The sequence below is a fragment of the Pyrus communis genome, chromosome 8 (genome assembly GCF_963583255.1).
Source record: "Pyrus communis chromosome 8, drPyrComm1.1, whole genome shotgun sequence".
In the NCBI taxonomy this organism is placed as follows: domain Eukaryota; kingdom Viridiplantae; phylum Streptophyta; class Magnoliopsida; order Rosales; family Rosaceae; genus Pyrus; species Pyrus communis.
In genome coordinates this window covers 13,879,042-13,951,130 of record NC_084810.1, presented here as the reverse complement: position 1 = coordinate 13,951,130, position 72,089 = coordinate 13,879,042, and the positions used below count along the sequence as shown (strand labels likewise).

The following is a 72,089-nucleotide window of genomic DNA, read 5'->3' as shown; positions in this document are numbered from 1 at the left end:
TTGCCCATTGACCCATCCCCCCAAACTCTTGCCCATTGACGTGTGTCCCCCCGCCCACTACCCCACAGACTCGAAATTCGTCGCAAATCAGACCGGTTCCCAGTTCGAGTTCAGGTCGATGCCGTCGTTTTGGGCGTCCAGGTGCAAATCAAGGGTGGCAGAGTGGGGGAGGTGGAGTAGTCGAGGAAGATGATGTCGTGGAACGGCGTCGTTGCGATCTCCAGATCAAGGGAGGCGGAGTAGTCGAGCAATATTGGGTTCTTCATTTTAGGGTTTTCGAATTGCGGCAACAATTGCTGCAATGGGAAGGGGGTTTTTGTTCCTCTGGGTTCTGGGTCTTCTAGGATGCAGAGAAGAGAGAGAGGCGAGAAAGGTGGGAGAGAGAGAGGAGAGAGTGAGACAGATTTAATATATATATATATTTTTAATTTTTTGAATATTTAATTATTAAAAATATATTTAATTATTTTTTAATCCAATTGGATTAGTGAATGGGACACGTCAGTATTTAACAGAGAAATTAACAGAAAAACTGACGGATGTCTGACATTGGCACAAATTCGTAAGATGAAGTATGACATTGTCAATTTTAAAAGATGAGGTATGAAAGTGTCGTGACACCAATAGTTGAGGTAGTTTTTTGTACTTTACCCTTATTTAAGTAATAACAATATCTAACCCTAATATCTAGAATAATGAAATGATTGTTTTGCCTCATGACTTCGTAGTTCCGTAAAACATTCATTGTCACTCCAATTCTGATTTCGTTTGTGCTCATGTGTTCATGATGATGAGTACTATGAGGATAAGCCAAGAAAAAGAACCTTACGCGACACAACAAGGTGGTCAACAAAAGTCAACAATTTGCCTCAAAAGGGCATTTTCGTAATTTCATGCTTTAAAATTATAAAAACTATAAAATTTGGAGGCGGGTACATCAGATCCTTACATCTGATGTACAAATGTAATAACTAAACATTATTCAAATCACAAATTCCAAACAAGCGGACAAATATTTAAGCCCAAAAACAATAAATTCAAAAAAAAATAAAAAAATATATATATATATATATATATATATATATCTCAAGACTTACCAGAGAAACCAAATAGCTTTGACATGGGTGCAACTCAAAAACCTCCAGAGGCCCAAAGTACAAAGCTTTCTGCTAAAAAACCCTCGAAAGAGAGCAAAAAAGAGAGACCCATAAATGATTAAGGCTGCAACAACAATCAGTAAAGGTTGAAGGCACTGATGCATGAGAGGTTGGAGCTATACGGACATGAAAACTGTATCAGGTAGGGCAAAAAAGGAGAGATGGAGGAGAAGGAAAGAGAGAGAGAGAAAGAGAGAGATGGGGAGAAAGAGGCAGCCGAGAGAGTGACTAATTTTGAAACCTGGACTTAGAAGGATGACTAAGGTAGAAAGTAATGGTTGAGATTGGATGATAGGTTGTCATTCAATCTTGGCCGTCATTATAATTAGAAACGGGTCGGTCCGGGGCCCCCTTTTTCTAAGTATATGGACTCGGCCAGCCCCGTAATTGACATCGGCCCGTCCTGACCCATTTATTCTCTAGAATATTTGGAACCAGCCCGTACCCACCTCGAACCTAGACTACCCACTCCCCCCCCCCCCGACTCGCTGTTCTTCTACCCATTTGCCCACCTCTAATGTCAATGTCACGAATCATTTTGGATAAAAAGCCTTTAATTTATTTGATTGTTAAATTTGAGGGTATTTGTGTCTATTTAGGTGGAATTTTGGATATATTTGAAAGATTTTATAAAAAGTGACATTTTTGAAATTAAGGGTTAATTTTGGTCTATATTTGATAAATACTCATAAATAATGATGTTTTTGATCTTTAATTGACATGTATATGCAATGAACGAATGCTAAATTAAACCTGTTGGTGAAACGTCATATGATTTGCAAATTTGGTCTACGCATTACTTTTTTTTGAAGGTTGGACTTGAATTGGAACGAATGCTTACAAACTGCAACTCACATAGATACTAGCTAGTAATTAAAAGGAAATTAACAACCAAAAAGAAATTTGTTTGAAAAGAATAAACATGTATATAGCATTTCGAACTTAGAACCTCTCGTTAATTTTAAACAACAAAAACCTTTGCTCAAATTTAAACTCTTATAAAAAGAAATTCGTAAAAGTTGAAAAGTAAAAAATACATTTTTAGTGTTTGAACCCGGGACCTGCTTGTTAATTTAACAACACAAACCACCACTTATGGTCAAACTTTGTGATAATTTAACCAAATTTTATTAACTTATACTCTTATGAAAGAAATTTGTAAAAATTGGAAAGTAAATATATACACATGGCATTGTGAACCCAAGATCTCCTCATTAATGTCAAACAACAAAAACCACTAGCTCTAATTAAATTTCTTTTTAATTTAGCCAAATTTTAAAAATTTATAATCTTATTAAAACATATATAAATATACCACCCTGGCAAATTTTGGTGCTCCCAATTTTTTTGGGCTTTGGACAGTCGCCCAGCCCTTTTTAATTTAGCCAAATTTTAAAAATTTATAATCTTATTAAAACATATATAAATATAACACCCTGACAAATTTTGGTGCTCCCAATTTTTTTGGGCTTTGGACAATCGCCTAACCTGCCCTATTGTCTAGTAAATCACATGATGTATCGATTTATCACATGATGAGAAATTATCATGCAAACTCCTGCTATCTCGCTAACCAAACATCAACCAATCCCTTTGAGCCTATAACTAAACACCGTGCTTCTTCTTCCTTCCCTTCTAAGCTGCCATATTGCCATGGTAGATCCTACCATAGTTCTCCGTCGACCCCACCGATCCAACCCCATCTCCTCCTCTAATCTGATGCCTTCCTTGTCGCTAACTCCTTCAACAACATACATTTTGTTCAATTTCGATCTTAAACAAAAAACCCAATTCATAAATTTGTTTTCTACGACTTGGGTTTTGATTTTGAATCGACCGAGATAAGATGAGATTTGGGGTTAGGTTCTTGGTGCTCGTTTCGCTCTGTTTCATGGTGATACCCTAGTGTAGTAAAAGTTGCGGTGACGCTCTGGCTTCGATAGAGTGGAAGGCAGAAGGCTGGGCATATTGGCTGAGGGAGAATAAGGGTGTTTTTAGGTCTCTCCTCGTACTAGGAGATAGTAGACCCTACCTATCCATTATATCTATCATTTTATTTTGTTTTCTTTCCACTGCACCCTGCATCAGTTGGTTCTTAGAGCCCTAATCAATTCTTAGGTTATCATGTTGGTCCTGTCAGGTTTTTACGAAATCGATATTTTAGTCGATTGAAATTCTCTACCAATTTATGATGCGTATGATGAAGATTACATGCTTGTGATTAAAGTAGCTAATGAAATTCAATTTACTCTGCAAATCGAAGCTCATTGTGTTGCCGATTGGGATTTTGCCTTGATTCTGGATGAATGTAATGGTCATGAAGATTTGGGTTCAATGGTTGAGGTATTTGCGGTAAAATATGTTCTACATTTCTATAACTTTTATGATTATGTTTGGGAATCGTTCATTGCTTGTCACGCTTCAAAATGTTACTTGGAGAAAAGAAAATTATCACATTGTTCGAATTATGTCTACACTTTCCAAAGTCAAAAAATATCAAGATGTTTGCTAGAAATTGTATGTGCAGTCAAATGTAATTTATGTCATCAAGAAAAGATTAAAGTCCAAAGGAACATGAGAAAGTGGAGAAGAATGAAATTATTCGAAATTTTGTACTATTTGGATATGTTGATGCATGCTGAATTTGTGGTTCTTAATTGGCTATTGTGGCAAGTACTGGTTGGGTATGCGAAACACAGAGGAAAACCAAACAAAACTCGAGGATAAGTTTATTCGAGAAGAACAAATTATGTGTTCCATGATGGGTTTCTCTTTAAAGGGAATCAACTTTGTATACTTGATTCTAGTTTGAGGCTGCAGATCATACAAGAGTTACGTAGTGAAGGCTGTATTGGAAGGGACAAAACCTTTACACTTGTGTTTTTTCTCATTTATGGCCTGCCATGCACAAAGAGGTATATTGTTTTGTGGAACGATGTCGAATCTGTCAAGTTTCTAAGGGCAAGGCAACGAACGCTGCATTGTACATGCCATTACCCATTCCATCACAACCATGGGTGAACATGAGTATGGATTTTATTTTGGGTTTGCCTCGTACTCAGCATGGTGTAGACTCAATTTTTGTTGTGGTGGATCAATTTTCCAAAATGGCTCACCTTATTGCCTGCAAGAAGACAACAGATGCTTCAGAAGTTGCTAAGTTATTCTTTTGTGGAGTAAACCGACTTCTTGGATTACCAAGTTCGATTGTTTTAATCGTGACACCAAGTTACCCAGCCATATTCGATGTGTTCAATATGAAACACCTCATTCCATACAAAGGGGACATCAACGATGCTGGAAATGCAAATTCGAGGGCGAATTTTCTCCAACCCGAAGAGGATGATGCAGATCAGTTGGCCAGTGCAATTATTGAATCATTGAGATAAAATGAATGACTATAACCAATAAGAACTTAATAACATCCATTAGTAGCTCCTAATAATAGCTAGGGCGTTTTGGACGTTTTTTGGCTGATTGAATTACTTTCTTTATGTAATTTTCAGTTTTTTTTGTCATTTTAAGTTTATTGCCTTTTTAATTTATGAATGTATGTTACAAAATGGTTATAAATACCACCTCTTTTTGTAAGATGGAGGCGTTTTTGTTGATGAATGAAATATTCAGAGAGATTTATATCTCATATTTTGTGCCTTTCTCTTGTTTAAGAGTTTGCTGCTTTATTATTTCTAGTGTCTACATTGTAAGCTAGTACTAGAACCAAAGTTCTTAGGGTTTTCAGGTCGCACTAGGAGATAATGAACTCTACCTATCCATCATATCTATCATTTTATTTTGTTTTCTTTTCCACTGTACCCTGCATCAGATGAACAGCGGAAAAAAAAAAAAAAAAAAAAAAACCAAATGGAGACGGACCGACCTGACTCGATCGGCTCTCACCAGCCAGGCCTCCCGCGCGCCACAGCGCATAGCCACAAGCAGCATCAGGGCAAGCCCGGATGCCCAACCTTTGTTCCAACCCAGTTAAGCTGCGGCATCAGCTCCTAATGCACCTAGCAGCGGCCCACGTGCTGCCATTTGAGAAGAACCAGGGGCATGATGAAATCGAGGAAGGAAGAAGAAGGAAAATTTTCAAACCTGAGATATTTTCTATGTGAATTCTCTACGCAATTTAAACAAGGGTCATCTCCTATTTATATAAATCCTTGTGGGGAAATAAAAAGGAAGTCTTTTCCTACTAAGATTTCGAAACCTACCTTGTCTTGGAAGAAAAATCATATGCCAATTGGAAGCACATCAATTTTTGTTTCCTACCTAAACACAAGTAGCTGTGAAAGCATTTGTGAAGATATAAATTAACTGCATCCAATAGAAGGACACGTTGACTATACGCTCATTATGACAATTTTACCCTTGGCATCGTGAGCAGACCACACACCATTTTCATGGAACGTGACATCTGTCTACTCTCCATGAGTGATCATGTCACTTGTCTGTCCTACAAGTATTAGGCCTTTGGTTCACCAATATATAAAAGGTGTTTCGAGCACATGATACGTCCTGCCAATAGGCCATAACCAAGCCCATAATGGTGGGAAGCCGACTCTTCGGAGTCTCTCGTTTGGTGTTTGGCTGCCTATGCTCTTTCCAATAAGGACCTTCAGGACTACTAGTTGGTTGGACTATGGAGACTGGTCCGCACCATCACTAGCAGAACATTAAGGTCTGCCTGGTATGGCTAGCAACGTCCCTTTCTAGCTGCATGATAGGGTTTAGGTATATAAATAGCTAAGTCAAACATGGAAAATGGTAACCACCACTTGCTACTCAGAATGCTCTCAAGTTGTTATTTTCTCCCAAACTACTTTTCTGACTCAAGCATCAGAGGCCCATTGGGACACTCTCCCCTTTTTTCTAGGTGTTCGTCAATTAAGCTAACGATATTTGTGAGTGGAATTTCGTCAATTCAACCGTGTACAAAATTTACACACATATCATAATAATAGTCAGTGTAGTTTAGAAAGATCCCCTTTTATTATTGTGCAGGAGGTGAAGCTCTGACTACAATATGAAGAAAATCATACCTAAAAGGTGGTTTAATTGATCCTTATCAATTATGAAACTATGTGAAGCATCCCAGTAACCTGAGGTTCGTGAATTAGGTTTTATCAACTCGTCTCTCTATGAATAAAACAAGGACCTCAATAGTGCGGGGGACAAGTTTCTAAATTGAGAAAGATCAGATCACACCTCTTAATGATCAAAGATGTATCTATAAAATAATTGTGCCTTTTAATGATTAAAGATGTATCTATAAGACAATTGTGGTGCTTCATGTATTAGTACTTGCTTATTTTTTGCTAGATATGTATGTAGAACTACATGCAAGAACTTTAGGCCGGTCACGGTTTAGTGATCTTATTTTCTATTAAGCATCTACATAATTGTTTCATTGTTCATGGACTTGAGAGTAATGACTCAACTAATTGAGTATACGTGGTATGTATTTGTCTTTCCAAATTATTAGCGTACATATGATGCTCCTATAAATGGGTACAGTTAGAATATGACAGTTGCATATAAGAGGGTCTCTTGAATCTAATTACCTTAGATCGTTTCTTATTATATTGACATATTCATGATCTATAGATTTCACTATTTAGGTAAATAACTGTTACCGAGACAATATGTTTTATAATGTTATTGTCATTTGATTAGCACCCTTTCGAACCTCTATCCCACCAACTTGAGCAGGCATTTTCCTGTTGAACATCGTCAGCGCCGCAGCGCCGCAGCGCCATGGTATTGGTAGCAAATTGGCAAAGTTAGGCAGAGAGTGAGTGAGTGAGTCATCACAGAGGGCATGTTTTTATAGGTTACACCCACGTGACCATCACGTTCATTATTTCCGTCCTTGTTACGTGCCCTTCCCTCCGGCCAAACCCACCCTCGATGTTGTCTCTGTGGAAATTTTCAGGTCGACGGGCCGAGGGCCCACTTCAACAACACCGATACTGTCCCCACTTAACCACCTGCACAATCCTCAGGTGTGGGGTTTTATCACAAAAGGCCTCGGTGTTAATTAGAGAGGGGTATTTCTATTTAAAGCACTCTTCTCTTCTCCCTCTGTCCGATGTGGGACTGGGGGTTCCAACACTCCCCCGCACGTGAGACCCCACTTATGGGTCACACGTGAATTTCCACACATCGGCAACCACGTGGAGCCATGTCGGGACTCACCCAATCACGCGGGGCCAATGGGGACCCACCCAAACACGTGGCATCTTTGGCCTACGTGGACAATCACGCGGGGAGCTATGTCGGGACTCACCCAATCACGCGGGGCCAATGGGGACCCACCCAATCACGTGGCAGTACGGGCCCGTCCTCTGGCTCTGATACCATGTGGAAATTTTCAGGTCGACGGGCCGAGGGCCCACTTCAACAACACCGATACTGTCCCCACTTAACCACCTGCACAATCCTCAGGTGTGGGGTTTTATCACAAAAGACCTCGGTGTTAATTAAAGAGGGGTATTTCTATTTAAAGCACTAAATGTCACCATATAAATTGAAAAAAAAAATTATTTTTTTTAAAGTTGTATCGTAACATGATATGTATGATCCGTGTTTCGAAAACAATGAAAAATCTCGAGCTCTCAAACAGGCCAACCTGTACACGCAATAGTAAAGACAAAAACGCCAAGAAAAAGCAAAGCACATAACCCAAACCCAAACCCAACTCTCTCTGTTAAACTCCTTTGAACTTTCATCTCTCTCTTGCTTTTTCTCTGTCTAAGAACACAAACAGCAGAGAGACAAAGACAAAGAAAGAAGAGATGGGTGCGGTTTCGAAGGAGGCTCAGCTTTCTATAGCTGCCTCTTCGATGTTTCCGGGGTTTAGGTTTTCACCGACCGACGAGGAATTGATTTCCTACTACCTTAAGAACAAGCTGGAGGGACCGGTGCCCGGGAAGAACGTGGAGGTCATCTCCGAGGTTGATATCTGCAATTTCGAGCCCTGGGACTTGCCAGGTTTGTTGGGTTTAACTCATTTCTTTTGTTCTTCATTTTATTTTCTGAAAGTTTTTATTTTATTTTTCTTCGAGTTTTTAGGAATTGGGTATTGTTTGTGTACGGATATGAAGGATGAAATTTGTTTTATGGTGTTTTGTGTTTGTGTGCTGACAGTGACAGCGTTGAATTGGATTTAGTCAATGTTTTTGTCACGTAAAATATGAAAGAGATGTCGTTTTCATTTCTCTAATATTCCATGTTGGTTTGTACTTGTTGCATATGGATAGGAGGATTGTTTGCAGAGTGACCAAGAACCCTGCTAAATGGACATTTCTCTCATCCGTCCCCCCAAGAGAAATGATGAGAGAAATGATCATTTCTCTCGGGATACGGAGGAGAGAAATGATCAACCTTAAAGATGGATAGAAGTTTAAATTTCAACGCGTCGAAATTGACTCAGAGTGATTTATTCTAAACCTTCATCCCCGAAACAACAAAATCTTAGTGGATGTGATATCAGCAACAAATGTCAAAAGAAATCTCTTCAGCTCTAAAAATCTGCTAACTTCAACAATTTTCAATAATGGTGATATCACGTCTCAGAGCACTAAAATTCAACAAACCATCCACCTTAAATATATTCAACTTTCTGACCTAAAACTCAACATGTTTTCGTAAGGGGGGTATTAAATAAAAATGTCACTTCTAAATATAACCAAAAGTAAACAGATTTAAGTTGTAGCAATTTTAGCCATCTCAGTTTCTACAGGCCTCTTTTCATTTTAAGCCGGGCTTTAACCCTTGGAACTGCATGGAGCTGACTTCAATACAGATTAGGTCTGAACCTTGGAACCATGAGATTACATGACTAGGGTTTCTCAATTCTCCGTTAGTTGATAGGATGTTATTCATGTGAAACTGATAGCTTTGAATAATTTGTAAATAGATCTTAAACAATGAGAAGGCGAAGCTTATTTCAATACTCCTAAATTCCTTTTAGTATGAATGGAGGGGATTCTGTGTATAGGTTCAATTTTATGTGACAGAAAAAGAGTATTGGCGATTGAGATAGCGTGCAATAGTTTCTCGTGGTAAACTAGTCACATTCCTATGATGAGTAAACACAAACATGCATGCAGTCACCGTTCCCCTTGGTCTCTAATTCTCATTCCCCAATTATTTTTAACTTTCAAGGTACAAAGGGGAGTGGGACTGCAAGTATCTGTTTACATCTGTATGTCTCTCCACATGCAGGTTGTGTTGAACTTAATGGAACATGTTGAACTTATACATATGTTTTGGCCTCTTATCTAATAAATTTTGTAAATGAAAGGGACAAATACTGGAAATAACTTTGTTGCAATTTCTTTGGATTGGAAATGGAATATTGAAGTATAGGCTTTAGCCTAGTTAAAAGCCAACAAAGATGATGACTTTATTTAACTGACAAGCTGACCAAAAAGAGGTCAAATTGATAGATTAGTGTATTTGTATGGTTTGGAGTCAATTGGCATTAATCAGGAATTGTATGGAATGCGGATTTATAAACATTTTGGTTTTGAATCCCTGTTTGAGACGATAGTTCTTTTATCGTTACAGAAGGTTGGAATTACTTGGTTAAAAGAACCTATTTCTTGGGATCAAGTCTTGCAATGAAAATTTTGAAAACCTGTGCAGTTCTATGCACGAGAATATTATTGGAATTCCTGCACCCAATTTTCTCTCAATACACTATAGATTTGCACCCTACTCTACAATGGCCTCCTACAGTGTGTCTGAGAAATAGCACCCTTTACTTCAAAGGCTGAAATAACTTGAATTCTATTTGCTTCCAGAAATTTAATCATGGAGAGCTATGTTGGTTCTCTCTGGTTTTTATTTTCGTAATATGGTGTCTGATTAGCACTACCTATAATATTTGTTTGCTTTATGTGTGGTGATTTCACAAGCCTAACTGTTTAAATTCTCTTTGCAAACAAATAATTTTTTTGCTGGGTTTGACAGTGTTTATCTGTTACTAGCTAAATCTGTCATTCGATCGGAAAATGAGTGGTTCTTCTTTTCTCCACGAGGAAGAAAGTACCCAAATGGATCACAAAGTAGAAGGGCAACAGAATTCGGTTATTGGAAAGCCACAGGAAAGGAACGTAACGTAAAGTCAAGTTCTAACATTATTGGTACAAAGAGGACACTTGTGTTCCACATAGGTCGTGCACCAAAAGGGGAAAGGACAGAATGGATTATGCACGAGTACTGCGTAAATGATAAACCCCAGGTGACTTTTGTCATTATTAGTTCAAAATATTTTGTTAGTTATTTGGTTTGAACCATCACCATATGTATATTCTTCTGGGAAATGGAAGATTAAATTAATTGCCGTTTCCTCACTCTGTCTTCCCATATAATTGCCTTCTCCTTAGTAATACTTTATTAGAAGCTTCATATCCCATCTAGTTTGTTATTTTAAAGTGAATGTTATCGGAAGTGAATATTTAGCCACAGACATCCGACCCGACCTGCTTGGTCATCTGGAATTGGTTCAAGATTATTTACTTGCTGCATATTTTAGTTATATTGAAAATAGTTTCTGATTACATCTTCACATTCACTTATGCATTCCATATATACGCACATTCTGATTTCTTTTTCGCTTACATGTTCTGCCTGCTTCTATCTGCAGGATTCTATGGTTGTTTGCCGCCTCCGGAAGAACAGTGAGTTTCGTTTGAATGACACCACAAACCAAGGTTGTTCAAGTCGAACTCCTTTATCAACTATTCAAAATGATGGAAATGCCGTCTCTGAAATTGGTAATGACCAAGGGGATAAGGCAGTTGAATGCAATTCGAAGAAGTCTACTAGCAGTCATGATTCTCATTCTATTGAGCAAATTGATTCTGCATCCGACTCCTACCCAAAACCAGTAACAGATGCTACGCAGACAGACTCTAATGGGCACCAGAAGGTGGGTTTGTTTAATCTTATCCTTCTTTCTTTCTATTAATTTTTCTGTCATCGTAGTTGAGATTAACTCAGCAGCACCACCTGCAAGTTTACAAGCTAACATACGGAGAGTATCATTCAGTAAGAAAAGGAAAAAAAATATAAATTAAACACCATATAGCGAGTTTCATGTTCCTTTATCTGGTCGTGCAACTTTTTAGTGCATTCATAAATTTAACGAGCTTGCCAATGGTCCCATACTAATAAATACAGCCAACGGCTCGTTTTGTGTCAGATGGTTGTTCCAGAGGGAGTTGTGTTTCAGGTAGTTATGACAGTACCAAAGCCGCTAAATTAGTGTCTTCTAATCCCTGAACTGACATGAAATTATTATTTAGCGGTTATGGGAAGGGATCTAAAGGATGGCGGTGACCAGTGACCGCCTGAAAGAAGAGTTCAGTCGTTGTATAATAAGTGATTAATCAAATGTCTTTATAAGTGCTCAGTCGTCTTAGGGTTCTGAACAATACTTTGTCGTTCTGTTTTTTACCACACTTATTATTCTTTGAGACATTATCACGGGGTCCAAGAATCCATGCATAACTGATGGTGGTTTTGAACTCTATTTCTATATGGTAGTCCATTGGGGGTCCAGCTCATGAATCATGATCATTGTTAATTACAATTGCAGGGTTCTTATGATGAAGACTTGTATGCGGAGATACTGAACGATGATATAATCAAACTAGATGAATCTTCCGTGCCTGCTGCTCATATGATGCCAGTTGTTGCCAACAACTCAGATGCTGAACATCAATCTCAACAACATATGCAAGCCACTTTGTCGCAAGCAGTTCCTTTCCAAGGTACTGCAAACCGAAGAATCCATTTGAGAAAGAGAAAGGAAAAGTTTTGTGCAGAATCACAGAACTCTTCCAACTCAGAGCAATCACGAAAAGCTTCAGTGAATTGGATGGACGATCGACATATGTTGTTATATGTATTTTTTGTTTTTCTGGTACTGCTGGCTGTGTTTCTATCCAATTTTTGATCCACGACGTTGGCAAGTCTTCCGTAAGGCCTTGCGCCTCTTTCTTCGTTCTGTTTTACTCCCTTACTCCTGCTTGATTCCATTTCTCCATTTTTTGCGGGTTTCTGTCGTGTGATGATCCTCTCCTTAAATTAATTTCTGACTTGGGATCGTCTTGTTCCTCCTCTTCTCATTAGATTTGGCTCCTTTAACCTCTTGCGGATGCTGTGGCTTTCGTACATCATAATTAGGCATCGACAATGACACAACTAGACCGAAAAACTTGACCCCAAACGAACCACTGCAGAATTTTCTAACAACCTTTGGTGGAGAAGTCCAAACACATTTTGAAACAAAAGAAATGTTGCAAGTGTACTGGTAGTCTCCACATTGTCTATTTTCCTTTTTAAATTTCGGTATGGACAAAACTATAGGAAGAAGCTAAAAACCCTCATATGAACCTTTTTAGTTCTTTCAATACCTGAAAATTTTCCTTTATCTTCTGGTCCCTAATTCGAAATTTGGATGCTCAATTGTTAATGAACGCCCAAGTAAAATAATTACCTATGTAAAGAAGGTTGCGGAGATTAACTTTCGTCCCTAGCTCGATCGAAAAATTTGAACGGGAGCGCTAGAAAACTAGCGATCATTGAGGACCTCTGCGGTGTAAATGAGATAGAAAGTATGATAATGGGGTAAACTATAAAAAAAAAACAAAAAATAAGTTTCTGACTAGCATGTGGGACCATGATTTTTGGGCCTCCGCCATGTGGCACTAGGAGTGCCCGAAATGGCCAGTAATCTACTAATCTCCGAAGTGAGTGGCTCGGAGCGGATCAAGGTTTCGGACCTCACTCATCGGGCCATAATATCAGACAAGGCATTCCAATATCCTTGGATCAGTGGGTGGGGTCCGCCCCATTGAGGATGACCTACTTGTCCCTCTAGTAATCAAGTAATCAACTCCGGATTGCATCCCAATTAAGACAGTATCTTGGATTCAATATCACATATCTCTCATCACTAGTCCACTGCTTGAATGCAAAGAGTCTTTATCGACTTGATTGTTGGAGAATCCTTGGCCATGTTTGTTCGTTTAAATATGTTTTAAATGAAAGGACTTGATAAAACAAGTCACACTTTTAGTATTGGATGTAAATCTAAATTTAATCCAATGCTAATGGATTGTTTAAGAAGGAATTCTTTTGTGTATGTTCGTTTAAATAAATTATGTTATCTAGACTTGTTGATTGTCCAAAACTGTTGAGTCATCAACAATAAGCTAATGGATCTTAAAGATTGTCGATCGATCAAAGATAAGTTAATGGGACCGATATGCATTCGAATCAAGAAAATCTAAATGTTAAGTTTTTCTTAAAGTTTCGAATGAATACTTAGTTACAACAAGGAGAGTGGGAGTAATGTCAAATTTTTGAGAAACAAAATTTTAAAATGAAGTGTATTTGATGGACTTAGTGAATACAATTGTTACTCAAAATGGCAAAAGGTGACATAGTCAATTTTCAAAGTATAGACTTAAAATTAGACTTGATATAAATGAAGTCAATTGAGATGGACTTAGTGATACAGTTAGGCTATATCAAGTATGTTATATAAGGTAACAAACCTCAAGTGTTGAAGATTTGCGAAAGCATTTCCATATATGATAGAAAACTACTTTCATGATCCTTATAAAGAATATGTCACAAAATCACAATAGTACACATGTATGAACTTATGATGTGTTATCCAAAAGTGAATGACCTTCATGGATATCTCTTTGGCGTATTACTAAAGCCCAAGATCAAAACTAGGACAACCGATTGAGTATAGCTTTTGAGAAAGGAATGTCAGAGTGAGACTCTAGAAGTGTGAATTTATTTAGGTAATAAACCCAAGTGATTATAATCCATTTAAAATGGGACTTCATGTTTGATGAAGTAATAATCATAGGAATGTATTGTAAGTATGATACTACAATGGTCTCAAGGTTGAAGCAAAGTTTGTATAAAGTATACAAATGAAACATATATCGATATTTTAAGGTTTTGGAAACTACTTCAAAAGGTGTTTTGAATATACAAAGTTCATCCTGAACCAATGATTGAATCCAAATCATAAGTCGTTAGTAGGACAAGGTGATGTAATGGGGTGATAGCTCAAGCCATGGAGTCAATGTCTCGTCAAAGTATTTAAACACAAGGAAGAGACAACATTATATGTTTTGAAACATTTAATAGTAAAACCTTTTCTAAGCTAAAAGGATTAATACATAACCTAGTTAACTGACAAGCTCAAGTTCACTCGATTAGCATCTATGAGATGCACAAGTGATTGACTTTAGTGCAAGTGGGAGATTGTTGGAGATATGTCCTAAAAGTCAATCTTAAGAACAAACCTTTCAAGATAATGCCTGAATGTATAGTTAAGTCTAATATAACAAATAGGCAAAGTCACTCCTTAAGACTATCTCAATAAGCGATATACATCCAAATAATGAATCCATGGATGAATTGATGGAAGAAATAATCTAAAGATGTTAGACTACATAGACCTTCTTTACATAACCAAAATGTCCAAAAGGTTCCTAGTCATAGGATTGTCAGAGGGACGCTGACAATCTAGATAGATTAGTACGTACGATGTCTGCTTCAATAGGAATAATGGAAAGTCTCAAGCCATTTGTGGAGGGACACTATGACTAGTATGTAGATGCTCGTTAAGGGAATCAGTCCACTGAATGCAATCAAAAGAGAGCACTTGCTACTCAAATGTCAAGCAAGTAACTCTACTAGTTCAAATGTAAGTAGTCCTTTAACCTAAAACATCATAGTTATCTTGGGGATACGTTGTTGATCATTTGACAATGAGACGTGACCACATCTCATCTTGGATGTGTTCTATGCATTCTTGGGGGTCAACGATTCATTCTCATAAGCATGTAAATGTTCAATAAGGAATCTCTAATCCTCACTATGAGAGGATGTTCATTCTAAGATATAATTTGGGAATCTTCAGCTGAAGTATCGAGCATAATGTAGGAAGACATTCCTATATAACCCAATGGAGTCATATAAGATGGTATAATCACATTAGGGGTTTGACATAAAGTATCCATACCCTGGTAATGCGATTGAGAGCATTGAATTACAGAAGGATTGAATTACATTGTAATTCCAACTGAATAAGTCCTTTGACCAAATTCTACATTAACTTGGATAACCATGATATATCAGATGTCACTCCTGACTTGTGGGTCCTTCTAGAAGATTAGATAAGTAGACATCAAAGTAGAAAGAGAATTAAAAGTAAGTTTTAATTTACTAAGTGATTGTATAAGTACTAATCAATTGGATTGATACCAATCACCTCACTGCCTCGCTAATTAGAACCTAAAGTTATTGTACACCGACACTTTTGTCATGAGATAACAAAAGGATGATGGAATTAATTAATTAGATTAATTAAGTGACATAATTAATTTGAAAGTCTAAATTAATCATTGAAGTGATGAAACTTTGCTTTCCTTTATAAAAGGTGTTTAGTGAAAAAGTTTCATCAGGGTTTTTGTGTGAGCATCTTGCTACAAAAGAAACAAAACAACTCTCTTTCCTCTCACCAAAATCGACCACCATAAGGAGAAGGGTGCTAGCTTTCTCTTCTCTCTTTGGCCATTCTGTCATCCATCTCATTACACTAGCGAGTGTTGATCTTTAGAGGTCCTCAACGTTGGAGGCTTAAGAAGAATCAAAGAAGTTCCAAATCTTCAAGTGGATGAAGCAAAGAGGGGGGGGGGGGGGGCTAGGCTCAAGGAGTTCCAAAATGAGAGGTCTTGGAGGTGGTCACTTATTGGACTCAAGTCAAGATCCAAAGGTATAACACACAAATCCTTCACCTTTGTTTTGACTATGATTCTTTGATGCATCAACTATGAACGTATGCTTGTTGAAGGGGATTTGCATGACTGTAGCTTTGATTATTATGCTTTTGTTGCTTACGATTACAAATTTTGAATTGTATATGCATGTTAGTCACTAGAAATCCCATAAAAATCTCCATATTTCCCTTCATTTGTGGAGAGGTAAGGCGAGTCTTGGTAAGTTGACTAGGATTGTGACCAATGCTAAATGAGGCATGAGGAAGGGCTAGCCAGGTTCAATGGATTGGTTCTGAAGATAATGGGTTGGATGTGGTGAATAAGATGAAGGATACGACTCCAAGCCACATATGAAGCATGAGTGGTGACATCTAGGGAGGCGAAAGTCGGTTACGAAGTGGGAAGCGTCTGCAAAATGATGGCTTTGAAAGGAATGGTATTAACAACATGTATAAAGGTGGACCATATGGGTGACTTAGAGGGAGAGACATGAGGAGCAATAAGAGGGAAGGTGGTTTCGTCAAACTTAACAGGACCAGAGACAAATATATAATTAGAGGAAAGATCGAGAAACAAACATTAATAAGAACTATGAGTGGAAGAGTAACTAAGAAAAAGGCAAGGATGGGACTGAGAAAGATGTTTGTGGGAATTGTAGGGTCGTAACCATGAGAAGCATAGACAACCAAAGGCGTAAAGTTTAGCATAGTTAGGGTTATCACCAAAGAGAGCTGTGTATGGATATATGTTATGAAGAACAGGTGTGGGCATCCTATTAATAAGATTATAAATAAGCATTGCATGCATATGACCAATAATTGAGGGGTAAAGGGGCATGATGAAGAAGAGTTACCCGGTTTCAACAACATGTCAGTGGCAATGTTTTGCACCATCATGTTTAGGAGTATGTGGTGGGGTGGTGAGATAAGTAATGATCCACAAGAGCCTTAAAGGTTGTGAAAATAGAGAAGACATAAGATTTACGTTTAATGAAAAAGCCAAGTGTATAGTGATCAACAAAGATAACATAATAGGAAAAACTATCAATAGACGATTATGGGCATGACCCCAAACATCACTATAAAAGAATTCAAGAAGACGCTTACTATACCAAGAGAAGAAATTCAAAAATGAAGCTTATGACTTTTATTGCATGACAAAAAGTACAAACAGAAGGATGTCCGATGAGTTGGGTGACCAAGCCAACGGCGCCATAGGTTGGAAGAGTCCACCATACCCACCAAAGCTTGCGGTGGAGGCTGAGACATGGGCATCGAGGGGGACCATTCGTATGTATCACCTTTATTCGTGCCTCAAAGGAGCACCACCCTACTGTTTAGATCCTTGATAAGAAAGAAACCATGAAAAAATTGTGTAGAAGTATTGTTTTTATTAGGAAAATGTATTTTCATTTCACAAATGAAATAAAGTTACACTTTGGGTATATGTACAAGCTATAAAAGCCAATTGTACAATAACAACTTTCTAACTAAAGGAAATCTTATCATAGAGAAAAAAATAATCAAGGAAATTATGGAGGTGACACGTGGACTTTTGGATGAAAATGACAAAATTACCTTCGAGACACACCGGGATTCCCATGCGCTTGTAACGGACAATAACAGCTCAATCAAGGAAGAGTTAAAGGTGATGAAAATAGTATTTATTCAAATCCCTTTCATCATTTCTCATCAAATCCTCACTCAAAAGGTAACTCCCAATTTTCCTATTCAAATTAGGATTAATTGCCAAGTTAATTGCAAGATATCTTGCAATTATACTCATAAATCCACCATATATGGCTGGTCCCTATTCTCCAAATAGGGCTGGCCACTCAGTTATAAATAGCCATATTCTCCCACTAAAATGCTAAGCCATTCTCTACCCACATATTCCGAAACACATTCTCTTTCAAATTCTAACTTTGGCATAAGAGATTCTTCGGCCAAAGCCCTCCATTCATCATGGGCACGTGAGGCTTTTGGCCTTAATCTTAGGTGTTATTATTTTGCAGGTGCATTTTCATCAAAAGAGAAGGCAGCAGAAATTTGCATCCATAAATTGGTGCTTTCATTGAGAGACTTAATTCACACGCTCGAAGAAGACTCTCGCATTCAAAGTTTCTGATTTCTCGTTCATTTGTAGATTTTTCGTATATTCTTATTCCTAGAATTTTCCTTTTATAAAATTCTTTGAATAAACGTAAAAGAAAAGTACAATGACTAGAAATTCGGAAACCACGATGAATAGAACTTCCTACATTCAAGGGTTTGGACCAAGTGATGGAGATCGTGACGTAACCCTACCACGACGATCCACGAGGCTCAACGCGACGACGAGTGGAGTAGCACCACCCCCACAGGGCACCATCGTGGCAGCCACCACGGTAGCAACCATGGCGAGCCCACTACCTAAGGTGAGCAGGCCACCTTACAGCAGTAGGCCCATGCCCATGCCATAAGGCAGCCAGCCCAACGCAAGGTAACCCACATTCAACAGGCCTAAGCAGCTGCAGCAATTGGAGCAGCCCAACACTCGCGGGCCCAATGCAAATGGAGGTGTTGTATGCCAGAAATGATGATACCAGTGCACTTTTCTTCCAATTATTCAATTGTATCTCTTTGTTAAGTAGTAGATCATGTAACTCATCAATTGTCATGGAACAGAGACAAAATTGAATTGCATCTACAAAAGGATCAAATTCTAGAAGTAATTTGTGGAGAGTAATTGAGATCAATTCAGAATCTTTGACTGGAGCTCCAGCACTAGCAAGAGCATCAGCTATTTCCTTAATGTGTTGAAGATATTAAGCAGCAGTTAGATCACCTTTGGTTAGACTGCGAAGAAGAAATCGAAGTTCGTGGATGTGAGATTGTGAAATGGCTGCAATGGCTGCAAGATATGATTCCAATTTAGCCCAAAGTTCTCGAGTTGAGCTTACTCCAACAATATATGAAATTAAGGATTTAGAAAGAGTTGAGTTGATGCAGATAGAATGTTTTGATCATTCTCAAACCGAGCAACATATATCGGATTAAGATTGCAATTGCCAGAAGAATTAGTAAGAAATTGAGGCAGTGCCGGTGAGGATCCATCAATCAGACTGGTAAGATTATATCGACAAAAAATTAGAACGAAGAGAGCACTCCATGCTAGGTAATTGGTAGTGGTGAGCTTAATTGGAACCATAGATCTGATGTTCTGACTTGTAATGGGGGCAGAAATCGAAGAACTAGGGTTTGAGGGTACAGTTGGAGGAAGAACCTGAGAAGCTGATTCCGATGAAAGAGAAGTAGATGTCACCATAGCCAGAGATGAAGACTTGAGAAAGCAAAGAAACGATCAAGATCGAAGAGATAATCGATCTATCTAAGAGAATCGAAGGATTGAGTAGCACGTAAAGAGAAGCGGGATAATTTGGATTGAAGAGAGAGGTCGTGAGACTTAGGTGGGTGATACCATATTAGGAAAATGTATTTTCATTTCACAAATGAAATAAAGTTACACTTTTGGTATATATACAAGCCATAAAAGCCAGCTGTACAATAGCAACTTTCTAACTAAAGGAAATCTTATCATAACAAACTAATAGTTTTATTAACCTCCAAGTATTATCTCTAGAGGATGAATCTACAATGTTGCCCTTAATAGTTTTGCTTATTAAACTAAGCATTGAAATTAAATAACGGTTAATGGATGGAACACACAAAACATCATTTAAATGAAATGGGGTGAGGGAAGATGGGAGTGATATGGAGCCAACGTGTGCATGCGCAAACCTGTACCATTACCAATAATAATCTCATCTAGGCCATCATAAGAAGTGAAAGATGAGAGATTGCAAGGATTATAAGTGACATGATGAGAGGCACTTGAATCTAGCAGCCAAATGGGAGTTTTTAATGAATAAGTTATAGTATGGTGAGTTATTGGCTGGTTGGGATAGCCAAAAAGATGAGGGCAGCATTTCGCACTGTGCACTTGAGTACCACACCATTGACAAATACCACACGATAGCACGTTCTAGAACGCCGATTAGTGTTATGATTGTTAAAGTTAGTCGTGAACCAGAAGAGTCATGGTGTTGAATGGTGGAAAGAGTACCACTGTGATAATTGTTGTTGTAGTGGTGGAACTGCTAGTTAAAGGTTTGTGGAATGCAGAAGCCATGAGTGGAGGAGAGAGAATTCTGAGCAACATAAGCAGTCACAACGGAGGTGTAATCTAGTTTGATAAGGGCCTCAAGTTTAACTAGTTTGTCATAAAGGTTCTCAAATGAGAATGAGCAATCATGAGCATGAACAATAACATAGTTTCCTTGAATTTAGTGCCAACACCACTGAAGACGTGAAGAAAAACATTATCATCATAGAAGGGAACATCAATGATAGCAAGCTCATCTATGATGACTTTGACAACCTGTAAAAATTCAGTCACAGACTGTGTGTCACGCCACATGAGCGTGATGTGCTCTTTAAGGGCTAGAACACAAGCACAACCTTGTTGGCATAGAGCTGAGCTTGTCCCAAGCCTTCTTCAAGGTTTTGGCAAATGCAATAAGTGTGATGACTTGGTTAGAGACAAAGATTAGAATAATGATAGGGATTTTATCACAACTGCAAACGGGTTAAAAACTCCTATATTACTTGCAAGAGTGACAAGGATAGTGTAGTATAAATGGTTCTCACAAAGTCGTTCTCCACAGGGATTATTTAATAAATCGAAACAAATTAAATTCCAACTAATTATTGTAAAGCAAAAAGTTGAGATGATTGATTTTTATGTCCTAATTTAATAAAACGAATTTAATTAATAAAAGAAACTAATATGCAATATTAAAGATGAAGAAAAAGGAAACAGTTTTGTAGAAATCAAATTAAAGAAAGCACTAGCGCCGTCACCATAATAACCCTATATAGTTCTATCAATCACTTATGACTTATACATGCATATTTCGAAGGTTAGGTTTTCCTAATATATGCCTACTTGGACCCCGAGCATAAAGCGTACATCAAACATGCAATCCGTCTGTGGTATTCAGATCAAATCTAAACATGCATAACTCAATAAATTTTTGTGAAACCTTTTGAAAAACCGTGCAACCCTTAAGACGTGGTATTCATCCTAAGTGAACTTGCATGATAAGCATATTTATGCTACTTAGGTATGTTGTTTCCTTGCATTTAGATAATTAATTACTACTTATTATAGTCTTTTAAGTTATTTTTGTATGTTTGTATGTCCTAATGGAAAAAGGAGCAAGAAAGTGCATTTTGGAGCCATTTAGAGCAGTTTTGGGCATGGATTAGATAGCTTAACTATGGAGCAAAATGGATGGATGAAATTGAAGTCAAGAGGGGCTAGGAAATGCTACAAATCTGGAGAAAGAAGTTCAAATACAAAGAAGATAAGGAAAGAGCAAGAAATAAGGAACATTATCCAACCTTATCTTATCCTATCCTAACCAACCTTATCCTTTCCTAAATCTAGCATTTTCCTATCTTATCTTATCCAAATCAGTTTGTGCCTTAATTCTAGCTATTTAGAAGGGATTAGTTATACATTTAAACACATAATTCAGATTCTAGAAGTCTAATCCCTTTGTGTGCCGCATATAGGCCATTCCTTGGAGGTTTAGGAGTTGTAATCCCTTTTCTACACCTATGTCGTGAGTCTTGTCCATTTAGGTCCTGAAATCTGCCCTAAAACATCCTTTCTAGAAGCCCTATCTTCCTCCTAAAAAGGTGCTGCACCTATCCCTCTAGAAACCCCAAATCCTTGCCGTGTATATCCTATCCCATTCCCCTTTGGTTTCTACCAAACCTTAACCTTTTTCCCTTAGGATTGTGCAATCCTTTTCCTTCAGAAATTGTGCAAAACCTAGCCTATAAATTCAAGCTTATGCCGCACCATTCAAACCATCTATTCACTCATTCATTCATTCATACTTTCAGACATCAAACACCATAAATTCACACCACATCACCCTAGTGCCGCAAGCAAGGAAGGAAGGAGAAGAAGACTTGTGCAATCTGCCATCCAAGGGAGTGCCGTGCATGCCATTAGAGTGTGGAGCATTTCTTGGTTCTTTCTATCCTTAGTTTTAGTTCAATGTTTATGTTAATTTGGTTTTCAATTATGATGAACATGTGGAACTAATTTCTTTTTAGTTAGAGGTGAATTCGAAGCCATGATTATATGTTTTATATGAATTGATTACATCCAGTTATTGTTTCTTAAGCCTTGAATTATCTAAGTTATTAAAACTTGTTTATGTGTGTTGGTTGAGGGTCGACACTTAATTTGCATGCATGAATTTGATGCTTGAGTATAAGGGAGTTTCACATAATAGTTATTCACTTATATTCACAAGTAATGGAGGTTGCTAGTTACAATCGTGTTAAGTAAATCCTTGGTATGAGTTTCATGCATTTCATAGTGATGAATGCCTTGTCAATGCTTATGATTTTCACAAAACTTAATGACTTTTGATATGTATCTTTATTATGCGTTTCATATAAAGAACTTGAGAAAGATAATTTGGTTGTAATGCGTATTCATTCAATTCAATGGAATAAGGGAAATCTGATGGTTAGTTGTGCGATGCAACTAACTTGGGGCATTGTCATTCATAGTCTAAAGGAATAATAACTGGAAATTGGTTTGTATGCATATATCATGTGTGGAGAAGGACCCTCTAACTAGCCTTTCACCCATTTAATTCACCCAAATTCTTTTTACAAAGTGTTTTATACAAAGTTTCTGTTTTAAGTTTTAAATTCATCAAAAACAATCCCCTTTTCATTTAGTCTTGTTATTTGAGTCAAAATCTGTTTTCTTTTAGTCTTTTGAGTCAAGTTAAGTTTTATTTTCGCCAAAATCACTTGTTAGGTCTAGAATTGAGTCTTTTTGAGTGTTTGTTGTTGTTTTAAGTGTTTTAAGTTAGTTTTGAGTCTATAGAGTCTAGTTTAGTGTTTTTGAGTCTTAATTGTGTTGATTAGCATCCCTAGTTAATCCCCAGTTTAGAACGATCCCTACTTGCATATATACTACAATTGTCACAAATAGGGTTGAATCAATCCAAAATTCATCCATTTGATCATGTTTTGCTCTAGAAGAAGTCAAAAGTCCTAAATATAAATCAAAGTATCAAAATTCTACCAAAATAATTACCAAAACATACTAAGAATATGGTAAAATATATAATATGAAATTGACTCATCAAATTACATGTAAAAGAAGTTGATATTGTCGAACCGAAAAGGTATGAGGCACAATGAAGGAGTCATTAGGACAAAAAACAAGAAAAGATTAACAAAGTTCCCCCTCCTTTGTGAGTCCTCCCCTCCTCTGTGAGCTCCTCTGATTTTCCTTTTTTCGGTGGCCCATCATCCCTACTCCTTCTCTCCCCCAGCTTTAATTTTCCCGGTAAGCCTTACACATTTTCCTCCTCTACCCAAATTTGACCTTTTCCTGTCTCACCTACTAGCCCTCCCTTCCCCATTTTTCTTTCTTTTTTTCTACTTTCTCCATAGTGCCTTTGTTTCCTCCCTAGATCCCAATCAAATCATCCATCTCTTCCATTTTTTCAAGCACACCATCCTACTAAAATACTTCCTTTGTGGTTGTGGAGATCTGTCTTCGATGCCCAACCCTTTTTCTTTCTCCAATTAACTCCCTACTTACCCATTTCACCTTTCTTTTTTTTTTTTTTTTTTTCTCCCAAGCACCTCAGTCCTCTCCGAAACTTTTTCTTCTCATGATTCTCCGTTGTTAGCCTACACCTTTTTATTAAAATATTTTCCTTTTGCTTGTGGAGATTTTTCTCCTCTCTCCCTTGCATTAAATTCTCTCTCCTCAATAAAAGAAAACTAGCCTTTCTGTTAATCGAAGGAAAATCTTTCTTTAGATCCTTGTTCCTGCTGCCTCAGTTGTTGATGCAGATGGTTGCAGCCTAGTAACTCATTTGAGTTAATTTGGTAGTTCATCCTAAATTTATGTAATTTTCCACAAGTTTGTTAAGATGTACCTACAAATTTCTAGGGTTTTATGTGTTCTTGATCTTTTGGGTATTTTGACCTTTGATTTGCTGGGCGATAATGTCAGATTCTTATATGATGGATATGCATTTTGTAAAGATTTTTAGAGGTGTGGTGTTCGATATTGGATGATGTTGGCTTTTTGCTTTCTTAATCGGTATTAATTTTAAGCATGAATATAGTTGTGTGGAATTCTAGAGGATCTAGCTGTACCAAATTTCAAAATAATATTACTAATTTAGAGCAAAAAGACAAAATGGAGATTCTTGCGATTTGTGAACCTAGAATTAGTGGTACAAGAGCTCTTCCAGGGTCAAATTGCTAAGCGTTCCTTCATTTGCAATAGGGGATGTTAATGGGTTCTCTTGATGGTTGTGGCTTTTTTGGGATAACAACAAGGTTCATATTGATGTCATTGGCACCACTGATCAATCCATCTCGACTTGTGTGAGGGGAGCTGGTTATAATCCTTGGTTGTTTACATTCATTTATGCTAGCCCTTGTATTGTGAAGAGAAGAAAATTGTGGGATTACCTTAACGGTGTAGCTAACTGCCACCAAATGCCATGGATGCTAGCAGGGGATTTTAATGAAATGTTAGAGGTGGGTGATAAACTTGGTGGCGCTTCACTTTGCAAGATCAAGGACTTTAAATCTTGGGTGGATACAAATAGTTTGCTGGACTTGGGATATGTAGGCCCTAAATTCACTTTAACAAGAGGACTCTAGAAAGAATTGATAGAGGCTTATGTAATATGGCTTGGAGAAACTTATTCCCATAAGCATATGTTTTCCACTAACCACGTACTAAATCTGATCACTGTCCTCTCAAAATCAGTCTTCAATCTACTAATTTCCCCAATCCTCTCCAAAGACCTTTTAAATTTGAGGCTATGTGGCTTAGGCATGACGTTTTTGATGAGCTTATTGTAGAAAATTGGGGCAATTCTTATCGTTCTGCCGTGGACAAAACTTATGCTCTAGTTAAACCTCTAAAAAGATGGAATATTCATGTCTTTAGGCACTTAAAGCAGCAGAAGAAGAAGAAGCTCATTGGACGCATTACTGGTATCCAAAAAGCACTGTGTAGAAGCCTAAACAATTTTCCTCTCAACTTAGAACATGAATTAATTTCAGAGTTCAATGGAATTTTAAATTAGGAAGCTGTCTTTTGGCATCAAAAGTCTAGATTGAAATGGTTAGAAGATGGCGATCGTAATACCAAATTTTTCCATCTTACCACGATTGTGAGAAGAAGAAGAAGAAATAGAATTGAGGGACTGAAGAATGACCAAGGTGAATGGATTGTAGACCCTAATGACCTGAAGAATCTTGTGGTGGCATACTTTCAAACACTCTTCTCTCATGGGCAATGGTCCAGACAGGTTACTTCTCTACCTACACTATTTTCTTCTACTCATTTAGATGATATTAGATCACTTAATAAAGAGATTGACCCTGCTGAAGTTAAGGATAGCCTTTTCAGTATTGGAGGTACTAAAGCACCGGGTATGGATGGGTTTCCAGCTTGCTTTTATCAAGCTCAATGGGGCAGATATGCAAGTGACAATGTTGATATGGTTAAAACAGCATTTCAAACTCATAGTTTACCTCATAATTTGAATAAAACGTTAATTGCTCTTGTGCCTAAAATTAAGAACCCTTAAAAGGATGCTGAATTTTAGACCAATCAGTCTATATTGCACTTTATATAAGGTCATAACTAAGATTATTGTAGCTAGGCTTAAGCCTCTTCTTCCTGAATTGATAAACCCAAATCAAGCTAGTTTTGTGCCTGGCAGACGTATAACGGATAATATTCTCATTGCACAAGAGATTCTTTATAAGTTTAGAAGGTCCAAGGGTAAGAAAGGTTTTTTTGGCTTGTAAAATCGATTTGTCCAAGGCTTATGATCGCTTAAATTTGAGTTTTATTAGTGGTGTGTTATATGAGATTGGCTTACCTGAAAGTTTGATTCTTCTTATTATGGACTGCGTATCCTTTGTTAAATACCAAGTCTATCTTAATGGTGAGTTAATTGAGAGCTTCATGCCTAGTGATAGGAGCATATTCATGCGACTTAATTAGCTTGTTCTCGTGCATTTATGTTGTGTTTACTTAGCTATTTTAGTGTTTAAGGCTACTTTTGTGTATTTTCAGATTATAAGGCCAAAGTGTGCAAGAAGATGCAAATTGGAGTCTTTTGGAGCGAAAGAGGAATGAATGAGTTGAAGATTTGAAGAAACGACGAATTCCTACTCCAACGATGAATTCTTACCAAAACGAGGATTCCTACTCAAACAAGGTTTCCTATTTGAAGTAGGAAAGTCAACCCTAGGTTTTCCGTTTTGGTAACCTTTCCTAAACTTAAACGTCCGTATTTTCTAGCCACTTTGAAGGCCTTGTAGGCACTTTAGGACACAAAACCAAGGCCCTAGCCCAATTACACAACCTTGCCGTGCCTTAACCCTAATTCCCTTCCCTTGCCGTGCAAGGGGGGGGCACTTTTGTCCAATGTTGTGCAATTAAACCCTATTTCCCTCTCCTAACCTAACCCTAGCCGCACCCTTTAATTATTCCCTCTTTAATTTCTGATTTAATTCCCTAATTCTAGCAGCCTTTGAATTAACTTTATTTTAATTTTAATAAGCTAGGGTTTATTTTCTAAAACCCTACACATTTTTACAACCTAGCCGCACATTATTCTATATTTTCCCATTCATTCTATTCGGCCTTGACACATTAATCCTAGCAGCCGCAAGAACCTAATCTTTTCACTCTAAGCCGTGCATCCCACCATTCCATTCCAGCTATTCCCAAAAGCCGTGGCCCCCCCCCCCCCATTTATCATAAAAACCATAAAAAAACCAAAGAAAAATCAAGGCCGCAGCCACCAATTATTTTCTCCCATCAGCCGTGCCTCCAATCCTCAATTCCAGCCTTCCCCCATCTTCACGCAGCCACCATTCACCCTAATATTCTATTCCATGTTTCCTCCCTAAACCGCAAGCCTTCACACACAAAAAAAACAAAAAACATCACAGCCGCAGCCACCCTTCCATTCCAGCAGCCTCCCATTATTGCCGTGCCTTCCTCCACCTTCCCAGCCACCTTCCATTCCTTCCTACACCACCCCATAGCCTTGCCGAACCCCCAAACCATCCTAAACCCATCTATAAACCAGCAACTCACCCCAAACCATCCAGAAATTCCCTAAACACTCTCTGCCGCAGCAAGGAGAAGAGGAAAGAGGAGCTTTGACGCACAGAAATTCAAGTGGATTCGTTGTGCGTTCTAGGTGTAATCAATCCTTTGTGCTTTATGTTTAAATTCAATTGTATTTCTCTTTCTGTGAACATGAGAGGCTAAACCCCCTAGTTAGCTAGGGGGTGATTCGAAACCATGATTATATATGTGAAATAAGTTGATTACTTCCAATTATCGTTGCATAAGTTTTGAATACAATTTGCTTAACCGTTTGATTTAGAACTTATTCTTGTATGTTGATTGAGAGTGCACGCTTAATTTGCATGCTTGAATTTGATGCTAGGATATAAGTTTGTTTCACCTAATCGTTATGAATTTATATTCACAAGTAGTGAAGGTTGCTAGTCACGATCATGTTAAGTAGATTCCTGGCAAGCGTATCATGCTTTCCATAGTTACAAATGCCTTGTCGATGCTTATGATTTCCAAAGAACGTAATGATTCTAACTTATATCTTTATCATGCTGTTCATATAGAGAATTTGTTAGGAATAATTTGTTTGCGATGCATATTCATCCAATTCAATGATTCTAGGGAAATCTGAAGGTTAATTTAAGCTGACCTAATTAACTTGGAGTATCGAGGTTCATAACTTATTGGATTGATAATTGGAAATTGATTTACGTTGCATATATTTCATGTGTGGAGAAGAACCCCTTAGCTATCCCATCATCCATTGATTCATCACAATTTTGTCTTAAAATCTGTTTTCTTTACAATCTGCCCATTTAGTTTAAATTCGTCCAACCACAATTCCCCCATATTTTGTTGAGTCGTAGTCATTCGTATTTGTTTTATTTTGTGTTTTTAAGCAATTGGAGTCATAACACTTTCAAATTCGTCCTAATTAAGTTCTAGTTTCTGTTTGAGTCAATTCAAATTAGATTAGCACCCCTAGTTAATCCCCGGTTAGAACGATCCCTACTTACTTCATTACTACAATTGTCACAAATAGGGTTTAATTTGTGTGTCAACATAATTTTCACATCAAATTTTGGCGCCGTTGCCGGGGATTAGCAAAGTTGCTAATCCCTTGTCTTGAGTCTTGTTTAAATTGTTTAGTTTCTGTTTTGTTTTAATTTTTGTACCGTGTGTGTGTGTTTTGTTTTTTTTTTTTGCCGTGTGTGGCACCTTATTTCCTTACTTGTGCCGAGTCTATTAAATTGATTGCTAACCTTGTTTGCTCTTGTGTGCAGGTACTAGTTTATGACCCGTGGCTCACAACCTGTTCGTGAGCATATCTCCGACTTTGACGGTGATTTCGAGAGGACTTTGAGAAGGAAAAAGAAATCGCAAGCGTCTAATCCTCCTAGTCCCGAACCTGAATTAGAAGAGCAAGAAGTTGAAGTTGAGGTTGAAGAGGAGGCCACGGCAAGGGTTGAAAAGGAAGTACCAACCATGGCAGTGGACAATCGAACCATCAAGGAGCTTTCTACCTCGGGTTTGGCCAATGCAGCACCTCTTTGCATCCAATACCCTAGGGCAGCCCCTGAGAAGACCGATGAATTTGAGTTGAAGTCCAGCTTGCTCCACCATATTCCGAAATACCATGGGTTGGCCATGGAGGATCCGAACAAGCATCTAAAGGAATTCGAGGTGGTGTGCTCAAGTATGACACCGGTGAACGTGGACAGCAACATATTGAAGATGAAGGCTTTTCCTTTTTCTTTGGTGGAGAAGGCCAAGGATTGGTTGTATGAGTTGGCTCCTGGAACTGTCACATCATGGGAGAGTATGAAGCGAGCCTTCTTAGAGAAGTTCTTTCCGACATCACGAGTCATTCTTCTTCGTAAGAAGATTAGTGGAATTCAGCAAAGCCAAGGTGAATCTTTTCCTACGTATTACGAACGTTTTAAATCTCTTGTTGCTTCATGTCCACAGCACCAGATGAAGGAGGAGCTACTTCTTCAATATTTTTACGAAGGCCTTTTACCACTTGAACGACAAATGTTGGATGCATCCGCGGGAGGGGCTCTAATGGACAAGACACCTAGGGATGCCAAAACTCTCATTGCCAATCGAGCACTCAATGCACAACAATATGAAGGTGTTGGGCAGAGAGACACCCCACGGCCACAGCATGTAAATGAGGTAAGTTTTATTTCTGAGTTACAATCCCAAATGGCTAACCTTACGTCTATGTTATCGCAGTTTGTTGAAGGCCCTAAAACGCAAGGAAGTACAATCTGTGGTGTATGCTCCATTCAAGGACACCAATCTGATCAATGCCCTTAATTAATTGAGAACGGAGGGTGGGAATCTACCAATGCCGTGGGCTATGGGAATCAGAACTAACCAAGGGGTGATCCTTTCTCCAACATGATGCGAGATTTATACGCACACAAATTAAACCCTCTTTTTGTCAATTGTAGTATGTATGTAAGTAGGGATCGTTCTGGACCGGGGATTAGGAGGGATTGTTAATCACTTGGATTTGACTCAAAAACGTAAAAACACAATATAAAACACTATACTAGACTCAAAGAATGCAAAACTAAACTTTAAAACACTCAAACAAACTAAAAGACTCAAAACAGCACCAAAACACTCAAAACTGCCTTAAAAACACAATCTGGGCAGTTTTGAGCACTTTGACTACTTTGGACGAAATTGGTTAATAAATTGATTCAAAACACTTAGAAACACAAACTAAGACACTTTCTAACTAAATTGGACACTAAAATAAAGGGGGATTGAGGTTTATACGAAATTAAATTAAATGAACAAATTGCAATTAAAACAGAATGTAACTATGAATATGATGAAATGGAATGAATGGATGATAGAATAGCTAAGGGGTTCATCTCCATACATGTTACACTTGCGTAATAAAACGATTTCCAATTGCATTTCAATAAACCATGAATTCTCAACGCTCCAAGTTAATTAGGTCCGCTTAAATTAACTTTCAAATCTTCCTAACGTTATTGGATTGGATGATTGCATACGACAACCCAAAACATTCCCCACAAGTCCTCTACATGATTGCATAATAGAGATACAAGCAAGAATCATTACGCTCTATGAAAATTATAAGTGTTGACGAGGCATTCGTTACTATGGAATACGCATGAAACTTATGCCAAGAATTCGTTTAACGCGATTGTTTATAAGCAACCTCCACTACTTGCGAATATAAGTTCGTAACTATTAGGTGAAACTCACTTATATTCTAGCGTCATATTCATGCATGAAAATTAAGCGCGCATTCTCAATAAACATACATAAATAAGTTATCAATCAAACGGTTAAACAAATTGAATCCACAACTTATGAAACGCAATTAGAAGTAATCAAATCAAAATGCAAGCATAAACATATATTTCGAATCCCCCCTAGCCAAGGGGGGGTTTAGTTCCTCATAACTTTGAAATCAAAGAAACACCTAAACATTCCAACAACTCAAACTTGAATTGTATGAACGTTTAGGCACTCTTCTCTTCCATTCCTCATACGTACAAAACAAAGAGAATTGAATTTAAACATTGAGATCAAAGAAACACCTAAACATTCCAACAACTCAAACTTGAATTGTATGAACGTTTAGGCACTCTTCTCTTCCTCGTTGTTGTATCACAAGGTCTAAGGTGAGTTTTGGGATAGTGTGAAGTGTTTTGGAGGGATGGGGAGTGGTTGGAGTGGTGTTTTGGATGATTTTCTGAATATGGACGAATTGTGAATGAGAATGAATGCAATGGATGCTTATTTATAGGTGAAATGGGGGGAACATGACAGCTAGGAGGGAATGTGGTTGCATGTTTGAATGATTAAAGGATGCATGTGGGTTGGAATTGCATGTGCAATGAATATGTGGCTGCATGTGCAAGGGGACAATCTGAAAATGCATGTGAAAGCATGTGTTGGCTGCAATGATGAAATGGATGGGAGTGCATGTGGCTTAATTAATTAAAGGGAGTGCATGTGCAATGTTTTAAAGGATGGAATGCATGTGAATATGATGGAAATCTGATATGGTGATGGGAGATGCATGTGGCTGATTTATGCATGTGAATGCATGTGGCTGCAAGGTGTGAATGATTATGGGTGCATGTGGCTGCAATGGATTAGGAATCCTTCAATTTCGTCCATTCCAAGTCCAATTTTGCTCCAAAATGCTCCAAAATGCATCTTTTTGCTTCCTTAGCCATATGAACCTAAAAACACACGAAAATGGCTTAAACGACTAAAACAACTATGAATTAACAATATAAATGCACGAAAACAAGCTAAGTAAGTCGCCTAAATATGCTTTTATCACAACACATACAATCAGGGATGGCGTGACCACCCCAATTTCAGATGGAGAGATGCACCACAATATGCCCAACAAAGTGGATTCCGACAACCCCCGGGTTTCTTTCCAAGACCAATGGCACCACAACCACCTCCTTAAGCACAATCATCCCAAACCAACTCAGGTACGTCTATGAATGACGATAAAATATATCAGTTACTAACCACAATGGCGCAGGGAATGCAGAACCAAGCAAAGGAGGTTAATGAGCTGAAGAAGCAAATGGGCCAAATGGCCGAATTTTTGGGACAAATTCATGAAAATGGTAAGTTACCAAGCACTACGGTAGTCAATCCCAAGGGAGGGTTCGAAACGGCCAATGCAATCACCTTGAGAAGTGGAAAAGAAGTTGGCATTCCATCCAAACCATCACCATCAAGCCCCGAAGAGGATGAAAAACGGAGAATTGAAGAGGAAGAAGCAAGCCAACCCACAGCAAAGGTGGAAACACCTTTGCCGCAAGCTTCAAATGACTCAAAATTGTCTAATTCGGCCAAAAAGGGTAAGAATGGGTCAAATTCGGTTCCTACTAATGTTTTTCCTTTCAATGTGCCTTTTCCTAGTAGGTTCATGCAAACAAAGAAGGAGGAGCAGGAGAAGGACATTCTGGAGACGTTTAGGAAGGTCCAAGTAAACATTCCTTTACTTGATGCGATAAAGCAAGTCCCAAGGTATGCAAAGTTTTTAAAAGAGTTATGCACAACTAGGAAAAGAATTCCAAACAAAGAAGTTGTGAAAGTGAGTGAAAATGTATCGGCGGTTTTGCAATGAAAGTTGCCTCCAAAATGTAAGGATCCAGGGAGCTTTACCATCCCATGCACAATTGGAAACACTAGATTTAAACAATGCATGTTAGATTTAGGTGCTTCTATTAATGTCATGCCATATTCCATTTATGCATCTATGAACCTGGGTGAGTTAAAACAAGATGGCGTTATAATTCAATTGGTCGATCGTTCTAATGTTTATCCCAAGGGAGTCCTTGAGGATGTTTTAGTGCAGGTCAATCATCTCATCTTTCCTGCAGATTTTTATGTCCTAGAAATGGAGGATTCGAGCGATGCTCCATCATTGCCACTCTTGCTAGGCCGTCCGTTCATGAAAACGGCCCAAACCAAGATTGATGTGGCCAAAGGAGCATTAACAATGGAGTTTGGTGGTGACGTAATTAAATTCAATGTTTATGACTCTGTTAAGAATCCTAACGATAGTCATTCTTGTTTTGTCGTAGATGTGCATAAGGATAAAGGACCGAAAGGATCCACACTTACCACGAAGGATGTGTTAAGCACCACCATGGGAAAAGAACTTGGAGTGATTGCCCTACAACCACCCAATATGGCCGAAACTTCAAATGGGGACATTGTTGATAGGGCTGCCGATTTTGAGCCTTCAATACAATATGTTTGTAAGTCACCAAGCCCAATTCCAATTCCCATTTCAACTAATAGGTTGTTACCTTCTTTGGTGCAGGTACCCAATCAATTTCAAGGCGGTGGGAGCATTTATATGGATTTTAGGAACCCAACCACCAAAATCAGGGAGGATCACTATCCCCTCCCATTCATCGAGCCATACTACGAGAAATTCATGGAGCATGTTGTGGAGGAGATCCCATGGCATGCCGTGGGTCCTAAGTGAGAAAAGAAGGACTCGTCCGGCTGGAAGACGTTAAAGCAAGCGCTACTTGGGAGGCAACCCATGTAATCAACAAAGGAAGAACTTGGGAATCGCTCCACACTCAGATTTGCGTCCCTAAACCCTTTCCTTTGTTGCTTACTTTATGTTATGTGTAATGTGTTCAATTGTGTCTAAAACATTGAGGACAATGTTTAGTTTAAGTGTGGGGGGGGGGGGGGTAACATTCTGTTCTAAGATATTTTTGCATGAAATTCGTAGGGTTTTACCACCTAACATGTCTAAACTTGTTTCCCACTGTTTTTAAGTGTTTTTAAGCTATTTTAGAGTGTTTTAGAGTATGTTGACTTAAAAATCCGAAATCCCATAAAAATTTGAAAAATTGCTTTGAAAAACCCAAAAAGAGTTGTTTTTGTGTGTTTGGTTGTGTCGTAGGTCACCTTCCAATACAATGATGAGGATTTGGTTTTTAATTGCATGATGGTTAAAGAAAGTTACAAACATGGATGGACGTTTGATATACTCTTTGGTTTATGCTTGTTTGTAGTTATAGTTTACGAATTCACATGTAATCACAAATGATAAAAATCAGTTTTTGTAACATGCTTGAAGGAATGAACTCAAACTAACGCTACATCCCTGTGAGACTTGAGCCTAAACGTTATTTGGAGAGTTAAAATCTGTGCATTATTGTTTTCTAAAGTCGTTGCATGATCTCATTATTCATTGCTTGGTTACTACTTAGAAGGCGTTTCATCACTTAGTTCCAAATGCTAGAACTCATGCCCATTTCATTCAAAGCATGTTATTGATTTGCATAACACATATTCAAGATGAAGTTGTGTAGTGACCACCATCAAAGCCAAATAGCCATGTGTCCTTAACTCATTTTGTGTTTAAGTTTAACCCCCTTTGAGCCGTGTTAGCCATGTTCTTTGTTAACCCATATCATCCTCACCTAGCCTAGATTAGGACCATCCGTACCCTTGTTCTTGAAGCATAGTAAGCATGAATGAATTCCTTTTGATTACTGTGTTGCAGAAAATAAGTGTGGGGGAAGGATTATTGATGTGAGTTATGTGCCATAGGCACGGCTAGTGGAAAAGAAAAAAAAAAAAAAAAGAAAGAAAAAAAAAAAAAAAAAGAAGTGAAAAAGAGTTGAAAAGTATTGGTTGTTGAAGTAAGGGCCCAAAACAATGAATTAGGCCTTAAGAGTTGTTTGAATCTCCCCTATTTGTCTAAAAGTTGATTTCTGCATTCTAAGGGAATTCTAGGTCTTAATTTCGTTACTTTGCTTGCTATTGCTTAAAGAACTTTTGTTTATCCCTACCTTTCCTTGTGAGCCAATACCCCAAGCCCCGTTACAACCCTTGACTTCTATCTTGAGTGTTGTGCATTTCAATTGTGGAGTTTGAATTTGGTATGAGCATATGGTGTCACTGGTTCTCGCATCTAAGTAGTAGCATTCCATTCATGAGATCATATCTAAACACGTTTAATTACTCCAGAAATTGCTTCCTTTGTTATAATGTATGTGAGTACTAGTCTTTCATGTTTACATCAATCTTCTCACATATAACTAGTGTAGGGTGTGTAGTCAGAAAATCTGAGTGAGAATTGAGTGCATAACTAGTGAGGAATTGAGGGAATTCTCTAAGGCATGTTACTACATTTAAAATGTGTTTTAATTGATTAAATGCGAACTAGTGAATGGTGACTATGATTAAGTATGTGCTTGAGGGGAAGGAAGACTAAAAGCTATGTGAGTAATGATCGTTGACATGTCATGTTTCATTGGAAATCCCTGAGGCAAATGTTGGAAGGTTTAGGTTATGTTTTGTTTGTTTTGTTTCGTCTTATTTTCTTTAGTTGTTTTGTTTTGCTCGAGGACTAGCAAAAGTTAAGTGTGGGGGAATTTGATAGGAGCATATTCATGCGACTTAATTAGCTTGTTCTCGTGCATTTATGTTGTGTTTACTTAGCTATTTTAGTGTTTAAGGCTACTTTTGTGTATTTTCAGATTATAAGGCCAAAGTGTGCAAGAAGATGCAAATTGGAGTCTTTTGGAGCGAAAGAGGAATGAATGAGTTGAAGATTTGAAGAAACGACGAATTCCGACTCCAACGATGAATTCTTACCAAAACGAGGATTCCTACTCAAACAAGGTTTCCTATTTGAAGTAGGAAAGTCAACCCTAGGTTTTCCGTTTTGGTAACCTTTCCTAAACTTAAACGTCCGTATTTTCTAGCCACTTTGAAGGCCTTGTAGGCACTTTAGGACACAAAACCAAGGCCCTAGCCCAATTACACAACCTTGCCGTGCCTTAACCTTAATTCCCTTCCCTTGCCGTGCAAGGGGGGGGCACTTTTGTCCAATGTTGTGCAATTAAACCCTATTTCCCTCTCCTAACCTAACCCTAGCCGCACCCTTTAATTATTCCCTCTTTAATTTCTGATTTAATTCCCTAATTCTAGCAGCCTTTGAATTAACTTTATTTTAATTTTAATAAGCTAGGGTTTATTTTCTAAAACCCTACACATTTTTACAACCTAGCCGCACATTATTCTATATTTTCCCATTCATTCTATTCGGCCTTGACACATTAATCCTAGCAGCCGCAAGAACCTAATCTTTTCACTCTAAGTCGTGCATCCCACCATTCTATTCCAGCTATTCCCAAAAGCTGTGCCCCCCCCCCCCCATTTATCATAAAAACCATAAAAAAACCAAAGAAAAATCAAGGCTGCAGCCACCAATTATTTTCTCCCATCAGCCGTGCCTCCAATCCTCAATTCCAGCCTTCCCCCATCTTCACGCAGCCACCATTCACCCTAATATTCTATTCCATGTTTCCTCCCTAAACCGCAAGCCTTCACACACAAAAAAAAAAAAAACATCACAGCCGCAACCACCCTTCCATTCCAGCAGCCTCCCATTATTGCCGTGCCTTCCTCCACCTTCCCAGCCACCTTCCATTCCTTCCTACACCACCCCATAGCCTTGCCGAACCCCCAAACCATCCTAAACCCATCTATAAACCAGCAACTCACCCCAAACCATACAACCAACCACAGTCGAAGCATTCCCTTGAAGAATCAACAAGCACTTATGCTGATTCTTTCAAGACTTTGTTGCAAGCTTAAAACTTGTAACGATGTTCAATTCAATATCAAGTCGCCAAGACCCTTGAATCAACAAAATCCCACATCAACATCACCTTTGCCGCATGTCATACATAAACCTAGAGGTGAAGACTATCCATGCATTGTTTCAATCTCAAAACTTGAAGCAATCATTCAATTGTTTGTTCGAGATCACATCATCGCAACCCTTGGATCAATAACCCATGCATCTACATCAAATTTAAAGACTGAATCAGAGGAAAATTGAAAATAGAGATTGTAACCCTACAAATTCATCAATGGAAATCTACTACTTGTATACGTGTTCTCGTTTCATTTGTTATAGAATTTTCATGTTTACAAAGTTGTCTCACATTATTACTAATGAAGTCAATTCTGGTAAGTGGAAACCTGATAAAGCTTCTAAACTTGGTCCTAGCGTCTCTCACCTTTTTTTTTTTTTTTGCAAATGATCTTATGCTCTTTGCAAATGCAACACCAAAACAAGTTAGGGTGATGAAGAAATGTATTGACAAATTCTGCTTAGCATCTAGCCATGCAATCAACTTTGAGAAATCTATGGTGTATTGTTCTCCTAATACTTGTGCAAATGGGGCTAGAGAAATCAATGCAATTTATGGTTCTCCTTTGTTTGATAATCTTGGAAATTATTTGAGGATGCCATTGATCCAATGTAGAGTCTCTAAGTTAACTTACAAGGGTGTGATTGATAAAGTTCAGAGTAGACTTTCTTCCTGGAAGAGTAATGTCCTTTCAATGGCTAGAAAAGCCACCTTGATCTAAACAGTCGCCTCTGCAATACCGGTGTATGCTATGCAAACCACTAAGCTCTCGGTTAGTGTATGCGAGCATTTGGATAAGTGGAACAAAAACTTCTTTTAGGGGGACTCTCAGCAGAAAAAGAAAATTTATTTCTGTCAATGGAACCTTGTTTGCAGGCCCAAGTGCATTGGAGGTGTGGGATTAAAGAAAACAGTAGAGATGAATCAAGCTTTGTTGGCTAAAATTGGATGGAGAATTCATGCTAAGGATACAAGTTTTTTGGCAAAAATCTATGAAGCAAAATACTTGCAAGGAAGCTCTATTTTGGATACAAAATTACATGAGAAGTCTGACTGCTCCCACACTTGGTAAGGAATTCTTTATGGAACTGAATTGTTGCGCAAAGGAATGAAATGGAGAATTGGGAAAGGTGATGGTGTCAAGTTTTGGAAAGACCATTGGGTGTTGAATGATCCTTTAATTAATTATATTGATGCTAATAATTTCCTCAAGGAGGACTTTCCAATCTCTTATTTCCTTAGGGATGGTTGGTGGGACGTTAGTAAGCTAAGATCTGCTCTTCCAGAATACTTGGTCTAAAAGATAATCAGTTGGCCTGTTGGGACTATTAGTGCTAGAGAGGACAAACTTATTTGGGGATGCACTTCAAATGGAACTTTCACTGTAAAAACGGCTTATAATATGTTATATGATTGTGAAAAAAGGCTTGTGTTTGATTGGCTAGGGATTTGGAATCTTAAAATCCTTCCCAAACTGAAATTCTTCCTCTGGTTCATTGGTCAAGGTAAATTACTTACTAATGAGCAATGAACCAAAAGAAACTTAACTGTGGATTCCTCTTGCAACCTTTGTTCTTGGCCTTTGGAGACCATCATGCATATTCTGAGAGAATGTAGCAGAGCTAAATGCATTTGGGATATTCTTCGGATTCCTTTTCACTTGTGCAATACTTTTAATTTGGACTTGAAAGCTTGGTTGAAGGCTAATGTGATGTCCAAGGTAATGTGGTCTGACAAGAAAGCATGGAATTGTTTGTTTGTCTTTGCTTGTTGGTATATTTGGAAATAGAGGAACCGCCAGATTTTTCCTCCCTAGTGATCCTAAAAATGTTATTGTTGGCGTTGCTTCTGAATTGATGGATTCCCTTCTAAAAATTGATAAACCACCTTTTCGGATGCATGTTATGTTGAAGTGGGAGCCTCTTGTTTTTGGTTGGCACAAGTTAAATGTGGATGGATCTAAGTAAATGGTTTCGAGTAGCATTGATGCTGGAGGAATTCTCCGTGACCACAATGGTTATTGCTTAGGAGGCGTCTCTGTGACATCCCACATTGCCCAGGGGAGTGATCCTTATATGTATATTCCCATCCCTACCTAGCACGAGGCCTTTTGAGAGCTCACTGGCTTCGGGTTCCGTAGGAACTCCGAAGTTAAGCGAGAGGGGGGCTAGAGCAATCCCATGATGGGTGACCCACTGGGAAGTTGCTCGTGAGTTCCCAAAAATAAAACCGTGAGGGAATGGTAAGCCCAAAGCGGACAATATCGTGCTACGGTGGTGGAGCGGGCCCGTGAAGTGATCCGCCCCGGGCCGGGATGTGACATTCTCTATTAATCTAAGGCAAGGGCAGATTATAGAAGCTAAAGTTTGGGGATTGTATTTCGGACTTCAGCTTGCTATTGAAAAAGGCAGATCTAAGTTAATCATCATGATGGACTCTTCCTCTGCTGTATTATTGTTGAACCAGTCTGTGCAAGATACTTTTCACCCCCTTGGTACCCTTTTGAAGAGTTGCGGGGACTTGATGAGACAAATTGAGTATTGTGAGCTAAAGCATATTTTTAGGAAAGTGAACAATGTTGCAAATCAACAAGCCAAATGGAGCTACAATATGGACCTTGGATTGTGTTCTTTTCAATTTCCTCCCTAATGGCTTATGCAACATCTAACAGATGATATTGTAGGTGCCCCTATAGGCTACTCTCTTGTTATTAATGATATGTATTAGTTCGTCTAGGGTATCTTCACCTCTATATTCACCAAAAAAAAAAAAAAAGAAGTCATCTGGACAAGTTTTGGAGCCATCTACATAACACATCAAATCATACCTAAGAATGAGGGCATTAAATTGAGCCTGCCAGAAGGAAAAATGAATGGGCCGAGTTTAAGCTGTAACTAAATAACGACAACTGGGCAGCGACATTAATAGTGACTAGGGTTGGGTTGTTAGTGGTATCAAGAGGAAGACCTGTGGTAGGTGAAGAGGAAGACCTGTGGCAGGTGAAGAGGAATAGAGGTACCGTTTGGTATGTGGGACGGGACGGAACAGAGTGGGATAAGATGTTTCGTCCCACGTTTGGTGCGTCTAAAACGGGTGGAACGAGCTGTTCCACGGGACGAGTTTTGGGTGAATTTTCGTTCCACCTCACCCCCCTGGAACGACTTGTTCCACATCCGTGGAACACGAAATTATAACCTCTCCGCCTCCTTCTTCTTCCTCCTTGTTTCCATCCGAGGGCATTTTTGCTCCCGCTCCGTTCCGTTCCGTCCTGTCCCGTCTCGTCCCATTCCGTTCCGTCTCGTCCTGTCTGCATACCAAACGATACCAGATAGGGAACTGGAGTCGTCACCCATGAGGGAAGAGACGGGGATCGAAAAAAAATGCTTGGTGGAGCTTTTATTGCTCTAATACCAGATTAAATTTGATATGACGGATTTCATATTTCATTCATTCCCAATGTACAGTATATAGACAAATACATAGACTAACTACAAATACACACCAATATTTATTCATACAATGACCCTAATGTAGAAAATTTAATGAATAATGAACCTAATATAGAAGATTCAAATACACGCCAATATATATATATATATATATATATATATATAGTTTTTTTTTTTTTGAATAAACGATATTATCTACACTAAGAGGAGGGGGTGGGTCTAACCTTACAATAGGCTAACAATAATGTGATTCAAATTCGCTTTTGGTGAAAATCGAACCTAAGATTTCTCATTTACAACTGAAGAGGAATACCACTGGAAATTTGAAAAAATAACAAAAATTTGCACCTCATATAGAATTAAAATCACCTTTTTAATTTTATGATAATTATAACCAAAAATTGATATTAAAGTACTAATATACCCAAACAGTTCTCCAATCAACTCCACTTCTTTCTCCTCCATAGTAAACCATAGATCTCTTCGACTCTTCCTTCTCTAATTTGGTACTTCTGTTCTGCTTATACAATGAGACCCAAAGAAATTGACATTTTTGTTGTTTGCTTTTGGAGTCACAAGTCTGGATCATACACGTGGAAGGGAATGTAGCAACATAAATTGATTTGGGGATGAGTTTTCTTTGCGTATGGTTCCGTTTTCTTTCTAGGTTTTCTCTACACCCCGTAAATATCCAAACTTCATCCGCCTTCTGATTATCCCTTACCAAGTAAACATGCCCTGAGCAAAGCTACATTTGGGACAGGATTGTAAACTTGGCTTTTGGGTTTTCATTTGAATTCCTAGAGATTGCCAGCAAATTTATGCTAATGAGGTAATTTTCTCTCAGTTAACAAGATATGAAGAAACAACGTTTTACTTTTCGGCAGAAACGAAGCTTTCGAGGATGCCACTTTGAGAAAAGCTATATTTTGGTTATTTTTTTCAAATTTCCTAATATTATTAAACTATAATACTAAGTGGCTTACCGATATTTATTTTAAAAAGTCACTTAGTACTACTAGATTATTACTTACCCATTGTGAGGTTAAGTTTGTAAGTGAGAGGTCTTATGTTTGATTTTTGCCAAATACGAATTTGAACTATATTATTACTTACCCATTGTGAGGTTAAGTTTGTCCCTTTCTATTAGTGTAATTAATAATATTGATTTTATTTTAAAAAAAAAAAGAAGAAAAATCTAGAGAGTTGCGAAAAGATGTTGGGGAGTCCCTATTGTGTCCTACGTCTATAATTTTGGCATCTTTACCAAAAGCAAAAGAATTGTGTTGGCAAACTTTCACATTATTAACGTGTATAACGTTTCAATAAAAAAACAAAAGAATTGTGTTGGCAAACTTTCACATTATTAACGTGTATAACGTTTCAATAAAAAAACAAAAGAATTGTGTTGGCAAACTTTCACATTTTTAACGTGTATAACGTTTCAACAAAAAACAAAGAATTGTGTTGGGGAGTCCCTTTTATATACAATTATACTTGTTGATAGCAAACTTAAAATTTTTTACTTATAAATGTTGAGAATGAATTTTATATTAATGTGAGAAGATACTTTGCATGTATTTATAAGTAATTGAGCTACTCTCCATATTGATATTGTAAATTGGTTTAATGTAGGCCTGGCAAATAGGTCATGTCTATCGTGTTCGTGTAACATCTATTAACTTAACGGATCATGTCATGTCGTGTCACACCTATTATCTTAACGGGTCCTTAACAGGTCGGGTCACTTTACCCAACAGGTAAAATGACCCGACCCGTTATGATCCGTTATGACCCATTAAGAAAAATATATATTTTTTCTTAAATTTGCACATACCACACATTGCCACATAAATATTACTTCAAAACATTAAAACACATTTGTTGTTTAAGTACTACATCTACACTAGAAAATAAGAGCCTAATAAAAAAACATCCATACACTACTAGTCTATTACAAAATATTAAATGTGCAAGGATATGCAAAATGAAAGAGTTTTTTTTTTCAAGGTTGTGAAGCCTTTCTCAAAAGTTTAAATCTTGCCAATGGAACTCAAAGCTTGCATGTTATTCCTTTTACAAAATCCTCAATTTTCATCGATCATCATGAGAAAATTGTATTGGAACTTTAGCTTGATCTATTGCCTTTAAGAGTTATGTTGATGATGTTTTCAGTAAGGTTTTCCACGTTAGAACTCTCTTCTGCCTAAACTAAGTATAGAAAAACCAAACATTAAAAACCATTCGAATTATGAGAAGTGAATGGAGAAGGATGTAAGAGAGATGCGGATTAAGGAGACGGCACGGGAGTAAGTCTGGACTGGAGAGATCAGAGTGAATGAGAGAGAAGAAAAGGATAACCTCCAACCTAATGCACAATGGACGGTTGAGATTAAATCTCAGTTGATCCAATGGTCACCAATTTTTTAAATTTAATATATATATATATATATAATTATTATAGTTTTTAGGGGTATAAAATTGTTAAATTAAAATATATAATTTTATAGTATTTTTTTAGGGTTATAAAATTATAAAATTATAAAATTAATATTTTGCTTATCTTGTATCGTGTTACCCACGTGTATACACGAACCAACCCGTTATCTTAACATGTGCTTATCAGGTTACCCGATAACAACCTGATTCGTTATCGTGTCGATCCGAACACCTGTTAATTTCGTGTTGTGTCGGGTTATCGGGTCAGGAATTGCCAAGCCTAGTTTTATGGTAGAATTTTAACTTTATATATGATATCAAAACAAGTTGTTTGACGAGTGAAGCTCAGCTGCACTTACTCCAAGTCACCTGATTTGTGTGGAGAATGAATCTCATATTCATGAGAGAATGGACTTTACATGTGTAGATTCAATTCTTATCAATAGCGAGTTCAAAATAAATTGTTGTTACGTGATTTTAGACTGATTCCTATATCCGAAGCGTAACCATTTCGTTGTTGTCCTCAGAAACGAAAAAAATAAGATGGTTACATACCATACATGTGATAAAAAAAAAACAAAAGGTACGACAGATAAGCATGGCCCGCAATTCACATGGGCTGCTACAAAGGTACGATGCAACTAAATTATTGAGCATAAGATAGAACGAAGGTCTCCACCTCCAGGAAGTGATTCACTTGTTCCAGAAGAGGAGGAGGTTAAATCTTTTTCGAAGAATATGGGAACCTTCTCATTAGTCACAGCAGCTGCTGCTGCTGCTGCAAGAAGGTATTGTGCATGTTTTCTTCTATGTACTCCTTTAACCCATCAAACCAGTGAACTTGCGAGATTTGATCTTACCATATAAGTTGTCTAGTGAAGGAAATAAAGTAAAATGGTATTGTGTATGTTAATTTATACTGTTTTACTAATGTATCTAATCATAAAAATTTATAATTATGTGGTGGGTTTTTACTGCAGTGGCATAAAGTAATAATGTTTATACATTTTAATGCAGATTCAATCCCCATCGATTCCCTTAACTCATTCCTAACATTTAACAATCATTTGTCCAAGATAAAATTGTAATTATGCTTTAAGGTTTTAGTGGCTGTTATTTTTTTTATACAACAATATATTTAGACTATGAATTGGGGGAATAAATTGCTTTCGAACTCGACAATATTCGAATTTGAAATCTCTCACAAATAAATAGAAATATCACTAGATTATAGCACGAAGATGATAAAATTATCTAATTTAAAAAATGACAAATTATATAGTGATAATTATTTAAAGACGACAAATCATATCAGTTCGTTAGAGCAATATGTTCTTTCATCTAAGTTTGAATTCCTCCCCTTGAAGATTTGTCCTAGTTAGTTGATCAAATTCCTCTATATACGAGTAATTTAGAACATTTCATTTACCAAATTCCATTTTTCTTTATTTAATATTCGATTTTCTATGATGGTCTTGTGTCATGAGCATGGCATATCGCATCTAGTTCTAAAGAAGATGTTGCTTTTTCTTTTTTCTTTTTTCTCCTTTATGTATTGGAATTAATAGTTGCAAATTTGCACATTACATTATTTCTTCTTTTGTATTTTTTTTTTCTTGTATTTATTTGCGTTTCAACAAGAGAAATAAAATTGGAATATGAATACAAGTTGGAATTTCTGAATCGAGATGTATTAATTCGGTTTTACAGATTCATGAACAATTTTTTTTTTTATTTCATTTATAACAAAATTTGGAATTTAGATGCCAAAATTCCATTAAACTTCATCCTAATAGTTGTTATAGGTCATTCATTTGTTTTTTTTTTTTTCCTTTAAAGAACTCATTCATTATCTTAGGGTGTTGTTAAAGCCACTACAAAAACGTTATTTTACGTTCTCCCAACTGTGATTTTTCTCTTATATTTCTAAATGCTTGGAGGGCAAATGACTTTTTAATTAGAGTGCCTTAACAGCTCCTTTATATTGTTAGCAAAAATTGATCACCAATTTTTGTTGGACAATTAGGTCCCTAAGCTATCTGGTTACTAATAACAACTAAATTTCCGTTAATTAAATGTTTTGTTGAAACTAGACTAATATGAAAGTAAAATTATTCCTCAATGTTGAAGGCTTGAAGGCAAAGTGGCACTGATCACTGGTGGAGCCAGCGGCATAGGGGAGTCCACAGCAAGAGTCTTCTCAAAACATGGAGCTAAAGTTGTGATTGCGGATGTGCAAGACGACTTGGGTGAATCTGTTTGCAGAGATCTAAATTCTTCATCCGCTTCCTTCGTCCATTGCGATGTAACAGAAGAAGAAGACATCGAACATGCAGTTAAAACAGCCACAAGCAAGTATGGAAAGCTAGACATCATGTTCAACAATGCAGGCATAATTGGCACACCCAAACCCAATATCCTCGACAATGGCAAGGCTGAATTTGAGCAAGTGATTAGGGTAAATCTAGTCGGAGCATTTTTGGGGATTAAACATGCAGCTCGTGTGATGATCCCGGCAGGACAAGGCAGCATAATCAACACTGCTAGTGTTTGTTCTACCATGGGCGGAAGTGCTTCACATGCCTACACAAGTTCGAAGCACGGTGTAGTGGGGCTAATGAAAAATGCGGCCGTTGAGCTTGGACAATACGGTATTCGTGTAAATTGCGTGTCACCATACCTAGTTGCAACGCCGTTGGCGAAGCACTTCTTCAATCTTGAAGACGACGGAGTGCATGGAGTTTATTCCAACCTTAAAGGGAAGGTCCTTAGGCCAGAAGATGTTGCTGAGGCTGCCCTTTACTTGGGTAGTGATGAGTCAAAGTATGTTAGTGGGCATAATCTTTTGGTGGATGGAGGTTTTAGTATTGTGAACCCAAGGTTTTGCATGTTTGAGAAATCTTGAGGAAAAAAATTCACTCTAATGCATGGGACAAAATTAATAAAGTGATGATGCCTAACTGATCATGATAACGTTTGTGCTGTAATAATTTCACACTTTTGTTTGCTATGTGACTCATTAAGAGCAGAGAATGAAACCAAATTTTTTTTTGGGGCAATTGGCAAAAATTTTATTAAATCCGAATCAAAACGTTTACATTAAATGATATTGCATTAAGCAACCAATATGTTGCATAACAGTCCCATCTATGAGAGCCGACAATTTTAGCTACAAAAGGGGCCACCACGTGTATAAAAAAATTACAATCTCAATTGGGAAGCAACAAGATATTTCTTATTGAAGGCATGGATCCTAGCCAGTTCAAGATGTAAACAGCACACCTTCATCCACAGCTGGAAGAATTATGAAGGAGAATCACAAGCAGAGAAAACGGGTATTGGTGCTCCTGTTGCTGCAGCTGGTTGGTATCATTTAGCTACACTGTTTGCCAAATAATGATTTAGTTAGTTTATAGTAGTCGTATGTCAGTACGTTTTGATTTCATTATTGCTTAACAAGATTCATGTGTACTAGAGAATGTGACACTATTTTTCGCACGTGCAGATTGAATGAGCAAGGGGGACTTATTCTATAAGTTTAATGCTAACAGAAACTGCACACTTCTTGGATTTGCATGAGTAACATATTACAACTTCTCATTTCATATAAGTAGTAACTGGACGAGTTAGCATATATGCATTTACACATTTTTATCTGACTATTGTTGTAACTGTTGGAATATGATTATGATAACATGATTTTCACAATATATGTAATCATATGTGAGATTCACCATAATATTAGTGTATTAATATACATATGATTGTAATGAAATAAATAAATAAATTAATAAAGAAGATAATATATTATAATTAATTAATTAATTAAAGGATATGAACAGTTGTATTTCAACCTAGGAAGTTATAACTTCTCCTTAAGAACACAACTCCTCTGAAAAGGTTACTTCCATCTCTATATATTTGTCAAACCTCTTTCGGTAAGATTTCAATTAAATTCCATATTCCTTCTCTGTTCATATTCTTCCGATCATATTGTGATCAACAACATCCGTTTCCGATCATGTACCTAATTTTTCTATCAATGGCGTCAGAGCCAGGTTTTCATGAATCAAAACAATTTGCCCAGTTTTCATCCGAGGACGTCTCGAACTATATCCGAGACTTCCTCTTCGTCAAGTAACGAATCCCACAACGTTCTTTCTAAGTTTCAACTTGAGAAGAAATCAGGGAAGAGGGCGTTGGTGACCAAGGAGAATATTGAACCGATTTTGATCGAAAGTTCGAAATCATCATCTGAGAGTTTTCCTGTAGAATCCAAACACAAAAATACCCAATCGTTCGAAATCCCATCTTACAACCCATTTGAACCTAGGCCTGAATTAACCCAACAATTTGAACTTTATTCCCCTACACCGTTTCATTTGACAAAGAACAAAATTCTTTCTGAATATAAACCATTTTATCATACAAATTCATCCAACAATTATCAGAATTCAGAAAGTTTTTACAGTCCCATGAGGCCCTTAGGCAACCCATTTCAATCGGGGTTTCTGGCTGCAAAGATCAAACCTGCACAGAGAATTGAAGACCTGCAGGGTCCTTTTAGACCCATAATTTCAGAACCTTTATCTGCAATTTGGTCACAAAACCCAAGAAGCTTACCTGCCACATAGCGATTGATTCGTAGTCCTTCACTGACTGCTACGAATCTGAGACTGAACCCGCGATTTTCGCGCCTTGCTCCAGACTCGCCACGGCAACCCACTGAACCAAAGCAGGCAACAGCGTGGTGGTGTTCTTCCCCGTGGTCTCGTCGTTCAACCGTGATCTCGTCCTTTCGCGGTAATACATAATACCGCCGACACCGTTATCCGCCAAGGAGAATTGTCTCTACCGTTCAAGATTAGCCGCCAGGCTGCGGAACAAATTTTTTCCAGAGAAAGCAGACAGTGGAACCGGTTTTCTCTCTCAGAGGAATTGTTTTGAAAATAAAGAAGAAGATTGTTTTGAAAATAAAAAAGTTGAATTTATTTTGGGGGAGGCTTCACGTGGAGACTACACAAAAGTCAAAAGTTTTGGTGATATTTCGAAGGCATCACGTGGGGATGAAATCAAAGGCAACAGTTCTTTTGGTTCTTTGCACTCTGACAGTGTATGTGAAGAGGAAAACTGTTGGTGTCCATCACAAAGTCACAATAAAGAAAAGAGAGGAAGAATTGATCCCACCTGCGCAAGTAGACAAGTATGAAAGTCTTCTATCGACGTGATCGTCTGAACAAGTACTCATTTTTCACTAATTGGACAAAGTTTCTGTGAGTGTATGCGGTATCTGCTGCTAAGAATAAATAAATCTCTATTTTTTATTTTATTTTATTTTTTTAGTCTTTAATTTATTAAGAACATTTAGTATTTGTGACTTGTAATAATTAAAAGTACACTAGTAGTATTTGTATTTGTATTTAAGTTTGTATTAAGTATTGTGTTTGTTTTGTAATTTTCTGAGTTATGGCTACTAAATCTTCCACATCCGAAGTTTTTAAAATAGAGAGGTTGAATAACGTTAATTATCGAATATGGAAGAGAAGGATCACTTATCTTTTAACCCATGACAAGACTTTGTACACTATCAAGGATGCAAGACCCCTTGGGCCCTCTCGAGTTTATGGTAAATGGGTAGAAGATAATGAGTTGGCTAAGGCTACAATTCTCAATTACATGGAAGATCAATTAATACCTCTCTATGAAGAATATGATTCGGCCAAAGAAATCATGGATGTACTTGAAAAGAAGTATGACCCTAAATCTCAAACGTACATTCAGTTATTGCTTGAGAAATACAATGGGACAAAAATGGAGGAAACTAATTCTATGGTCGATCATATTACTAAAACGGAAGTAATGGCAAAAGACTTAGCCAATTCTGGCCATTTAGTTTCTGATAAAATGCAAGTTAGTGTTCTTCTTGGTAGCCTCCCTAATTCTTGGGAAAATGTAGTTACCTTCCATGACTTATGTTCAAGTTGAATTAACGATGAATAATTGCCTACAATGTTGGCTATTGAAGAAGTTCGTAAAAATTATAGGAAAAATGAAACTGAACAAGGCAGAGCCAACCTCCTCATAGCGGAAGATTCTTAGAAAAACAAGCAACACATGCATAAGCCACATAGTAGTAACAAGCGCCCGAACTTCAAAAAGTTTGGACACCGCAAGCAGAACAAGTTTAAAGGAAAAGATAATGCATGTTACAATTGTGGAGAGATTGGCCATTATAGGCATAACTGCCCAAAACAACACAAGAACAACAAAAATCCTAAAGAACTAATTTTGACAGTCTCCAAAGCACTCATTGTTGAAGATCAAGGACACTGGTGGATAGACTTAGGAGCAACTCGTCATGTATGCAAGGACAAAAGTTGCATCATCAATTTCAAGGAGAAAGCACTAGGAGAACATCGTCCCTACATGGGTAACAATACTTATGTCGATGTTTTGGGTGAAGGAGTGCTTAAAAATGTTCTGTTTGCACCAAATATAAGGAGGAATCTTGTCTCTGTCTCTGTCCTAGAAAAGAAAGATTTTGAGACAAGATTCATGAATGGTGCTGTCACTATTGGGAAAAAGGGTTATATTTATGTAAGGGGAATAAGAGTCGATGATATGTACTCAATTTGTATTAATAAAAATATTTCTTCCGAGTATGCATTTGTCTCTACTGTTCAAAATTTGTCATATTTATGGCATTTACGTTTAGGTCACATAAATAAAAATAAAATGATACGCATGAGTAAAAATGGAATGTTGCCTCAAGTACATGCACATGATTTTGATACATGTAAATCATGTATTAAACGAAAAATGAATCAAAAATCTTTTTCTCAGCATTGGACTTCTACAAATTTACTTGAAATAGTGCATACAGATTTATGTGGACCAATGAGAACTATAACCCATAGAGGAATGAAATATTTTGTGACTTTTATCGATGATTATTCCCGTTATGGGCATGTCTACTTCTTGCAACATAAAAATGAAGCCTTAGACAAATTTATAGAGTTTAAGGCAGAAGTAGAGAACCAATTAGGAAGATCCATAAAGACCTTTAATAGTGATAGAGATGGAGAATTTGAAGCCTTTGATGATTTCTGCAAAGAGAATTGTCACATCCCAGCCCGGGGGGGACCACTTCCTGGGCCCGACTCCACCACTGTAGCACGATATTGTCCGCTTTGGGCTTACCATTCCCTCATGGTTTTGTTTTTGGGAACTCACGAGCAACTTCCCAGTGGGTCACCCATCATAGGATTGCTCAAGCCCCCTTCTCGCTTAACTTCGGAGTTCCTACGGAACCCAAAGCCAGTGAGCTCCCAAAAGGCCTCGTGCTAGGTAGGGATGGGAATATATATTTAAGGATCACTCCCCTGGGCGATGTGGGATGTCACAATCCACCCCCCTTAGGGGCCCGACGTCCTCGTTGACACACACGCGACCAGGGTTAGGCTCTGATACCAAATGTCACATCCCTGCCCGGGGCGGATCACTTCCCGGGCCCACTCCACCACCGTAGCACGATATTGTCCGCTTTGGGCTTACCATTCCCTCACGGTTTTGTTTTTAGGAACTCACGAGCAACTTCCTAGTGGGTCACCCATCATGGGATTGCTCTAGCCCCCTTCTCGCTTAACTTCGGAGTTCCTACGGAACCCGAAGCCAGTGAGCTCCCAAAAGGCCTCGTGCTAGGTAGGGATGAGAATATATATTTAAGGATCACTCCCCTGGGCGATGTGGGATGTCACAAGAATGGTATAAGGCATAATTATACTATGCCTTATACACCGCAACAAAATGGTATTGTAGAAAGAAAAAATCGAACTCTAATGGATATGATGCGATCTATGATGTCTTATGTTGACTTACCTCTACATTTTTTTGGGTAAAGCTTTGGCTACTGCAGCATAAATATTGAATAAAGTTCATACAAAGGCAAAGCCACTCACTCCATATGAATTATGGCATGGGTGAAAACCCGATTTATCAAACTTAAAAGTTTGGGGTTGTAAAGCGCATGTCCTCATTCCAAAGCCATTAAGAAATAAATTACAAGCAAAAACTTTGGAATGTAAATTTATAGGATATCCTGATAATAGTAACGGATATAGGGTTTATCATTTTGAGAAAGGATTGATCAAAAGTAGATGTGCTACTTTTATTGTAACTACTTATTTGATTAATCCCATACAATAATTGGAATCTTTGGGAGAAGAAAATTCTCCTACGGTTGATCAAGATTTCCATCTTAATTTAGACTTGTCTCATGATCATGACATTGACAATGATCAAGTGGGAGACGTAAACATGGGTGATCATAACAATGTCGATCATGACACACACATGGATGATGATCATGATATTATCATGGAAGATATAAATAGTGGGAGAAATGATCAAATCAGTGGGACTAAAAGAAAAAGGGAACCATAGATTGAAAGATCACTTTGTTTTCAATCTTAAGGAGGTAGATCATTCAGTGGGAGATCCAGACCCAAGGAATGATAAAGATGCAATGGATAGTTTTGAGTCTGAACAATGGCAACAAGCAATGAATGAAGAATTAGATTCCATAATGAAAAATGAAGTTTGGAAATTGGTTGATCTACCTGATAGAAGAAAGCCCATCGGTTGTAAGTGGGCACTTCGTAAGAAGTACAAATCAGATGGTACCCTAGATAAGTTTAAGGCTCGACTTGTAGCTAAGGGTTATACTCAGAAACCCAGTATAGATTTTGTGGACACTTACTCTCCAGTTGCGAAGTTTACATCCATTCGTATTCTTATGGCAATTGTTGCTAGAATGGATTTAGAACTTCATCAGTTAGATGTCAAAACAGCATTCTTGAATGGAGATTTGAACGAAGATATCTATATGATTCAACCCGAAGGATATCATGTCAAAGGACATGAAAATAAAGTCTATAAATTAAGAAAGTCGTTGTATGGCCTTAAACAATCATCAAGACAATGATATTTAAAGTTCCACCAAGCTATTATGGTAATGGGCTATAAAATAAATCCATTGAATCATTGTGTTTACTCTTGGAACTGCCAAGATAATTTGTGTATATTATCACTATATGTAGATGACATCTTACTTGCAGGTAACTCTATAGATATGATTGAAAAGAATAAGTCATATTTGGGATCTAAATTTGAAATGAAAGATATGGGAAAAGCATCTTATGTTTTAGGAATTAAAATTACTAAGGATAGAGATGCCAAAACACTCTATTTGGATCAGCAAAATTATATGGATAAAATATTTAAAAGATTTAATATGCAAGATTGCAAGCCAGTTAGTACACCTGTTTGTAAAGGAATGATGCTTTCCAAAAATATGTGTTTGGTACATAAGCAAGGCATCATTGATATGAAAAATGTTCCGTATGCCTAAGCAGTTGGAAGTTTGATGTATGCTATGACCAGCACAAGACTTGACATATGTCATGCAGTTGGATTGGTAAGTAGATATCAATCCAACCTCGGAAAGCAACATTGGATGACAATAAAGAGAATTATTAGATATCTAAAAGGCACCCAAGGTATGAAACTTTGTTTCAGATTAAATGATTTGGATTTAGTTTGTTATTGCGATGCAGATTTCGTAGGCGACTTGGATGACAAAAAGTCAACAAGTGGTAACATTGTCTTGTTTGATGGAACGACTGTTTCTTGGTTAAGTAAGAAACAAAGCTGTGTTGCAAAGTCTACCATGGAAGCAGAATATATATCTTGTAGCACAGTGGTAAGTACTGCAGTATGGGCTAAACGATTTATCGATAATTTAAATATAGGTATACCTAAGGAACACGTCAATGTGTTTTGTGATAATAAGTCTGCCATCTTTCTGATAAAGAGTGGAGCAAATAGTTCCAAAGGAAAACACATTGATATTAATTATCACTATATACAAGATATAGTAGAGAGATGAGAGGTAAAGGTCGACTACATACCCTCCAAAGAGATGGGGGCCGATCAGATGACCAAGGGATTGTCTTTGGAAAAATTCAAAGAGCATGTGACTATAATGGGTTTGCAAAACATCTAGATGTGTTGTAGTGTAAGGCGTGCGACGGGCATCGTTGTATGGTTTTAGCGACGCTTGAAACATGGACAAGTAGATGCGACTCTATCTGGTTCTTTAGTACTTGGTTGGTTAAAGATAGAGAGCACTAGCGAGGTAACCAGGTTATAATACATCGTCTTGAAAGTAAAATCCATAATAAGCTTCAAGAAATAATTTATATAACACTGTGGCGTACAGTGCGGGGCTAAGTCATCATTTGTAACTGGGTATGGATTGTTTTTTCCCTAGTTACTTGGATATGATGCCATTTTACTAAAGAGTAAAATGTTATCAGATTAAGTGGAATGGTACGTACCAGGTAAAGAAGCCACATATCTGTTGTTACATTCAATTTGTTTATGAGTAATACTCTTGAGAAACAAATCAGAATAGGAAACCATTTATGTCATCATAATCAAGTGGGAGATGTTGGAATATGATTATGACAACATGGTTTTCACAATATGTGTAATCATATGTGAAGGTACACTATAACATTGGTGTACTAATATAAATACGATTGTAGTGAAATTAATTAATTAATTAATAAAGAAAATAATATAATTAATTAATTAAAGGATATGAACAGTTGTATTTCAACCTGAGAAGTTATAACTTCTCCTGAAGAACACAACTCCTCTAGAAAGGTTACTTCCATCTCTATATATTTGCCAAATCCCTTTCTGTCAGATTTCAATTAAATTTCATAATCACTCTCTGTTCATATCCTTTACACCATATTGTGATCGATATTTTAACGACATCTGTTTCCGATCCTGTACCTAATTTTTTATCAGTAACCTGATTGCAGAACTTATCAAGTGCGATCTCCATAAATTATACATATATAAAAGGAAATTTTAACGAAAAGCTCCTGGTACTATTCAATTTACCCTTTATTTTGTCATTCTCGAAGTTTTCAAGTCCTTTTCATTAGTTTTCCTTATATAAAAATCAGTTTCCCAGCCCTATTCATTAATGGTGAAATGGTAGAAATCCCTTCGATTTCTTTTTGCTTGATTTGCTGTTTCCTCTTTTCTGCAGTAAAAAGTCGGTTTTGCCCATTTGATCCACGTGTTGATCTTCGCTAGGTTCTCTCTTTCCACTGTTGTTTGCTTCACCTTTTGTTTTCATGTTTCTGTTTCACAAATTTTTCCTCTCTTGTTTTCGGCTTCGAGCTCTATCACTCAAGCATTTTCGACTGCATATTCCTTCCTTTGCCTTTGGTTTTTCCTGCGCTTCATGGTCTGTCGTTGTCAAACCTGTGCGAGAGTCGTTGTCTCAAAAATTTGCAAAATATTTGTCTCCTTTTCTGTCTTTGAGTGTGGGGTTTTGGCCGTGTTTGGGTTAATATTTAACTTTGAACTTTAAGGAAGAAAGCCCAAAAGAACTCAATAAAGGAGATTTTGCTCAAGGCCCAAAGTCAAGCCCAGATACTTATCTCGAGACAATATAATGGCTCCCCATTTAATGCAAAGGCTAGGTGCTTACAAGAGAAGTGACAACCGAAGGAAATCCACCTACTCTCGGCCCAAAATTACTTTTTGAATGGCAGAACATATAAAAATGTTGATGACTTACTACCCTTCGGTTGCCTTTAGGCAAGAGCAGAAAACTGTACAATCAGGTTTAATTCGGCTATAAAAGAAGGAAGAGGCCCCAGAGACAAAGACACTCAACCAATCAAACAAACAAACATACAACTTGCCTCTCAATCAAGCAAATACCCAGAAAGTTGTGCTTTGTCCAGATTCTATACCCTTTCAGCCTTAGAGTCCCCTTAGAAAGACATTTTTTGTCTAGTGTAAAAGCTCTGCTACCTTTTCTAGACGCTGTAGTATCGTCTCTTATGTAAACTTGTTCACCACTCATCCTGCTTTAATATTCAAACCCCTGTAACTACAAAGAGAAGAAATTGCAAGATGCTTAAACCTTACCCGACAAGGTGAAATCTTGCCCAACTTTTTTGTTTTGCTTTTAAGTTAATAGATCTGATGTTATGATGTATTCCCCAGTATATATTCAAGTCATTTCCAATCTTTTGATAAACCAAAGTTCCATCAATTCCCAGATTTGATTCACTTAGTGGTTTTACTGTCATAAGAAGACTAAATGTGAATTAAACTGATGACTTGATCAGATCTGGACCTCCACCCTTTAAGCATACAAGATAACCAACTAAAAGTCCTCGATCTCAAGGCATAAAAAAGAACTTAAAGTAGACTTAACCCATCTACGACAATCCTTTGATAACAAGAAGTCATAATAACTTGGGGCATAAGTAATTAGCTTAAACACGCTTGTTCTACATCTGCCATACTGAGATGGCAGTGGCACGCCTAAGCACTTAGTTAGTTTTGATTGTGAGCCTTAAGGCCTACACCTAAGGCCTTATAAAGGCACCTTTCAGAACTAACTTTGTCCTCCTATTGCAGCATTTCAACAAGCAGGAGCCTGACAACCAACCAAAGTGCTAACTCCTCGGAGAGCTGTGTGCTCGAGCCAGGGACCTCTCTAAGTGAGATTTCCTTCCCGAACATAGTTTTGGCATGCTTAGTGGGACCACAAATCTTGTATATCAAGAAGACGAAGGAAAGAAAAAACTTTTAGGAGGAAAATAGAGCTGAAACCACCCTAGTATACACCAAGATCGAGTATGGCAAATCTCCCTGAAAACTTGCAAGGGCCTGTCTTGATGGAAAACCCAACTCCTTCTGAGAAATCAGGGGGGAAGGTCATAAATGAAAACCTGTAGGCTACCATAAAAGCATGGAGAAAATGTATCTAGAAACAAAAGAGGAAATAAGCAAACTCCGTTCCTTAATCAAAAATCTGCAAAGAAGGCTAGCTTTGGAATACTCTACCCTAGAAAATGATCGTGCTAGAAAGATGATGAGAGAAGCCAGCCCTGTGGAGGAGCCAATCATTCATTTGTTTCCTGTGCTTGAGGAAAATAGGAATAAGGAAAAGACTAAGGAAGAATCTAGAATGGATCAGCCAATGTTAGAAGAAATCCAAAAAATAGAGTTGCCCGACCCCTTATTATTTTCACTCAACAGTAGGGGGTAGAGCAAACTGGAAAGAACAAAATATAGGATGCCCTAGTTTATAGGGGAATCCAGTGGGAAGGGAGAGTATATAACTATGGACAAACCACCGCCTTATAGGCCACCACCGATGGCTAATAAGGGAGGGGATGTCAAATGGATGCAGTCCGAGTCAAAGAAGGAGGCCTCATCGGGCAATGACCTTAGCCCGAAGTGGGGAACTCTTTACACCCCATATAATAACACAGCCAATTAGCAACTCAGAGATGAGTTGGCTGTGTTAAGAAGGATGGTGGTGAGAAATGGTCAGCCATAAACTCCCCCGTTGTTTAGGGTCACCTATCAGAAGCCCTACCCAGAGTTTATTGATGAGCAAAATCCCTTTCCTTTTAACTTCAAGATGCTTGCATTCTCAACATTCAGCATAGAAGATAATAATGTGTCCTCCAGAGATCACATCTTCAAGTTCTCCAACCATTGTGTGGCATTTGAGGATAACCCCAACTACAAGTTGAGATTGTTTAGAAACTCTTTGGTGGGCTTAGCATTTCAGTGGTACTATCTGTTGCCCCTAAGTTCCATTGCTAACTAGGGGCAAATAGAGATGGCCTTCCACGAGCAGTTTTACAGGATGGAGCCAGAGATGACCATCAATGATCTAGTTAAGGTAAAGTAATACGAGCATGAGTTTACTGAAGACTTCATTATGAGGTTTAGGAGGACAAGGATGAGATGTCAATTTCCTATCAACCATGTTCAGCTCATAGCTATTACTTAGAAGGCCTTGAGACTACCCTTGAGAAAAAAGTTTTATGACGTGCAGTTTAATGAGCTTTAAGAGTTGATGATTGTAACCACTAAGTATGAGAGACTGTTGCTTGAGGAGCAGTGACTGAAGCACTCTTCTAAAATACCACATTTCTACAAAAATAAGGCTGCTATCCACCAAATGGAGTTTGATGAGAACCAGAAGAAGATGATGATCGAGGGAGAGAAGTGATAGACATGTGTGTAGCAAAGATGACCACTCCTTTTAAACCTTTGGTAGTGAAAAGATTAGTTCAACCAGTCAAGGATCATAAAGTGATAATGAATGATGGTAGGTTTGTCCCCATGAAGCCCCCAAGATGCCAAAGCTATTCCTTTGACTTAACCAAGGCAATAGAAATCTATGAAGAATTGGTACAGGCAAGAGTAATTGTGCCCGATAACACCAAAAAGCTGCCTAAGCTCGAGGAATTAAGAGGAAAAAAGTATTGCAAGCTGCACTACACCTTCAACCACTCTATCACCAACTGCATCCAGTTTAGAGACTGGATACAAAATCTCGTCATTAAGGGAAAGTCGTTATTAAAGAAACCTCAGGCCAACATGATGATTGATACAGATCATTTCCCAAAAGCCCCAAGTAAACATGATTAACTTAACGTGGGCCAAGAAAAGGAAAGGGAAAACCATTTGGGAGGAAAAAACATAATGAAGAATCTACAGGGGAAACTCTCAAGATGCCCGAACAATCCAAAGCAGCCATAATAAAAAGGGTAGTTTTCTACAGCAAAATGTCAATATAAGTGTGAGGTAGAGGTGCCAGCAGCATGAGCCATCTTTAAATCAGGAGATGAAAAAAAAAAAAAGGGTTTAGTTAAATGATAAGTTTTCAAATATAAAGGATCGTTATCAAAAGGGTTTAAGCAAGGTGATAAAGGTGGAGAGGGACTTCTACCATTAAAAGTTTAGAAAATGGAGTCCAAGTAAGAGAAGATTTCATTTCATAAAGGGATTACAGAAATCTTAGTCTAACAACTTTACATCTTCGACCAGAGCAACTATTATGGAAAAGTAAGTTTGTATGATAGTGAAAATTTGGCTTGGTTCTCCTAAATACATGTTGCTATTCATAAGTTGGGTTTTGGAATCCTCAACCTCATGGAAATCTTCTCCATCTCTTCTACATTTTGCGAGAGATGGTTGGTGAGGATCACTTTCTCGGCTTTAAGTGAAGACAACTGTTCTTCCAAGTGCTAGATTTCAGAATCAACCACTGCAATCATTTCTTCCATCACCGACCCTTTTTCCACCAATTGTCGAGGCACAGCTATACTCTTCACTTGTTTTTCCTAAAAACACTTTATACTCGATTTGATGCTCATTCTGCCTTCTGATAATGATCCCTTAGTGCCTGCAAATTCTTGAAGAAACTCAAAAAAGATTTGTACTGAGCCTAGGACAACAAATGAGCTTGTTAAAGCTCAATAAGGGCATTCTCAGCATCATGGAGGCTTAAGGCTGAAAGAAGCTGTGAAGTCCCTTTTCATCCAATCTTTAAAGATTTGACGAGCATGTTGAAAGGAATGAGACTTAGAAGATGAGGAAAAGGACTGTAATTTAGTTTTGATTTGCCCAAACGTTTTTACCAGGTTGGGCAAGGATGATGCTGATGAAGCAGAAGGTGCCCTTCTCGCACCTTCAACTATAACAGTGGGGGTAACCTCAGCTAGGGAAACAGAAGAAAGAATGAAAGTAGCTATTGCAGAAGTCTTGGCTCGCTTATTCACAGGCTTAAGGACAGAGATTCCTGTGATACCAAAAACCAAAAGAGGATGAAAAAGGTCTCTCTTGCGCACTATGTACGATGGGGATTTACCCAAACGTTCTCCAGAATGCTATTGCAACCAAGACAGACGTGTTAAAAGGAGAAATTTACAAGTCAAAAGAAGACAAGGTAAATCTACCTGAGTTAAGCCCGGAGCCTTAGAAAGTGGTGGGGGGGGAGTTACTTCCCTTGATTGCTGGGGGAGACTGTCATGGCTTACCAAGGAGGGAGAAACAGTGCTCAAACCTTCAACAGAGATCTACAAATAACAGAAGTAGGGATAAAAGTTAGAGGTTAACTTATGAGGGAGAAAAGCAGAAAGTCTAAGTAATGATATACCTGAGGGGGAACCTGAGGATGGGAAGCAGGCATTCCAAAGGCTTCGGGTACATCAGTAGGAGCTGCATGAGAAGCCTGCGGTTTATTTACTTCTGAAACCATAGGAAATTCAGGAACTATAGGTTCCCCAAAGGTGGAAACTGGTGTTTGATAGAATTCCTGAGATAGGGAAGGCTAAAAGAAATATAGGACAATTAATATAAGGAGAAAGGAGTCTCAGCGCAAAAGTAGAGGATGAGGAGTACTTACTGAGTTGTTGTCATCCTCCACGAAATGCATCATCTTTCTAGTAGAAGGATTGAATTGAGAAGTAGGAGTCACCACTAAGGGAATGGATTTTGCTTAAGAGGGAGAAGTTTGCCTTGACCACGTTAAAGGAGAAGTCTCAGACGATGAGATCTTTTCTGCCCTCATTTCCTATTTCATACAATCAGAAAAGTAAGAGAATGAAGGAGAGTTTGAAAAATTAGGAAACAGACCATTCCTCTAATTCTTTAAGGGCAGCATCTCGATGCTCTTTGGCCCTTCGTTGCATTTTTACGCCTAATGGTTCATCCAGTGAAACAGTTATAGGTTTCTTGGTTGCTTAGGGTCCTGTATTCAACGAAAACAAAGTTATTAGCCCAAACATATAGAATACAAGTCAGGGCGGAAGTCAGACATAGGATTCACTTACTAGAAGCTGTTTGTTTCTTCATTTTTGGTAAAGGTGCAACAGCAATAGAAGAAGTGGAGATTTTTGAAATCTTGGAAGTCTGAGCTCGTGTATTCTTCCTGGTTGGGGCTGCCCGCTTGGGCTCAGGCTTTTTTTCAAGCTCAGAATCAAAAGTCTCTACCACAATTGTTCACGTCCGCTTTGGTGCCCGAGTCTTTGCCTTGCGCATGACCTCACCTTTTGAATCTCCAAATAACTCAGAGGTGTCTCCACCTTCTCCAGCCTCTCACCTTTTAGCCTTAACTGCAGCTTCCTGAAGAATCAGAGCATCGACAATTTCTTCATCTGAACAGTGCTTGTTATCTCAGCATTCCCTTGAGTTGTAAGTGTAAGAAATGAACAAGTGATAAAAAAGAGGACATAATCTTGAGGTTAAAAATAAAATACAAAGGAATATGAAGTGCCTATAAGAAGAAACTGGTTCTTTTGATTAATCATTTCCTTCCAATTCTCAAGCTCACCCGAGCTAGGATAAGATTTGAGGGAAAGTTAGTTGAAGAGACAATCATGTGCTTCCCGCATATCTCATCCGTATTTCTTGACCCACTTAGTCTCCCACCGGATGGAGAAAGTAGAGGTGCTTTCAAAGTTAAGTGCTAAAGGGTTTTGAGCAACCCTGCTCATAACCTCAAGGCTATGTCAGGCAGCTCAAAAAGTGACATCCTCAGGAGAATGGAGGCAATAAGAGGTACCACAATGAACAAAGTCAAAGAATAGGATTGGGATGGCCTGCCTAAAGCCTAATTGCCAACTGCAGAAGTTGGGATGATAAACCTCCAGCCCGCGTTCGTAACGAACATTGCGAACTCTTGAGGCTAAGTCTTGTGGTTGAATGCAGCTAATAAATTTCTCTCTCCAAAAAGGATTAACATCTTCTCTAAAGGCATCTTGGAAGACTTGATCAAAAAACCAGGGATACCTCCTAAGAACATATGCTTCCCACTCTAAGTCTGTCCAAGTCCTCCAAACTCTGAAGAAATAAAAGCAAGTAAACGTGGAATGGTCGATAGGAAGAGCTTTGGCCAAAATTCGGGTAGAGGCCACACCCTTTGGGAACTCTAGGTTAGCTGCCTGAAACTCTGGGAAATACTATTCTAACCATAATTGGACCATCCAGATTGGTTCATTGAGGTTGGTCTCAAATGGTTCGCCCTGAGTCATCTCAAAAATAACATGGTAGAGATGAGAAAGAAGGAAAAGGCCCGTGGCATCATCAAAATTATGGAGAGATTATACTAAAGGAATCCATTCAACATTCACTCCCTTAGATTTGTTTAGGAAGACGTGCTTGTTAAGCCAATATAAGAGGAAGTACATGTGTTCTTGATCTAAGTTAGCATTAGAGAAGTCTGCACCATAACTCTTCTTCACAAAAGGGATGAAACCCTTGAAGGAAGTCTCATAACTCTTAAAAGTTGCAGAGTTGTATTCTAGTTGAAGTAGGGAATCCAAAGTGCCCGAACTCGTAGCAGTCGAGCGAGAAGGTGGAGCCCAATCATGAGTCATATCCACGATTCTGCTCGAAGGTTTTAGCCCAAAGACTTGCGCCATATCCAGGATTGTTGGAGACATGGGGCCTATCCTAAAATCAAAGGTGTTAGTGCCCGAGTTCCAAAAAAGAAAAGTAGTGGTTAGTAGCTCGGGCTTAGCAACCACGAAGATCTTTGAAAGCATGATCAGTTCATAGATGCCATTGTTCATCTATTTCTTTTTGAAAATAGGCTTGAGCGCATCTATCCACTTAACTCAGGTGTCATCATTCATCAGAGGAAAGCCGTGGCGATGGTATGACCACTTAGAAAAGGAGATGCCCAACTTGGCCATGAACGGGTTTGGAGTAAACCAATTGGCCTTAGACATGTTGGTCTCTACTGCAATTGGAATTTAAGAGGTCCATGTAGGTCCTAGTAAGTGCACCTCCTTCTTCAAAGAAAAGTTTAGAATGCAAGCCTGCCTGAGGGCATTGAAGGTTGTTGATCAAACGGCGCAGGGTGATAATCCCCTCACTAGATTCATAAGAAGATCGGGATTGAGTGATTGATTGAGTTTAGGTAGTTTTTAGGGCCATTGATTGAGCTTAAAGAGAAAAGGGATAAGAAGAATTTAGTTAGAAGGAAAGAGGAAGCCAAAAACAAAAAGAAATTTCTTACTTTTTTTTTTTTTTTTTTTTTTTTGGGGAATTCTGGGAATTTTAGGAAGTTTTGAGATTTTAAAGGTTTGAAATTGCTTAAATAGAATAGAAAAGGATTATGTAATGAGCAGTTGATCAGTAACAAGAGATTGTGGGTTAGTGTAAAGGTCTTAGAAAAGCAACAGCTATATTAATGGTGCAAGTCCCGAGTAAAGGCATGCGACAGTGGTTACCAAGAAGCGGTTGTTCAATAATTATTAGCACCTCGGATTGTAGGCTTAACAACGATTGAAGGGGGCACTGTTTGGGTTAATATTTAATTTTGGACTTGAAGGAAGAAAGCCCAAAAGAGCTCTATAAAGAAGATTTTGCCCGAGACCTAGAGTCAAGCCTAGATACCCATCTTGAGACAATATGACGGCTCCCCATTTAATACAAAGGTTAGCTTACAAGAGAAGTGACAACTGATGGAAATCCACCTATTCTCGACCCAAAAGTACTTTCTGAATGGCAGAACATATAAAAACGCTGATGGCTCACTACCCTTTAGTTGTTTTTAGGCAAAAGCAGAAAACTGTACAGTTGGGTTTAATTCGGTTATAAAAGAAGGAAGAGACCCCAAATATAAAGACACTCAACCAATCAAACAAACATACAACTTGCCTCTCAGTCAAACAAATACGCAGAAAGTTGTGCTTTGTCCAGATTGTGTACCCTTTCAGCCTTAGACTCCCCTTAGAAAGACATCTTTTGTCTAGTGTAAAAGCTCTACTACCTTTTCTAGATGTTGTAGTGTTGATTCTCTTGTGTAAACTTGTTCACCACTCATCCTGCTTTAGTATTCAAACCCTTGTAACTACAAAGAGAAGAAACCACAAGACGTTTAAACCTTGCTCGACAAGGTGAAATCTTGCCCGACCCTCTTTGTTTTGCTTTTAAGTTAATAGATCTGGTGTTATGATGTATTCACTAGTATATATTCAAGTCATTTCTAGTCTTTTGGTGAACCAAAGTTCCATCAGTTCCCAAATCTGGTTCACTTGGTGGTTTTACTATCATAAGAAGACTAAATGTGAATTAAACTAATGACTTGATCAGATTTGGACCTCCACCCTTTAAGCATACAAGATAACCAACTAAAAGTCCTTAATCTCAAGGCATATAAAAGAACTTGATGTAGACTTAGCACATATACGACAATCCTTTGATAACAAGAAGTCAGAATAACTTAGGGGACAAGTAATTGGCTTAAACACACTTGTTCTACATCTGCCATACTGAGATGGCAGTGGCATGCCTAAGCACTTAGTTAGTTTTGATTATGAGCCTCAAGGCCTACACCTAAGACCGCACAAAGGCATCTTTCAGAACTAACTTTGTCTTCCTCTTGCAGCATCTCAACAAGCAGGAGCCCAACAACCAACCAAAGTGCCAACTCCTCGGGGAGCTATGTGCTCGAGCCAAGGACCCCTCCCAGTGAGATTTCCTAGCCGAACATGTCGATCTAGACAATTTCTTTGTGCGTATGAAGCTGGGGTGTGGCTCTTGATATAGCATGCCTGTTATGAAAATTTGTCTCTGTTTTATTGTCTTTCTGAAGGAATGGTGTGCATATGATTGTTTGTGGTTAGGATTAAACAGTAATAAGTTTTGTTTATTGATAGGATTTTTACCATCTACAAAAGTAGGGTCAAAATCACATGAAATACTTGCAAGAATATAGGGATGTTGTAGTATAGATGCTCATGCAAGGTCGTTCTCCTCAAAGACTATTTGGATAATTTATGTAGAAACAATTCCCAATTAAATACTTAAAATTAAAAGTTGAGAAAAGAGATTTTAGACTTGAGTAATATTAAAAAAAATTTTAATCAAAAACAAATATGACAAACGAAAAGAGTTACCAATTTATAAAAGCACTAGGGTTCCACCATCACCTAGCAATCCTATGTATTTTTACCAATTACTTTTGATCTACACATGCCACATTGAAGGTTAGGTTTTCCTAATTTATATTCTACTTGGAACCTCCAACATAGAACGTATATCTAACATGCAACCCGTCCAGACGTTCGGATCAAATTTGAACATGAAAGACTCATTATGCTTTATGAAAACCCTCTGGACAACCATGCAACCCTTAAGACGTGGTGTTCATCTTAAGTGAAATTACAATTATTAATCACAAGAGGCCAGCGTCAATTTCAGGGAACCTTCCAACCAAAACTGCATCAAATTACTTTTCTAAAGATTCTAATGGTGATCGGGACGATTAGATAGTTTTAATCACGGTGATCAATAATTGAAAGTATGCATGCAATCAATCACAAGCAATTAAATAAAAATCACATATTCCTGCTAAGGCTTAAGGCTTTGCCCTAGCACAAGGAATTAGTTACGCATATTTATAATTGAAATCATAGAAAATATTATTAAGAAAAGGATTGAAAACACATTAAAGTAGAAAATCTCCATGAACCATAGCAATTCTCTCTATCTCCAAAGTTGCATAAAAGAAAGCGTCGTCCCAAACTAGGGCTGACTAAAACCTTTAATATCTCCCTCAAAGCCAGCCGCACAAGCCCTAGGAACCAAGTCTCTTATTTACACCAGGAAGCTAACTAATAATAAAATATAATAAAACATAAGATCCTAATTAAGTTAGGATAAACTGCACAAAAACTGTCCAGCCACGTTTTAGTCTCAAATCTCCTCCAAATCCAGCCCATAGTAGCTTATTTTGAAGATTAGGACGTTCTGAACACATCTCCAGAAGGCCACAAACCCATCCAAGGTCATCTTGGGCTCCAAAAACGCAATTCAAGCCCAAAACGTCATTATTCCAGCACTACGCATTACTCCTTTATTTTATTGCCAGAAAATCATTGCTTGATAGAAAAATCTGATATTTTGGTACAATCAAACCAAGTCACTCACGATCGTCTTCCAACTGAAATTACTCCAAAATTCGTCCATTTGACCATGTTTTGCTCCAGAGGAAATCGAAAGTCCTATATTAGAAATACAATTCAAAGTATCAAAATTCTTCCAAAATATTAACCAAAGTGTACTAAGAATAGAGTAAAATATATAATATGAAACTGACTCATCATTTATTGTTGAAAGTTTTCTGTAAATTGAAAAATTATACAAGCTGGAGGTCGTTTCTTGCTGTTGATTCTGAAATTTCTTTATCGCTCTCTTGCAGATCCTTTTCGCGTTTGCTGTTAGAGAGGATCAAAGCTGGTGGTCTCTATTTTCATCAGCCGCCACTACCTGAACATTGCACATGAATCATAAAACATGCAAGGTATGTGTGTCTCTCAGATTTGAGATCCTTTATTTTGCTCCAGTTTTTTTTTTTTTTTTATTTATTAGATTTTACATAAGATTTTTTTGTTTTAGTGTGTTTGTCTATTTCAGTTTTGGTTTATTGTGTACTGGTTGTTTATCAGTTAAGGTGAATTGTAATCCCATAGTTTTAAAGGTGCTATCATTGTTTTTGAATTTTTAGGTTTGTTTACTTTGTTTTTTCTTTTTTTAAATTTTGATTAAGAAATTGAGATTTGCCCATTTGAATTTTTCGGCCAAAAAGTTTAGATTGAGGAAATTTTAGACAGCTGGGTCGCATTGAGGGGTGTGAAGTTTATGTAATTGATATTTAGGGGCTAGAATAAGGCGGTGAAAGGTGGCTCTTAGTATTTAAAAAAAAAAAAAAAAAAAAAAAAAAAAAAAAAAGAAAGAGATCAGATGGATATTGTAAGATTATCCAATTATTTGACATTACATCAAAATATTTGATTCCTCTCTTGTAATTCTTTACTACCGTATTCGATTTGTTCAATTGCAGAGAGCTTTTTATTTTTACTGTGTTTGTCTATTTCATTTTTTGTTTATTGTGTTCTGGGTGTCTATGAGTTCAACTGGTCCAACTAATTGAAGAATGTAAATTTGGATTTCGAAATGGGTCGCAGAAATTTGGCCCCTAATTTCTCTTCAACGATTCTTGTCAAGGTGAACTATAATCCCATGGTTTCAAAGGGCGTCATTGCTTTTTAATCTGTGTTTTTTTAATTTTTACTTTGTTTTTTGTTTTTTTTTTAATCTTTGATTCATAAATTCAGATTTGTCCATTTCAAAATTTGAGAAAATTTAGGATTAAAGAAAATTTATAAAGGTGGATCACATTTGTTAGTGCAAAATTGGCAATTCTTGACAAAATGCCTGAGTTTGTAATAGCTTAGACTTGCTACATATTTTCAATTGTATTTGTTTAAGTCTAAAGATGTCTCTCACACTTTCGATGCAAAGATGTTACGTAAACAAGATACTTATTCAGGTACGTTTGCACGCATGCATTCAACTACATTCATTTGTTATCTCATGTTATTGTAGTTAGAATAGGACTCTTGACCATTGTGTGTTTTATCTCTTTTAAATGACTTATCCTTTCTATATTAATTATTAAAACACACTTTCAAAGAAACAATCTGATTGAATTGAGACTAATCTGATTGCATTGAGACTAATCTGATTGCACTGCAACTTATCGGTTTGCATTGGGACTTATCGGTTTACATTGGGACTTATCTGTTTGGATGTTGGTAGGAGTCATCTGATTACATGGATTGCATTCTTATCGGTTTGAGTCGGTTAGTGCATTAAGCTTTTATAAGAGTTGTCAAACTCTTGGAAAAAGGTAAGCCACATATGCATGTTTCTTGGGTTCTAGTATTGGTAGCAAACTTGCGTTCTTAACTTATGAAAAAAATAACTTTTTAGTTGCTGCCATCTTGTGGTTTCAATAGCAATTGTGTTTAAAGAGAAAATATTATTTTCATGCTAGTTTCATTTGTTTTATTGAATGTCAATTATGAAAATGTGCCGTGTGATTTTCGTACTTGATTGTTTTCCAAACAAACACTTCATCATATAAACATTCTGCATGATCAAGTTAGTGTCTTGCAAAGTTCGAGGAAAAGGTGATTGACGATCGCGTTAGTATTGTGCCACTTCAACTCGAAGACTGATGAAAGATCGAGTAGCAAAGCGCGAAGACAAAGCTGCCAACTAGTATGGTTGTCTAGTTGATGAGTTCTTGTAAGTCTTTATGTATTCTTTCTTTCTTAGTGCTTCCTGGCTTGGTAGCTCGAGGATTTTCCCAGTGGTGGGTTTTGCCTCGTTAAATCCTACATCATGTGCGTACTCTTTATATTTATTTTGACTATTTGTGTAGGGATTAGTTTACATAACTGATTAACTTAAACCTTAAATTGTTTTAGTTTTAAGTTGAAATTTAGTTATATTTCTAGGTTAAATTAGTACCCATCCTAGGACTTTCAATTGGTATCAGAGCAGGTCACTAAAAATACCTAGTGAGATCCGTGGGTAGTCTAGGATGAATCGGGCTATGGGTTTAGTTTCTCATCCACCATATTTTGATGGAGACAACTATGCTGCATGGAAGGCAAAGATGAAATCATTTCTCTGGGCGCTTGACGACAGAGTGTGGCTTGCGGTTGAAGAAGGTTGGGAACCTCCAACAGTTAGTGAAACAAAAGGCGAAGGACAATCTTCTGTAACTATTTCTATGCTTAAGCCTAGAAGACAATAGAGTGAAGATGAATGCAGCATTAGCACATTCAATCAAAGAGCATTGAATGCGTTAGTCACTGCCGTTTCGCCTGAGCAATTTAACTACATTAGTAAATGCACAACGGCGAAAGAAGCTTGGGATATTCTTGAAGTTACTCATGAAGGTAACTCCACTGTCAAAGAATCCAAGCTTCAAAATCTCATCACGCAATTTGAAAATATCAAAATGCTAGATGATGAGAGTTTTTCTGACTTCTATGCTAAGCTTAGTGTAATTGTAAATGGTTGTCACAATCTTGGTGACAGCATTCCTGAACATAGAGTTGTTAAGAAAATTCTAAGATCTCTCCCTTCAAGGTTTCATGCGAAAAGGACAACTATAGAAGAATCGAAAGATTTAAGCACTTACAAGTTGGAACAATTGATTGGATCATTACAAACATATGAGTCTGACTTTACCGAAGTCAAGAAAGGAAAAAATGTTGCCTTCAAAGTCAATAATGAAAAAGTGAATGAGGATTCATTTGAAAACCTGACTCAAGATGAATTTGCTCTTCTCACCAAACAAGCTAGGAAATTTTTGAAACTCAGAAGTTCCAGGGGACGTGAAAATCGAAACAACTTTGATTCAAACTCCAAAGTTCCTCGTTCTCGAGATGTCTCTCATGGAAATTCTTCTAAGTTTGTCAAACTTGGTGAAAAGAAAAGTTCAAATGACAGAGACAAGTATTTTGAATGTCAAGGGTATGGACATCTTGCTCATGAATGTGCCAATACTCTTAAAAAGCTGAAGGATGAAAAGAACAAGGCGTTAACCTCCACTTGGAGTGACAGTGATTCAGAGAAGGACACGGCATCTGAAGATGATGATGAAGTCGTTACGTTTGTTGGAATCTTGGATGGATATGAGACTGATGACTTGGTAGTTGAAGAACCTGATTCCGTAGAAGTCCTACAAAAGTATACTGCACTTTATGATATCACCATGAAAGTGAAGAAAGAAAATGATGAACTGAAAAATAAACTTGTGCAGCTTGAAAGCGAGAAGAAGGAAGTAGAGATTGAGCATCAATCTCAAATGGAACATGCAAAGAAGCTACGAGAGTCAATGTTGGAAAAACTACATATGCTAGCATCAGACAACGAAATCCTTGAAAATGAATTAAGAGGCATGAAAAAGAAGGTTGAAGAGTTTAGTATTGGATCAAGAAAAATTGACAAAATGTTAAGCTATGGAAAAAATTCAGGTGATAGAAGTGGTTTAGGTTTTGATTTTAATGTGACTGGAAGTTCTTCCTTTTCTGTTACTAAATTTGTCAAAGCTTTACAGGAACCAAACAGGAAAGAAAGTAGTGATGAACCCTTTGGAAATTGGTGTACCACTACAAATAAGCCAAATTCTGTGAGCACTTTTGTTGATCCAAGAAATTTCATTAGGTCAAAAACCTTCATTCCTACTTGCCACTTCTGTGGAAAAATAGGACATATCAGACCTAGATGTAACAAACTTCGAAAGGAAGATCGAACTAAGCACACCACCCATTGGATGTCTAGAAAATCAAATCTCAAAATGAGATTTGTTGCTCATCCGAAGTGAATGAATAGAATTTCAAAAATAATGCTCAATTCCATCACTCCAAACTTAAAACAAGTATGGAGAAGAAAGGAGACTCAAGTTTGCTTATTGGATAAGATGTCACCATCATCTGATGAAGACAATCTTACATGTTTGGTGGCTTTTACTGCCCTCTCAACTTGTCAGTCTGATACTTGGTATCTCGACAGTGGCTGCTCAAGGCATATGACTGGAGACAAAAGATGGTTCACAACCTTCACCGAGGATTGTAAAAATGGAGCAGTCACTTTTGGAGATGGAAAAAGAGCAAGGATTGTTGGAAAAGGAGAAATCAAAACTCTAGGAATTCCATGCTTAAAAGATGTCATGTTAGTTGATGGACTTAAAGCCAACCTAATTAGCATCAGTCAAATTTGTGGTGATGATGATACTGAAGTATTGTTCAATAAGTTGAAATGTTGTGTGAAAGTTGCTAGTGGGATAGACATTTTTGAAGGAAAAAGGTCTAAAGACAATTGTTATTGTGTGAATGCAAATGAATCACATGTGCCAAATATATGCAACAAAGCAACTGATGAAGTTTTGGATTTATGGCATAAAAGATTAGGCCATATGAATTGTAAGGATATGATCAAGCTTTCCAAGAAGGAATATGTGAGAGGTTTACCAATGTTGGCTGGAGAACTTGGAATTTGTGGAGAATGTCAAGTGGGAAAGCAAACAAAGAGTTCACACAAGTCAACAAACTACATCTCAACCTCACGACCTTTGGAGCTGATGCACATGGACTTGGTTGGACCGGTACAGACTGAAAGTATTGAGGGAAAGAAATATATTCTTGTCTTGGTGGATGATTTCTCACGTTTTACTTGGGTTGCATTCTTGCGTGATAAATCTAATGCATTCAAAGCATTTTATGGCTTGTTGAATAGAATTCAAAATGATAGAGTTGCTTCAAATGATCGTGTGATAAAACTCAGAACCGATCATGGAACTGAATTTGAAAACACATCATTTTCTGAGTTTTGTGATGAAAAAGGAATTGCTCATAATTTTTCTGCTCCAATCACTCCTCAACAAAACGAAGTTGTTGAACAGAAAAATTGTGTGTTGCTTGACATGAGTTGTGTCATGCTGACTAACGCTCGTTTGACAAGTCATTTTTGGGCTGAAGCAGTCAGCACTGCTTGCTATACTGCAAATAGAGTCTATCTTCGACCTGGTACAAAGTGCACACCATATGAGATTTGGAAAGGAAAGAAACCCAACATGAAGCATTTGAAAGTGTTTGGAAGTATATGCTACATTTATAGAGATAGGGAAATGTTAGCAAAATTCGATTCACGAAGTGATATTGGAATTTTTCTAGGATACTCTCTCACTAGTAGAGCATATAGAGTGTTCAACAAGAGAACTAAAAATGTCATGGAGTCCATTAATGTTGTTGTGAATGACTCCTCCTTAAGTATTGAACAACCTGCTTCAGATGAAGAATTCCTTCAAAGTAAATTAATCGATGAGTCATCAACTACTCAGGTTGAAATGCACCAAAATGTTGACTCAACAAAAGCTTTGAGAAAAGGACACAAGCAAGTGCAAAAAGATCACTCCAAGTCCGACATTATTGGCAACGTGGAAGATACCATACTAACAAGAAGCAAAACTACTACTGTAGTAAACTTCACGTGCTACATATCAAAGATTGAGCCAAAAAATGGCAAGGAAGCTCTTTTAGATGATGATTGGATAATGGCCATGCAGGAGGAACTCAATCAATTTGTTAGAAATGATGTATGGTATCTTGTTTCCAGACCCAAAGAAACAAATGTTATAGGAACAAAATGGGTTTTTCGGAACAAAACCGATGAACATGGTATCATAACGAGAAATAAAGCTCGTCTAGTTGCTCAAGGATACACTCAGGTAGAAGGTTTGGATTTTGACGAGACATTTGCTCCTGTTGCGAGATTGGAGTCCATTAGGTTGTTACTTGCTTTTGCTTGTCATCTGCGTTTTAAATTATATCAAATGGATGTCAAGAGTGCTTTTTTAAACGGAGTACTTTAAGAAGAAGTATACATGGAGCAACCAAAGGGGTTTGTTGATCCAAAACATCCTGATCATGTGTATCGGTTGAAGAAAGCTTTGTACGGTTTGAAACAAGCTCCTAGAGCATGGTATGAAAAACTATCAACCCATTTGTTAAAGAAAGGATATACACGAGGAGTTGTTGACAAAACCTTGTTCGTTAAAAGAATAAACAAGGATGTGATGATAGCTTAAGTGTATGTGGATGACATAGTATTTGGCTCAACATCTGACATACTTGTCAAAGAATTCATTGAAGTTATGCAGAGCAAATTCAAAATGAGTATGTGTGGGGAATTGAATTTTTTCTTAGGATTACAGGTCAAACAAGTTGAAAACGGTATTCTTGTCTTTCAGACAAAATATGCAAGCGAGCTGGTTAAGAAGTTTGGTTTGGATTCAGCAAAACCAGTCTCCAATCCCATGGCAACAACCACAAAACTTCACAAGGATCCAAATGGAAAAAGTGTTGATCAAACCCTCTATAGGAGTATGATTGGAAGTTTGTTGTATCTTACTGCTAGTAGGCCTGATGTCTCTTATAGTGTTGGTGCATGTGCACGATATCAAGCTGATCCAAAAGAATCGCATTTGGAAGCTGTCAAAAGAATCATCAAGTATGTACGTGGCACAGTTGATTTTGGTTTACATTATTCTTTTGAAACCATTCTGAAATTGCTGGATTTTCAGACGCCGATTAGGCTGGAAATGCTGATGATCGGAAAAGTACTTCTGGAGGATGTTTCTATGTTGGAAACAATCTTGTCGCTTGGCATAGTAAGAAACAAAATTGCGTTTCCTTATCCACTGCCAAAGCTGAATACATCGATGCTGGTAGCTGTTGTACCCAACTGCTTTGGATGAAGCAAATGATTCGTGATTATGGCATTAATCAAGGCACCTTCTCTATTTTCTATGACAACACTAGTGCTATAAACATTTCCAAGAATCCAGTTCAACATTCTCGTACCAAACATATTGACATTCGTCACCATTTTATTCGTGTTCTGGTTGAAGAGAAGGTTTTAATATTGGAGTTTATTGCCACTGAACATCAATTTGCAGACTTGTTTACTAAGCCTCTCGACACTCATCGTTTCGAAACTCTTCGAAAGGCATTAGGAATATGTCGTGTTCTCTAAACTTCATCTTTTCATATTTTTTTTTTCTTTTTCTTCCTTAGTTATTAATTTTTCTTAAACTTTAATGCAAAAGAAGTCCAATTCTTGTTAGTCTACAAAACTTTTGTCCACTGCATTCTCTGCTTCGTGCTACACATAATATGTTTTTGCCTTGGTGGTTGATACTATATGTATGTTTTTTGATTAAACTTGACTTCTTACCTGCACCTCTGCACCCTGTGAGCTTTCGAGCCTCTAGTTAGTGTATGCATTTTTCATACACTTTTAATCGTTTCTGTGTGCTCTATCTTATGTGATTTTTAACTCTCTAGAACTTGCTTTGCGTTCTCTCGAGGCTTTGTATCGCTCTTTACTCTTCTTTTGAGATGAAAATAAGAATTACGATTTTTTTTTTCTTATACCCCAGTGCTTTATTATTTTTCCGCATTATTGAACCTCTCCTTCATTTTATATTCCTTGCTTCAC

At 37.7% G+C, this 72,089-nt stretch overlaps 2 protein-coding genes across 2 annotated transcripts; both read left to right on the top strand.

The window, feature by feature from the left end:
* Positions 1 to 7,896: 7,896 nt before the first annotated feature.
* On the top strand, positions 7,897 to 12,129 carry LOC137743728 (NAC domain-containing protein 40-like). The gene is made up of 4 exons (XM_068483673.1): positions 7,897 to 8,153; positions 10,157 to 10,410; positions 10,816 to 11,100; positions 11,770 to 12,129. Exons 1-4 carry the CDS (start codon positions 7,958 to 7,960, stop codon positions 12,127 to 12,129), a joined length of 1,095 nt encoding a protein of 364 aa, XP_068339774.1. The 5' UTR covers positions 7,897 to 7,957.
* A 30,844-nt stretch (positions 12,130 to 42,973) lies between these two features.
* Positions 42,974 to 45,290, top strand: LOC137743886 (borneol dehydrogenase, mitochondrial-like). The gene is made up of 2 exons (XM_068483817.1): positions 42,974 to 43,105; positions 44,448 to 45,290. The coding sequence occupies exons 1-2, from the start codon at positions 43,056 to 43,058 to the stop codon at positions 45,220 to 45,222; spliced, it is 825 nt and encodes a 274-aa protein (XP_068339918.1). The 5' UTR covers positions 42,974 to 43,055; the 3' UTR covers positions 45,223 to 45,290.
* Positions 45,291 to 72,089: the final 26,799 nt, after the last annotated feature.

Excerpts from the sequence above, each read along its gene's own strand:
- LOC137743728 (XM_068483673.1), top strand. The coding sequence starts at position 7,958 with ATGGGTGCGGTTTCGAAGGAGGCTCAGCTTTCTATAGCTGCCTCTTCG. Across the intron at positions 8,154-10,156 it reads CGAGCCCTGGGACTTGCCAG|CTAAATCTGTCATTCGATCG; the intron begins GTTTGTTGGGTT and ends ATCTGTTACTAG. Across the intron at positions 10,411-10,815 it reads GCGTAAATGATAAACCCCAG|GATTCTATGGTTGTTTGCCG; the intron begins GTGACTTTTGTC and ends TTCTATCTGCAG.
- LOC137743886 (XM_068483817.1), top strand. The coding sequence starts at position 43,056 with ATGGGAACCTTCTCATTAGTCACAGCAGCTGCTGCTGCTGCTGCAAGA. Across the intron at positions 43,106-44,447 it reads GCTGCTGCTGCTGCAAGAAG|GCTTGAAGGCAAAGTGGCAC; the intron begins GTATTGTGCATG and ends TCAATGTTGAAG.